Source organism: Cannabis sativa, chromosome 4 (assembly GCF_029168945.1).
Source record: "Cannabis sativa cultivar Pink pepper isolate KNU-18-1 chromosome 4, ASM2916894v1, whole genome shotgun sequence".
NCBI classification, from domain to species: Eukaryota; Viridiplantae; Streptophyta; class Magnoliopsida; order Rosales; family Cannabaceae; genus Cannabis; species Cannabis sativa.
Window position 1 is genome coordinate 30,519,967 of NC_083604.1, and position 72,089 is coordinate 30,592,055.

Below are 72,089 nucleotides of genomic sequence, written 5' to 3' on the forward strand. Positions count from 1 at the left end.
CTCAACCACTCCATTTTGTTGAGGAGTTTTGGGAGCTGAAAATTCATGAGTTATACTTGTAGACTTGCAAAAATCATCATACACAGAATTTTCAAACTCCTTACCATGATCACTTCGAATTCGAACAATTTTCCCAATATTACAACCTTTCTCAACTCTTAATCTCAAACAAAGAGTTTTAAAGGCATCAAAAGTGTCAGATTTTTCTCTTAAGAAATCTACCCAAGTAAAATGAGAGAAATCATCAACACACACAAAGATATATCGTTTACCATTCAAACTTTCAACTTGGATTGGACCCATAAGATCCATGTGAAGCAATTCCAATACTTTTGAGGTATTGATATCAGACACAGGCTTGTGAGTGATTTTTAATTACTTCCCAAGTTGACACGGTTCACACTTACCTTCACTTTCCTTACCAAGCTTGGGAAGTCCTCGAACAATACCTGCATTTGACAATTTTTTCACGTTTTTAAAATTTATATGCCCAAGCTTGGCATGCCACAGATCTGTGGTGTTGTTGATAGCTGAATGACAAGTGAACACAGGGGTTAGAGTGTAACAGTTATCATTGGATCGAAATCCTTGCAAGATACATTCATTATCATCATTCAGAACATAGCAATGATCACTATCAAAAGAAACAGTAAACTCTTGGTCACAAATTTGACTAATGCTAAGTAAATTAGCCCTCAGTCCTTCAACTAACATCACATTTTTCAGTCTAGGTAACCCTTCAAAATTTAGAGTTCCCATACCAACAACTTTTCCAGATAGGCAATTCATGTGAAGCAATTCCAATACTTTTGAGGTATTGATATCAGACACAGGCTTGTGAGTGATTTTTAATTACTTCCCAAGTTGACACGGTTCACACTTACCTTCACTTTCCTTACCAAGCTTGGGAAGTCCTCGAACAATACCTGCATTTGACAATTTTTTCAGGTTTTTAAAATTTATATGCCCAAGCTTGGCATGCCACAGATCTGTGGTGTTGTTGATAGCTGAATGACAAGTGAACACAGGGGTTAGAGTGTAACAGTTATCATTGGATCGAAATCCTTGCAAGATACATTCATTATCATCATTCAGAACATAGCAATGATCACTATCAAAAGAAACAGTAAACCCTTGGTCACAAATTTGACTGATGCTAAGTAAATTAGCCCTCAGTCCTTCAACTAACATCACATTTTTCAGTCTAGGTAACCCTTCAAAATTTAGAGTTCCCATACCAACAACTTTTCCAGATAGGCAATTCATGTGAACAATTCCAATACTTTTGAGGTATTGATATCAGACACAGGCTTGTGAGTGATTTTTAATTACTTCCCAAGTTGACACGGTTCACACTTACCTTCACTTTCCTTACCAAGCTTGGGAAGTCCTCGAACAATACCTGCATTTGACAATTTTTTCAGGTTTTTAAAATTTATATGCCCAAGCTTGGCATGCCACAGATCTGTGGTGTTGTTGATAGCTGAATGACAAGTGAACACAGGGGTTAGAGTGTAACAGTTATCATTGGATCGAAATCCTTGCAAGATACATTCATTATCATCATTCGTAACATAGCAATGATCACTATCAAAAGAAACGGTAAACCCTTGGTCACAAATTTGACCGATGCTAAGTAAATTAGCCCTCGATCCTTCAACTAACATCACATTTTTCGATCTAGGTAACCCTTCAAAATTTAGAGTTCCCATACCAACAACTTTTCCAGATAGGCAATTCATGTGAAGCAATTCCAATACTTTTGAGGTATTGATATCAGACACAGGCTTGTGAGTGATTTTTAATTACTTCCCAAGTTGACACGGTTCACACTTACCTTCACTTTCCTTACCAAGCTTGGGAAGTCCTCGAACAATACCTGCATTTGACAATTTTTTCAGGTTTTTAAAATTTATATGCCCAAGCTTGGCATGCCACAGATCTGTGGTGTTGTTGATAGCTGAATGACAAGTGAACACAGGGGTTAGAGTGTAACAGTTATCATTGGATCGAAATCCTTGCAAGATACATTCATTATCATCATTCAGAACATAGCAATGATCACTATCAAAAGAAACGAGAACCCTTGGTCACAAATTTGACTGATGCTAAGTAAATTAGCCCTCAGTCCTTCAACTAACATCACATTTTTCAGTCTAGGTAACCCTTCAAAATTTAGAGTTCCCATACCAACAACTTTTCCAGATAGGCCATTACCAAAAGTGACTTCTCCACATTGCATAGGCCTAATGTTAGTCAAAAAGTCCTTGTCACCTGTCATATGTCTAGAGCAACCACTGTCAAAATACCACATTTGAGATGCAGCAGTTTTATCAGAAAAACCAGCTAGACAATTCTTTTTCACCCATATTTGTTTCAAACCTTTATGTTTCTTTTGAGATTTTTCCAAATTATCAAAATAATTTGTTTTAAACAGATTTTTCAACGTGAAACATTTAGGTCTGATATGTCCTTTTCTACCACAAAAATGACAAGTGGGAACAAATCTTTTTACCTGAGATCTTACTCTTTTCGAAAATCCTGGAGATTTTGCAGCATCAGAAACTGCTCTTGCTGCAACAGGCTGTGAAACTGTTACAGCAGACTTTGTAGCCTCAGAGTGGTTCGTTGGAACACTGGATTTTACAAACTTCGTGACTCCAGAACTCTCCATTCCATTTGAACCAAGACCTGTGAAACCTCTTTGACCTGCATTCTGAGCTTTTTCAAAAATAGAAGATCCAGGGTTAAGCATTTGAACATTTTTCTTAAAATTTTCAAGTTCCTTTTTTAAGAGAGTAATTTTTTCATCTTTATCACAAACACTTGTCTCATACTCTTTTATTTTCAATTCACACATTTCAATTTGATGAGACAATTTTTTATTCAATTTATTCAACTCTCTATTTTCAGAAGCAGCCTGAATCCATTTTTCATACATGACTTTGTATGATTCAGCAAGAGACTCTTCACAGATTTCAGACTCATCTGAATCTGATTCCTCTTGTTCGGTGGTATTATTCAGACATACCAATTTAGCTTTCACCTGTGAATCACACAACACATTAGTCATAACAGAGGTTAGGGCAACATTTTCAGCATTATCTTCATCACTTTCGGTTTCATCATCACTCCAAGTGACATTGAAACTTTTCTTATTCTTTTTCAAAGTGTTTGCACACTCAGCTTGAATATGCCCAAAACCTTCACATTCCCTGCACTGAATTCCCTTTTTGTTAGAGACAGATGGTTCAATAAAAGTATTACCTTTTGAACCTTTCGAAATATTCTTTTTATTTCCCATCTATTTCATATATTTCTGAAAATTCTTAGTTAATAAAGCAATCTCACCATCACATTCACTATCAGAATTTTCAATATCAGCAACTTTCAAAGCAATACTTTTACCTTTATCAGCAATGGATTTGGGTTTGTCCTTTTGTTTAATCTGTTGATTTAATTCAAAAGTACGTAAGGAACCCATCAATTCTTCTACCTTCATTGTGCTAAAATCTTTAGCTTCTTCCATTGCCAAAATTTTAGTATCAAACCTTTCTGGAAGTACTCTAACAATTTTTCTCACAAGAACAGAATCATCAAGCTTTTCACCAAGAACAAAATATTCATTAGCAATGTCAGATAATTTTTCATAAAATTCAGTTAAAGTTTCATTATCAGACATTCTAAGCTCATCAAATTTAGTTTGAAGCATGATAAATCTAGATCTTTTCACATCAGAAGTTCCTTCAAACTCAGTTTGAAGGATCTCCCAAGCTTCCTTAGCAGAAACACAAGATGATATAAGTTTAATGTAACCCCCACCTACACCATTAAAGATAGCATGCAAGGCTTTGCTATTGTAGGCAGAAAGTTTATCATCTTCAATAGACCATTCCAGTTCAGATTTTATAGTAGTATTACCTGAAGAATCTGTCTCAACTGGAAGAGACCAACCTGATAGAACCATTCTCCAAGCTTTCTCATCTTGAGATTTGATGAAGGCCCTCATTCTAACTTTCCAATAAGGATAGTTAGAGTCATTTAGCAACGGTGGTCTAGAAATAGAACTTCCTTCTGCAAAAAATGACATTTTAACTGATGAGGACATCAAGGACCAAGTATCAAGTCCAATTCCAGTGGGTCCAGTGACTAGGGCACGAGCTAAGAGATTCAAGGAAGAGCTTAACAGCCTAGTACACAAAGTCTTAAATCAAGAAGAGACCGTGGTCAACACGGAAGGAGAACAAAGATTGGTCATACTCATCAAAGTGGACTGAATTTTGAAGCTTCATTATATGCGTCACGTTTTATTTAATTTTATGTGTCACGTTTTTATCATATGGTCGTAGCTGTCACATTTATATGTGTCAAGTTCTTTTGTGTGGGAGTTACAAGAGTGGAAGTTACAAGTTCTTTTGTGTGGGAGTTACAAGAGTGGAAGTTACAAGAGCAGGTACCACATGGGTTACCACCTATTAGAGGAATAGAACATCAAATTGATTTTGTTCCAGGTGCTTCCATCCCAAACCGACCAGCCTACAGAAGCAATCCTGATGAAACAAAGGAATTGCAAAGGCAAATTGAAGAATTGATGGAGAAAGGACATGTGAGAGAAAGCATGAGTCCTTGCGCTGTTCCAGTGATTCTAGTTCCAAAGAAGGATGGAACATGGAAGATGTGTGTTGACTGTCGAGCCATCAACAATATAACGGTAAAGTATCGACATCCCATTCCTCGTTTAGATGACATGCTAGATGAATTGCATGGTTCTTGTGTGTTTTCAAAAATTGATCTCAAAAGTGGGTATCATCAGATACGTATGAAAGAAGGGGATGAATGGAAAACTGCTTTTAAAACTAAACATGGTTTGTATGAGTGGTTAGTCATGCCTTTTGGATTAACTAATGCACCTAGTACTTTCATGCGCTTAATGAATCATGTATTGCGTGCTTTCATTGGCAAATTTGTGGTTGTGTATTTTGATGATATTCTTATTTACAGTAAGAATTTGCATGACCATGTGTTGCATTTGCAATCTGTTTTGGAAGTCCTTAGGAAACAAAGTTTATACGCTAACCTTAGCAAGTGTACATTCTGCACCGATAAGCTTGTATTCCTAGGTTTTGTTGTAAGTGCTACAGGTATTCAGGTGGGTGAGGAAAAGATCAAAGCCATCCAAGAGTGGCCGACCCCTACATCGATAGGTAATGTTAGAAGTTTTCATGGACTTGCTAGCTTCTATAGGAGGTTTGTGCAAAATTTTAGCACAATTGCCGCTCCACTTACAGAAGTAATAAAAAAAATGTGTCATTCAAATGGGGTGAAGCTCAAGAGGAGGCATTTCAGCTGCTGAAATACAAGCTTACGCATGCTCCTTTACTTGCTTTGCCTAACTTTTCTAACACTTTTGAAATTGAATGTGATGCTTCTGGGCTTGGTATTGGCGCTGTTCTTATGCAGGATGGGAGATCGCTTGCATACTTTAGTGAAAAGCTAAGTGGGGCTGCCCTCAATTACCCCACTTATGACAAAGAATTGTATGCACTAGTGCGTGCCTTAGAAACATGGCAGCACTATTTGTGGCCAAAGGAGTTTGTGATTCGCACGGATCATGAATCCTTGAAACATTTGAAAAGCCAACACAAACTCAACAAGAGACATGCACGATGGGTTGAGTTCATTGAGACCTTTCCTTATGTCATTCGGTATAAACAAGGTAAAGAGAATGTGGTTGCTGATGCCCTTTCTCGCAGGTATGCTCTAATCTCTACTCTTGATGCTAAATTGCTTGGGTTTGAACATATAAAAGAGTTGTATTCTGCTGACCATGATTTTGGGGAAATTTATGCTCTTTGTGAAAAGACTGCTGAAGGAAAGTTTTATAGGCATGAGGATTTTCTATTTAGGGAACATAGATTGTGTGTGCCTAATTGTTCTGTGAGAGATTTGCTTGTTAGAGAGTCCCACGGGGGAGGGTTGATGGGACATTTTGGAGTTGCTAAAACTCTAGCTATGTTGCAAGAGCATTTCTTTTGGCCCCATATGAAATGGGACGTTGAGCGAATTTGTGGTAGGTGTGTCACTTGTAGGCAAGCTAAATCAAGAGTGCAGCCAAATGGCCTTTACACACCCCTACCTATCCCTAGTTCACCATGGGTTGACATTTCTATAGATTTTGTGTTAGGTCTACCAAGAAGTAAGCGTGGGAGGGATTCAATCTTTGTGGTAGTAGACCGATTTTCTAAAATGGCTCATTTTATCCCTTGTCATAAAACTGATGATGCATCTAATGTTGCAGATTTGTTCTTTAGTAAAATTGTGAGATTACATGGTATGCCTAGAACAATTGTATCAGATAGGGATGCTAAGTTCCTAAGTTACTTTTGGAAAACATTGTGGGGAAAACTTGGGACAAAATTGTTATTTTCTACTACTTGTCACCCTCAAACAGATGGTCAAACAGAAGTAGTTAATAGGACCCTATCCACCTTGTTAAGGGCAATCATAAGTAAAAACATTAAGACTTGGAAAGATTGTTTGCCACATGTTGAGTTTGCCTATAATCGTGCAATGCATTCTGCTACTAAATTTTCACCATTTGAAATTGTGTATGGTTTTAATCCTCTAACTCCTTTGGATTTATCACCTTTACCTGTTTCTGAGCATTTGAATTTAGATGGCGAGAAGAAGGCAGAATTTGTGAAAAATTCCATGAGAGGGCCCGACTCAACATAGAAAGGAGGACTGAACAATACCTTAAGCAGGCTAACAAGGGTCGTCACAAGCAGGTTTTTGAACCAGGTGATTGGGTATGGTTACACATGAGGAAAGAGAGATTTCCAACACAAAGGCGTTCTAAATTGCTGCCTCGCGGAGATGGTCCATTTCAAGTACTTGAACGGATCAATGACAATGCCTACAAACTCGATTTGCCAGGTGAATATAATGTTAGTGCTACATTTAATGTTTCTGATTTAAGTCCATTTGATACAGGTGAAGATTTGAGGACAAATCCTTCTAAAGAAGGGGGGAATGATGAGGACATCAAGGACCAAGTATCAAGTCCAATTCCAGTGGGTCCAGTGACTAGGGCACGAGCTAAGAGATTCAAGGAAGAGCTTAACAGCCTAGTACACAAAGTCTTAAATAAGGAAGAGACCGTGGTCAACACGGAAGGAGAACAAAGATTGGTCATACTCATCAAAGTGGACTGAATTTTGAAGCTTCATTATATGTGTCACGTTTTATTTAATTTTATGTGTCACGTTTTTATCATATGGTCATAGTTGTCACATTTATATGTGTCAAGTTCTTTTGTGTGGGAGTTACAAGAGTGGAAGTTACAAGTTCTTTTGTGTGGGAGTTACAAGAGTGGAGTCAAAAGGTCTTCATTATGGAGCTTTCATTATGAAGACCAAGAGTCTTATTTAGTATGCTTTTATTGGAAAGACCAAAGGTCTTAGGTGTGTTAATGTTGAAGTCCAAAGGTCTTGTAGGTGTCATTTTCGTCCTATAAAAGGGACTACCTTTCCATTGTAAAAATCAGATTATCATATATGCAAATTGTGAGTTTTTATCTTCTAGAGTTCTTGAAGAAACTTGTGAACTTATCAAGGAGGTATCCTTGTGGCGTTCAACTTGACTTATCAAACGGATTTCCATCCCCGTTTGTGGCGTCTTCCTTATACGAAGGTTCGTGCTTCGCTAAGCATTGGGTCAAGGTTCCATTCACACATCGTTTGTTCTTGGTGGCTGTTCCATATTTGGTGTCGGGTTTCATCACAAGTTGGTGTGGTTCGTATCATTAACACAAAAACGTTATAGGACCACACTAAGAGTTTAGTGTCCCGCTCTGATACCAATTGAAAAACCGTGTTTTTGCAAATGTCAGTTGTATATAACAAAATATAAAAACTGTAAGCGTTTGCAGCAGCAGAAAGAAATTCTCGTTTACAAAGAAATCGAACAGTGCGAATATAAAATATTTGCAGAAAAATAAATAACTTGACACAAGAGATTTATACGTGGTATCAGTGTTCTCCCGAACACTCCTAGTCCACGGGGCCACGCCCAGAGAATGAAATCAATTAATAAAGTATCAAAATTACAAAGACAATTGACTTAAACAAGTTTAGACTCCCTCTAAAGAATTGTCGCAATCCTTTGTAATCCACTTTATGAATCTGACTTCTTGAAACACCTTCAAGCCCGAACTCCCTTCGTCTTTGAAGTGTGAGTGCTTACTTCCTCCCGAAGTAAGGCTTCAACAAGTCTTCTCCCGAAGACCAAGTGCTTACTTCCTCCCGAAGTAAGGCTTTATCAAGTCTTCTCCCGAAGACCAATCTCTTGTTCAGTCAAGTAGTTCTTCACAACCTTTAGGATAGAGTAAGAACAGAAATAGAACAACTAGAACCTAGATGAACAACTAGGCTCTCACAAAACAAAGAAACACTCTTCTCTCTAAAAGATAAAAAAATGAATAATGGAAGAGCTAATTCGAATGGTTACTCTCTAGGCTCTATTTATAGAACATAGAAACCAAAGAGGCAACCACAAGTTCGAATTGGCAGCTGTACAAAAACTTTCCTAAGAAAACACGATCTGCTACATCAGATTCGGATGCTGACGCAGCAGATCTGACCAGAAACGGGAAACTTGCTAAAATCGGGTCCGATCCTCTATCAATGCTTGATTCCTGCCAAAAACAGATTAGATATTCTGATTGTATCAAGATACAATCGAAATTAATAAGGAAAAGGCAATAATCAAAGTTTCCCTAAAAAAGACAACTTTCCAAAAGAGAATTCCTTCTCTTTTGCGAAATTTTCAACAAAGGAAAGTTCAGCTGAAAGTGCAACTTTCCTAACAAGGAAAAGGGCAACTACAATCCGAATTTATAAGGCAAGAAATCAAATATGAATGCACAACAATCTTACCATAAAAGGAGAAATTATTTTGTCAACTAACTTGCCAAAAAAGGACTTTACACTCTGGAAAGTTTGGGAATGTTTGGGGATGATTTGAGTGAGTTTTGGGGGTTTAAAGATTGAGAAATTTCGTGTTCTCTGCCCAGACAACCGGAATTCCGGTTGGTTCATCCGGAATTCCGGTTGGAGTTCATCGGGAAATGCTGAATTTTGTTTTGGCCATAACTTTTGACTCGGGACTCTGTTTGGGACGTTCTTTATACCGTTGGAAAGCTCTTTTCGAGCTCTATGTGATTATCTGTATTTGAAATGCGATGAATTTATTTTATGAATTTGAAATCAGGGGTTAACCCTATTTGTGAAAATCCTGGATTGTGTGTGACTAGGATTACCGGCACCTGGTCAGGAGCACCCAGGGATTTAGAATCTCTACTATTGCGGGACAACAGGTAAGACAGTGATTAGCACGTAGAGTATGCGCAGTGGCGCTTATGTTGAGAATGATATGCTTGAATATTTAAGTAACCGGGATTAGGGTTATTACCCTAATAGGAACGGTCTAATAGCCTAGGGTTATTACCTTAGTGATATATGTGTATAAATGCCATGCCATGTTAATTGAAATGAGATTTAAGGATTATGTGATCAAGGCATAATCAGGTTGGACTCGGTACTCATAACCGAGATGAACCACTTCTAAGGCCTTAATGTATTTAGACGTGTGAGAGTAACACGTGGGTCTACGTCATGTAGATTTAATTAGATGTGTGAGCGCAACACATAGGTCTACGCCACGTAGACATAAATGGGCATGATGAAATAATGATCAGGTCTATGCTATACAGACATATGTGAATAAGCATAATATATTTGTTATGATTTATATTGTCTTGCTGGGCTTGGCTCACGGGTGCTCTACTGTGCAGGAAAGGGTAAGGCATTAGCTGATCAGCCATGAGTTTCAGGAGCAGGGCGAAGAATGTACATGTTCATGCCACTTCAGACCAAGTGGGTTATGGGTCTAACAGTGTTGACTTTTGTATTCTGTTTTGCCGCTTAGGTCGACTAGTAAGAAAGAACTTGTAATAAGTTTGTAAATATTTTTTGGATCCCAACTATTTTAAAAAGTTTAAATATATTACAAGTTTATTTTCAGTCTGTTTAATATAAAAGTTTAAATTCTGCGCTATTTTAATTAGTAATCCCGATTCGGGGATTAGGGTTTTATAAGCATTTTGGGTAGCGTGCCTAATTATTTAGGGCGTTACACACGTACTCCTGGCTGAATTACTTGATGAAATCAAAGAGAAACGAGCAACAACAAACTTAAAGTTGATAGCCCATCAACAAAAAGTAGCTCAGTATTTCAACAAACAAGTGAAGGCTCGGAAATTCTTCGTGGGAGATATGGTCCTAAGAAGGTTATTTCTGAAAACCAAAGACAATACGGAAGGTGCACTCAGACCTAACTGGGAAGGACCATATCAAGTGGTCGAAGTTCTCGAATTTGGAGCATACAAATTAGGTAAGTATGATGAAAAACTCCAACTTGTTCTAGTACCACGGTATTGGAATGGGGAACATTTAAGAAAATACTACCAATAAAGTACAAGGTTGGACGACCACACTAAGTACTAGAACATTTACTTTTAAGTTAATGGCCTGTTGGGCAGACTACGCTCAAAGGTTTGGACAAAAGAGAAAAAGTACTCAGGTCGGATGACCACCATTTAAAGTACAATTTCTTATTTTTGCAATTTGTTTTATTTCATGTTAAGCTAAAAGATCAGATTAGATCAAATAACTCTGATGTAAGTAACTACGGTAACAAACACATTTTCGATCAATAAATGAATAAGGATGTTTATTTCAAAATTCAAATTGAGTCAAAATTATTAACATGTTGCTTATTTACCATCCAGTACATACAAAAGGTTTGGTCGAACCCAAAACCCCGAACAGATAAAAAGTATACTTGTAAGAAACAAGTGACCAAGAGTCATAAGTCTAGTCGGTCACTTGGGGGGCACCTATACCTGTACAAAGTATTTGGTAAAGATAAAACATCCAAAATTGCACGATGATTATAAACAGAGAATGAAATCCATTAAAGATAACAAAAGCACGTAATACCGAGATTAAAAGCTGCCCGGTCAGCCTGTTGTCTGTAAAATGAAAAATAATTCCAAGTTTAAAGACCACTTGACCGATCATGATGTCTTAAAAAAGGCCTTATCGCCGAATAAGATATATAAAAAGAAGGATAAAAGAAGAAGTATTAAATAGTTAGAGTCCCAGGCTTTCGATTCCGATCTTCTAGGCCGGTAGGAGCTGGAGGATTTATTGTTTGAATGGGAGGTACATCAGCATTTTGGCCGGAGGTAGAAGCAGTCGCCTCAGTTTCACCATAAACCACTTGGGAAGCGCAAAACTCGAGATACATGTCTTTAGCTTCACCCACACTACTGCAAAAATGTGATTCAGTGACTCATTTTGAGAGACTCTAAAGAATTTTAGTGACACATCATGGCGCGTCACTAATGTGGCTGTTAGGAAATGTAATTTTCAGTGACACTTACAACGTGTCACTAAAACATTTTAGACTCTCTCACCGCGCGTCACTGTAGACTTTTAAAAACTCACTTTGTCAGACTCTATAGACAATAGCCACACTCACAAAGCGTCACTATATCTATATTTTTTCTCTTTTTAATAAATTTCTTGATAACAGCCACACTCAAAGAACGTCACCATATCATATTTTTTTTAAAGAAAATAATAAATAAAGAAATAAATAATATGCATAATATATTTTATTTTTATTTTCTTAAAAAAAATTAAAACTACAAAATAATAAGTATTAGATTCAACAATAACAACATATTTTTGCATATTTATGTGGTTACACTGAATTATTCCTAAAAATATAAATTATTTTATAATTTAATCTAGATTTACACAGGAGATAAATAAAAATCTTAACTAAATCCAAATGGTATAAACTACAAAAAAAAAAAAATCAAAATTACAATATAACAAAACATATCCATAATTTGGAGCTTCCAAGACTTTGGATTTGGATGTTGGGACCTGAAAACATAAACGTAATAAAAAATATCAGAAAAACATTATTACTAATAGGAAATATAAAAAAAAAAACACATACATGAATTATCATGAACATAAAATAACCATACCATTGCCATTGAACCAAAAAGAGAAATCTATACAATCTTCACCAAAAAATAAAATAAGCATATAAAAGAACAAATTGGGTTTCCATTTTGAGTGGTGAAAAGGAAAAAGGAAAAGGACCTGAAGAGCTTGGAGCCATTGCTTGTTGTCAATATGGTCGGACAAGGTTTCAGTAATGGTCCAGGCCCAGGCTTTGGCTTTGTTCTGGCGGTCCAGCTTCTTCTTAACATTCATAATGGGCGGATTCCTTCGAGCCCCAGGAATAGATGTCTCAGAGAATCTAGGGTACTCTCCTTTCTTCCAGATTCTCTTTTTGGTACCAGAAGAAGATGAAGAAGTGGTTCCAGAAGGAGCAGCGAATGCAGAACGAACCTGTAACGCCCTGTCCAACAGGGACGCCACGTGTGTGTAATTTAATAAAATTCTTATATAGATATTATATAATTATACCAAAAGTGTGGTTAATTAAATTTTGATAATTGAAAATTTGACATATAGACTATATGATAAAAGATAAGTGGTATTAACCATGGGGTCCCCCTGTTTTCAAAATATTCACAAACTGGTTTAATAGTGTTTTTACAACATAAACTTTGTACTCCCAAATACTTTCAAAATAGAGCATCCTAACTACTGGGCCGATACACTGCGGCTGATATGTACATTGCCGCTACGACCTCGAACTCATGGCTGCTCAACCTTTGCTTTCCCTTTACCTGCACCATAAAGCACCTGGGAGTCACAGAGACTCAGCAAGAAAAGTGAACAAACAATAAGTGAAAAAATGATAATCAATTTAATCTCATGTCATCATGTTTACACATTACATAATATCATAAAGTACCCCTTTACACATTACACATTACACATTACACAATCTTGGTACTTTATAAAGTACCCCTTTACACATTACACATTACACATTACACAATCTCGGTACTTTATAAAGTACCCCTTTACACTCGTTAACCACGAGCTGTATATGTAACTATCGTTGCCCGATGAAGCAAACGATAAGTAAGAAACCTAACCGCAATTTCAAGAGTAATTACTCATAATGGTATTAACCGTTTTCAACCCTAGGTCATAACCTAGGCTCAACAAATATTTAATCAAAGTCTTGATAATAATCAAGGCCATAACCTTTCAGCCATTAATATTTAGCCACATACGGTGCTTACCACTTTTCTTACCTTAGTTCTGAATTCAAGCGTACGGGCCGACTTGAGTGGAAAAGAAGCTAGGCGATTCCGGTCCTATGTCACGACAACCAAAACTCAATAAATACCTTAATCAAATTTCTGATAATCAACTCAAATTTTCACAATCGAACACACCCTACTTTCCCCCAGATCAAACTAGCTTAACCATCTCTAAAACACCCTGAATTTTATTGCAAAAGAAACCCCGAATCAGATCGGACTTGGGGAGAAAAACCCAAAATCCCCCTTTCCTGGGAAAAACGGTTGGCCGTTTTTCAGACACCTAGAAAAACTGCCTGCCTTTTTTTCCTGGCAGCCATGGTGATTTCTGGTTTTTCACCCTAAAAACCAATCAAACCTCCACCAAACCTGCTCAAACCTTTCAAAACAGTATAATAACATAAATATAACATAACCCAAGCTTCAAAACACAAAAATTCAATCTCTAACTCAAAATCACATGTTCAAGTGAAGAAATTCAACTTTTAGCTTCAACCAACACACTTCAATCCAAGCAGCCAAAGAAACCTCTCAAAACCATTCTCAACATACACAAAAACATAACCTAAACATAACTCAAACTCAACCTGATCCCTACTGCCACAGAAACACAAAAGTCTAACCTTAAACCAACCAAAATCCATTAAAAATCACAACACATAAGGTGTAAACTTACCTCAATCACTTCTAGGTTGAGCTTAGGTTGAATAATATGCTCCAAAGACAAAAGAAAATGGTGAGGAGAGCCTCTCTTGCTGGCTGGTTGGTTTGCACGAAGGGGAGAAGAAGAATGATGTGTTGTTTCTTGCCTTGGAAGCTATTACCTAAAATAAGGTTTTTTATTTCATTTTTCTCTTTTTTTTTTCTTTCTTTAAAAAAAAATGGTAGGCAGCCCTAAAAGTAAAACAAAAGCAAAAGACTAATTTACCCCTAATGAAAAAAATATAAACTTTAAAATAACCTAGGGCATTTTTGTAATTTTGCTAATTCCATTAAACCGACATTCTAAATTTTTAATCTAGTCTAGAATATTCTCAAAATAATTCTTCCGTAAATGTCGTGACATTTCTAACCAAAATCGACGGGCCCAATAAAAAATACTTTATTGAAAAATTGATATCCTCGGTACTCACATATCCCAAAATAATCTCCGTAATTAATAAATTACGCTATTTATTTCATTGAGTAAATTCTCAATAATTACCCTAAGTAAGATCATAATCTTACTTCATTATCAACATAATTACATATTTAATAAAATATGCCTATTTAAATATTATTTATTTTTCGGGATATTACAACTATTCCCTCCTTATAGGAATTTCCTCCTCGAAATTTACCTGAAAAGCTCGGGATACAACTCTCGCATCTGCGACTCTAACTCTCAAGTCGCTTCTTCAACCTTGCTGTTCCGCCACAGCACTTTAACTAGCGGAATAGTCTTGTTCCGCAGCACCTTTTCTTTCCTGTCCAAAATCTGCACCGGTTGTTCTTCATATGACAGGTCAGTTTGAAGTTCAATTTCTTCATAACTTAAGAAATGAGTTGTATCTGATACATATTTTCGAAGCATTGAAACATGAAACACGTTATGAACCCCAGATAAAGTAGGAGGTAGAGCCAACCGATAATCTACCTGGCCTACTTTCTCAAGAATCTCAAATGGACCAATAAACCTGGGACTCAACTTTCCTTTCTTCCCAAACCTTTGAATTCCTTTCATTGGGGATACCCGAAGGAAAACAAAATCCTCAATCTGGAATTCAACATCTCTACGCTTTGGATCTGCATAGTTTTTCTGTCTACTTTGTGAAGCAAGTATACGAGCTCGAATCCTTTCAATAGCCTCACTCGTTCTTTGGACAGCATCAGGTCCAAGATACCTACGTTCGCCAGCTTCATCCCAGTGAATAGGTGAACGACATTTCCTTCCATAAAGCATCTCATACGGAGCCATGCCAATGGTACTCTGATAACTATTGTTATAAGAAAACTCAATCAGAGGTAGATACTTGTTCCAAGAACCTTCAAAATCCATTACACATGCTCTCAACATATCCTCAAGTATCTGGATCGTCCTTTCCGATTGACCATCGGTTTGAGGATGAAAAGCCGTACTAAATTTTAATTTAGTACCCATTGCTTGCTGTAAGCCTCCCCAAAATGTGGATGTAAATTTTGGATCTCGATCCGAAACTATCGACTTTGGGGCACCGTGAAGCCGAACTATCTCCTTGATATATAAATTAGCATATTGATCCACTGTATACGTTGTCCTCACCGGAAGAAAGTGAGCAGACTTTGTATATCGATCCACTATCACCCAAATAGAATCATAATACCCTACTGTTCTAGGCAATCCCACTACAAAATCCATGGTGATGTCTTCCCATTTCCATTCACGAATCTTTAGAGGTTGAAGCAAACCTGCCGGCCTCTGGTGTTCTGCTTTAATTTGTTGACAGGTTAAGCATCTTGACACATATTCAACAATATCCCTCTTCATACTCGGCCACCAGTATAAAGCTTTCACATCATGATACATCTTGGTTGTTCCCGTGTGTAAGGAGTACGGTGTAGTATGAGATTCATGAAGAATCTCTTGTCTAATATCCTTGTCATTTGATACACAAATTCTGTTCTTGTATCGCAACAATCCATCAGACAAACATGAAAAGTCTTTTGCCAATCCAGCCTCTAACTTCTCCTTATGCCCCTGTAACTCAAGATCACTTTGTTGAGCTACTCGAATTCTTTCCAATAAATCAGATTGCAGGGTAATGTTGGCAAGTTTTCCAATTACAAATTCAATTCCCGCTCTAGTCATATCCTCAGCCAGCTCCGCTGAAATTTTCTTTAATTCACAAACTTGCCCTGGTCCTTTCGACTTAGAGCATCCGCTACCACATTTGATTTACCAGGGTGGTAGAGAATCTCGCAGTCATAATCTTTGACCAGTTCTAACCATCTTCGTTGCCTCATATTTAAATCCTTCTGAGTGAAAAAGTACTTGAGGCTTTTGTGATCAGTATAAATCTCACACTTCTCACCATACCGATAGTGACGCCAAACTTTCAATGCAAAAACAACTGCTGCCAATTCAATATGATGGGTAGGATACCGCTGTTCATACTCTTTCAATTGCCTGGATGCATAAGCAATCACTTTCCCTGACTGCATAAGAACACAACCTAACTCATGTTTAGATGCATCACAGTATATCACAAACTTTTCATCACTTACCGGTAAGGTTAATACAGTCGCGGTAATCAACCTTTGTTTCAATTCCTGGAAACTACTTTCATACTTATCAGTCCAAATGAACTTGCAATTTTTTCGAGTCAACTCTGTTAAGGGCGTAGAAATCTTTGCAAAACCTTCAACAAACCTTCTATAATACCCTGCCAATCCCAGGAAACTTCTAATTTCAATTGCTGACTTAGGTCGAGGCCAATCTCTTACCGCTTCAATCTTCACTGGATCCACTAAAATACCATCTTTACTTACTACGTGTCCCAAGAAACTCACCTGAGGCAACCAAAATTCACATTTCTTGAACTTTGCATACAACTTATGCTCCCTGAGACGTTGCAATACCATTCGAAGATGTCTTTCGTGAGTTTCTTCTGAGTCTGAATAGATTAGAATATCATCGATAAAGAAAATTACAAAATCATCCATAAAGTCTTTGAACACTTGGTTCATCAAATCAATAAACGCTGCTGGGGCATTTGTTAATCCGAAGGACATTACCAGATATTCATAGTGGCCATACCGGGTCCGGAAAGCTATCTTGGGAATATCCTCTTCTCGAATCCTCAACTGGTGATAACCAGATCGAAGATCAATCTAAGAGAAGACGGCCTTTCCCTGCAGTTGATCAAATAAATCATCTATCCTTGGCAAAGGGTACTTATTCTTCACTGTCAACTTGTTTAACTCCCGATAATCAATAGACATTCGTAAAGTTCCATCCTTCTTTTTAACGAACAAAACTGGTGCACCCCAAGGTGAAGTACTAGGTCTTGTAAATTTTTAATCCATCATCCCCTGTAATTGCACTTTTAATTCTTTCAGCTCTCCAGGCGCCATCCTGTAGGGAGCTTTTGATACAGGTTCTGCTCCTGGTATTAGATCAATCTCAAAATCAATTTCACGTTTTGGCGGTAACCCCGGTAATTCTTCTGGAAAAACATCCAAAAATTCTCGAACCACTGGGACATGCTCCGGTCCCACTTGTGGTTCCCAGGTAGCATCCACTACATTTGCTAATGCACCCCTCACACAACAAATATCTTGCCTTAAGTGCTGAAATTAAGGGAATTCGAGATCCCTTCATCTTCCCCACAAATACAAAGGGGTCCTCGCCCTCAGGCTGAAAAGTTACCATCTTTCTCTTGCAATCAATAGTGGCATTGTATTTAGCAAGCCAATCTATTCCCAAAATAACATCAAAATCCTCCAGATTCAATTCTATCAGATCAACTGATAACTCCCTTCCTTCCACAAATGCTGGAAGAGATCTCACCCACCTGCTGGAGATAACTAACTCCCCAGTAGGCAGTAAAGTCCCAAAACTTCTAGAAAGCACATCAGTAGGTCTATTCAATTTCTCAATTATTCTACTTGAAATATAAGAATGCGTCGCACCAGAATCAATTAGAACAGTCATTAAAGTACCAGCAATAGAAAGCTGACCTGTCACAGTGGAAGGACCAGCATCAGCCTCAGCCTGAGTCAGGGCAAACACTCGAGCAGGAGCGGTTATAACATCCTTCTTTTGCTCTAGTCGTAGCAGCTGTGGACAATTCCTCTTCATGTGACCCACCACACCACAGTAGAAACAGGTCCTGGCCTGACACTCGCCCTGGTGGCGCCTTTCACACTTCGGACATTCAGGAAAAGTCTGCCAATTTTCGTTCCCACCAGGACTGAAACCTTGGTTACCCTGGAACCTTTTGTTTGGGCCTGTAGTTGATAATTCACTAGGTCTTTTCTTGCGGTCACCGGGATCAGTACCCCTACCAGAACCAACACCTGATGTTTGCTTCCATGAATCTCTTCTGGCAATATTTTTCTTTCGTATCTGAGCTTCTGCACCCTCAGAAACTAGGGCCAGTTCAACTATCTGAGCATAATTTCGAGCAACCCCCGGTTGTTTAGAAGCAACAATCACATCCCGAGAAATATGTTAATCCAACCCTCGAATGAATTTTGCTTTCCTAGCAGCTTCAGTAGCCACCTCATCTGAAGCAAACTTTTCCAGTCAATCAAACTTAGTGGCATACTCTGTCACAGTCATACTACCCTGAGTCAATCGTATAAACTCTTCTGCCTTTGCTGCCCGAATAGACTCATTATAATATTTCTCATAAAACAAGGCCCGGAAGGCTTCCGAGGTCATGTTATTCAAATCATGACCCTGAGATACAATCTCCCACCAAATACGAGCATCATCTCGCAGCATATAAGTAGCACACCTAACCCGGTCATTATCTTCAACCGGCATAAAATCAAAAATGGATGTCATCATACTCATCCATTGCTCCGCCTTGAGTTGATCAGCACCACCCTCAAACACTGGCGGGTTTTGCTTCCGGAACCGCTCATACAAAGGTTCCAAACGATTCCCTGCATCCGGTGGCACTACCAGAGGTGCCGGTGGATCAGGGTTAAGGTTTAGAGCAGGTTGAGCTCGCTGCTCTCTCAATTCTTCGATTTGCTCACCCTGCTGCCGAATAGTCTCTTGCATTGCAGCATATAACTCTTCCCAGTTTGGTGGTGGTGGAGGGTTCTCGCCCTCACCAGGAGCCCCGAGCCCAGCTAGCTCGCGGGTACCCCTACCAGTCCGCCTCGGGTGCATAATCTATACACTTGCGGTCACATTCAAGGTAATAACAATACTAATAAGTATTTCCATATATTATAGTCCTGCCCACACCATTCCGATATCAACACAATTCAGATAATTAAGCAATTAGAAAATTAACAAACTACCTTTTAACTAAAAGCTTACTGAACCATGAGTCTATCAAGTCCTTGCAGCCAATGTACATGTCAAGCCAGTCTTCAGGATCTAAAAACCTTGGCGCTCTGATACCATGTTGTAACGCCCTGTCCAACAGGGACGCCACGTGTGTGCAATTTAATAGATATCTTAATCAAATTTCTGATAATCAACTCAAATAAATACCTTAATCAAATTTCTGATAATCAACTCAAATTTTCACAATCGAACACACCCTACTTTCCCCCAGATCAAACTAGCTTAACCATCTCTAAAACACCCTGAATTCCACTGCGAAAGAAACCCCGAATCAAATCGAACTTGGGGAGAAAAACCCAAAATCTCCCTTCCTGGGAAAAACGGTCGGCCGTTTTTCAGACACCTAGAAAAACGGCCTGCCTTTTTTTCCTGGCAGCCATGGTGATTTCTAGTTTTTCACCCCAAACACCAATCAAACCTCCACCAAACCTACTCAAACCTTCCAAAACAGTATAATAACATAAATATAACATAACCCAAGCTTCAAAACACAAAAATTCAATCTCTAACTCAAAATCACATGTTCAAGTGAAGAAATTCAACTTTTAGCTTCAACCAACACACTTTAATCCAAGCAGCCAAAGAAACCTCTCAAAACCATTCTCAACATACACAAAAACATAACCTAAACATAACTCAAACTCAACCTAATCCCTACAGCCACAGAAACACAAAACTCTAACCTTAAACCAACCAAAATCCATTAAAAATCACAACCCATAAGGTGTAAACTTACCTCAATCACTTCTAGGTTGAGCTTAGGTTGAATAATATGCTCCAAAGACAAAAGAAAATGGTGAGGAGAGCCTCTCTTGCTGGCTGGTTGGTTTGCACGAAGGGGAGAAGAAGAATGAAGTGTTGTTTCTTGCCTTGGAAGCTATTACCTTAAATAAGGTTTTTTATTTCATTTTTTTCTTTTTTTTTCTTTCTTTAAAAAAAAAAATGGTAGGCAGCCCTAAAAGTAAAACAAAAGCAAAAGACTAATTTACCCCTAATGAAAAAATTATAAACTTTAAAATAACCTAGGGCATTTTTGTAATTTTGCTAATTCCATTAAACCGACATTCTAAATTTTTAACCTAGTCTAGAATATTCTCAAAATAATTCTTCCGTAAATGTCGTAACATTTCTAACCAAAATCGACGGGCCCAATAAAAAATACTTTATTGAAAAATTGATATCCTCGGTACTCACATATCCCAAAATAATCTCCGTAATTAATAAATTACGCTATTTATTTCATTGAGTAAATTCTCAATAATTACCCTAAGTAAGATCATAATCTTACTTCATTACCAACATAATTACATATTTAATAAAATATGCCTATTTAAATATTATTTATTTTCCGGGATATTACAGAACCAGTCCCAAGGTGGTGGGTTTGTTGAGGGTGTTCTTCTTCCACTGGTTGGGATTTGAAGTGGTTGGAGACAGAAGAAGGGAAGAAGAGAAGGATAGATATTTTGAAGCCATGGGTTTATCCACTCTTCAACTCAAGCTCAACTGCATAACAAGCTCAGCGGCGGAGTATCCAGAGGAGGTTCATCCACCGCTACAACCTCCGGCATGGGTTCCTCCGATTCACCCATTCTATTCGAACCAATCCATTAGCTTTCATCCCCAGCCAGAGGCTATTTTCCATCGGAGAGGCGAGAGAGAGATGGAAAAGACTAAAAAATGCTAGGGACGATTAGGCTAATAGTCTGCTGGTGGAGCTACTTCATCCTTGGCTGGCGGTAACAAACACTGAAGCTTGCTTTGAGTCTTCAGACGGCAGCAAAGAAGAAACGAGAAAGAGATAAATTAGTTTGAGAGAAAGAGAAACTTTTAGGGTTTTTTAATAAATGTTACCCTTTTAATTTATTTTTTTATTATTATATTTATTTTATACTTTATTATTTAATTTTTTTATATTGGCTGATAATAGAGCTAATATTTTATTTTAATTGATTGAGATTTTTAATTGATTAAGAGAGAGAATGTGGCGAGATTTACTAGGGACCATTATTATATTTATTTATTTATTTATTTATTAATTGAGCTGTATTTTTTATTATAAAAAAATAGAATTATGATATAGTGACACACCAGATGAGTGGGGATATATTTATCCATTCACGCTTGTCGTGTCACTGTATACTAATATTTTTTAAATTAATAAAAATTAAAAAAATTTTGGTTTTAATCTTTAGTGACACTCTATATTTTTAGTGACCCACATTATAAGAGACTAACACCAAATATTTAGAGTCTAATTGTGCATGTCACTAAAAATCACTCCCAACTCTTTAGTGACCCTCACTTTTTTGCGTGTCACTAAATAGTGTCACTAAATGACCAAATTGTAGTAGTGCCAAGTAATCAAAGTTTGCCTGAGGGTTAGCCTTCCAAAAGTCATAAAAGAGCTCGAGACCGACTGTCTCAAAGGCATGGACTTTCTGTCGCAGCCTCGCCACCTCAGCCGTAAGCTCCTCCTCCTTAGACTTCTTCTCCTCTTCTAGCTGACGAAGGACAACTTGAAGGGATGTCCTTTCATCTTGAAGGCTATTCACTTCTGTAGATAAGGTCTCGATGGTCTCTTCAAGTCGGACAGAAGCCTCGAGATCCATAGTCAACTTGGTTATTTTCTTCTGAGCAGTAAAAAGCTTCTTGTTAACTTCACCCAGCTCAATCCGAACAGCTCCAAGTTCCACCCTGGCGTCATCAGCGTCCTTCCTGGCCAAGTCCACCTCCGCCCTCATGGTGTTGGATAGAGCCACGTTCTTGGAAGCAGCAAACTTAGCTCGAGAGTATGTGTAAGCCAACTTAAGACGAGCTTGCGCAGAGAAAAAACTTTAGAATCTGAGCCAAATAAAGAGGATTAAAGGAAAATGTCAAGAACGACTTGCCCTTGTAAATTCCTTTAAGACTCCTCCCATCAGCAAAACAAGAGTCGTTGTCAACACCGGCCAGTTGCTCACTAACCTCAAGAACCCACCGGGTCATGTAGTAGGCAAGCATCTCCTTGCCTTTCTTGGCCTTTGGAAGCACTGGCAAAGGAGGAGTAGGAGCCCGCATCTGCTCAGATCCACCTTTTGGTTGCTCGGGTCTGTCTGAACTTCCTCCTCGAGAATCCTTGGACTTAACAACTTTTGGACTGGAGGGGTTCGCAATAGTTAGTTCCTCGGAAATGTTGATAACCTCCCCGACAGACGCCTTTTCATTGGAAGGGGTCCCTTCACCGCCCCTTTATTTCTCTCCCAGAGGAGATGATCATGACCTTCCTTCAACTCTCCTCTTCAGAGCATCAAGCATCTTTAGAGACATGTCTGCATGGAGCAAAAACAACATGGTTAGAGAAAACAGACATCAGAAACATAAAGCATAATAGTCAAGAAGCTTAAAAAAAAGATGGAGTAGTCTACAAAACGATTGCCCGAGCAAGACTCGAAAGTCTATCATCACCTGACAAGCCTCTTATCTCAGTCATAATAGCTTTCCTTTTTCAAAGCAGGGAGAAGGTGGCTGAGCAGGTAAACTGGGCTCCCTAATGCGAATTACATGTTCAATAGGCCTGGGCTAGGCCGGAAGTTTCTTCCTCCTTTTGAGCAGAGTCACCTGTTCTTCCTCAGCTACTTCTTCAAGATTCAAGGGCTCTTGAGCATATTGCTTGGCCCTTCCACCTCCCTTCAACTTAGCCTCACGCTTCACTTGAATTAGCTCATTCTCCTTATTAGCTCCCTCAGCCTAGCCGGCACCAGATTTCCTCTTCCGCCCCTTCACTGGCTTAGGAATGAAATCCTTCGAATAGAGCCTGTAATTCACAAAGTTGTCCTCAGAGGTCAACTGGATGATGTTTCGGTCATCCCTCGGTAGCTGAGCAAGCTCTTGAGCTCTATCCCTAAGAGTAAGAGTGAGGGGAGGGCGGTGATATATAGGGATCTGCTAAACCGAGTATGGGTGGTGCCCATGCAATCCACCATGAAGTACTCATCAACAAAACGCCCAATTTTGCTGATGGCCGAATCCCTGGTGCCCGTCAACCACTTGAAGTCTGATTGAGAGAAATAGAAGTACCCCGACCTGCCTTGCTTAGGGGTGGACCTCAAATCAAAAAACCAGCTAAACTCATGGGGAGATGGCATATCCCACTTCTGGGAGGCATAAAGAACAAAGAGGGCAGACAGATACTTAATGCCCTTCAGAGTGAACTGGGTTGGACAGAGGCGGAAGAAGTCTGCCACATTCTTAAAGTACGGGTGCAAAGGCAACAATGCCCCTTGCTGGGCATGAGCACCCGACCAGGCTCACATTCCCTTTTCAGGGTTTGGGGCTCGATTATTGTTGGCGGGAATGTAACAGTCCAATTCGCCCAGGTAGTCGTCCTGATCGAGAACCTGCAGGCGCGCCTCAATAACCTTGGACGAATGGCTCACCCACCTGGCACCCAAGGTACCTTGCCTTCTATGAGGAAATGCAGCAGTAATTTCCTCACTGACGTAGTCCACGCCCTCAACCAGGACGTCACCATCGGCATCGGCTGGCTCCCCAGCCTCATTGTACCCCCCATAGTTTGGGGGTGCAACCTCTTCCTCTTCCTCAACCTTAGAGGGACAGCTAGGACGGACATCGCCCGCTCTTCAATCTCCTGGTCCTCAGCGTCCCCTTCGTGATCCTCCTCCTCCTAGACGGCTGGATCTTGTTCGGCACTAGGCAAAGTGGCGTGCCAAGCAACTTGAGAGTCAGATGCGTCAGCCATATGCATTGTCTTTTTGGTATGAGCCATCATTCTATGGCTGGATGAAAGATTTAAGGGAGAATGCCTTTCACTGGAAGAAGGTGGGCTAGAACAGAGACGAGGATGGTCCTGGTGCAAGAGTTGAAGCAAGTCCTAGTTGATTCGATGTTCGCTCTCCCAAAACTCACCTAGATTCATCTACAAAAGACAACACACAAGATGAGTGTTTGGTTCGAATATCAAACGTTAAAATAAGCAAATATGTCGACCAGGAATACTCAACATATCAAAGAATAAGAATGTTCAACGAAAAGTCAAAACTCAAGAAGTTTGAAATTTTCTCGAGTTAAAAAAAATCATGAAGCTTAGAATAAGCAAGATGAAAGATAGGCATTATGCAGGTCAGAAAGTAAACATTATGGAAAGTGAAATCGTATGAACCCATGATGAAGGAGAATTGTAGAGTTTCTAAACTTAGGGTTTCCTACATATCTTCTACAACAAAGTCGAAGGTCCATTCAAAAAGAAAACATGCAAAGAAAACATAAAGGAAATTGAGAACTTACTCAAGAATCAGATGTCAAAACTACAAAATCCCCCCTTTAGAGGCGGTTTTTTAGCCCTTTCAGCGTCAGTTTTGGTAAAATTTGCTACCGACGCTGATCAGGGCAACGCTAAAGGGTTATAAACAACCGACGCCATATGTACCCGATGGCGTCAGTTATTAGCTAGGAACTGACGCCATATGTACCCTATGGCGTCAGTTTCTAGCTAATAACTGACGCCATAGTTGGCGTAGTAACCAACGCCATATATGAGCGTTTTTCAGTTTTTTTAATTTTATATAATTTATTTAAATTATATATTTATTAATTTATATATTATTTTCTTTAATTTAAATTTAAATTACATATTTATTTTTTAAAAGGTAAATTAAATATTATTTAAATCAATTTTAAAATTGGCTAAAATACATAATTTCATTTCATAAAAGTAATTAAATATTACACAAACATTGTAAAATTAGTCAAAATATTAATAAGTAAATAAATCTAACTACAAGTTAATCTAAAAAAAATTACATAGGGAAGAAAAATTCTTGGGCCTTTCAACCTCAATCGTCATCGTGAATCAACGCCATCAATCGTTCTATCCACTGTCGCTGTAATGGTAACAATTCAGTTTTTAGATCGTATTGCCCCTTACCCCCAAACTGTTAAAAAATTAAAAATTTATATTAGTTTATATATATGTATATTATATATTTGTTATTATAATAAATACTACAATCAATTATTAAAACTTACAACATTTAGATCTTGTATGTAACGGTTGGGGTTTGCACGTGCGACGATGTCAGTCACGTATGTCAAAACATAAAAACCACATTCTTGGCTTTTAGGTTGTCTTGGACAAGTGGCTAGTGAAATTCCTTGCCACGGACCAAGATACTCATGTGTGTCCCCTATATATCTGAATTCACTGTTTAAAAAATTATATTAGCATTTCAATTCATTAGTTAATTTAAATTTGTTACATAAGAAGTCATTAAATTGTTACCTTCCCATCATTTGAGTAATTTCTTTGGGAATTGGGTGGCCACGTACAGGGTCTAAATGGATAATTTTCTTTGGCGTAACGACCTCTAGCGTCCAATGCGCACTAGAAAATTAAACTGGAATATAAGTAAGATAGTGTTATCCCAAAATTGGCACTCTGACGTGGCATCACAAGAATGGTGACACGTGGCATCTACTTAGAGCATCTGGTCGGATCAACATGCCGAGCACGATGCCTCGCTGGCATGTCCATCATGGAATACTCAACGAGCCGTGCAGAATGAGCAACACTTAGCGAATTCAACCAAGCACTTCGTGAGTCATCAGCTCAATCCCTATAACTCAAGGATCAACTTGCGTGGATGTGGCATACACACGATTCCACTATCAGTGTATTCAGCCTCAATCCCACGATCCTAGCATTCAGCATTGATCACACGATCTTTCTGTTTATGCGCTTTCTAACGAGAGAGGAAACTCTTCCTCCTCAAGTTTCCTGCCCTATAAATAGTGAGGAATGTTCACTAGGCAGGGGATCGGATCGAAAAACTCTAAACAGAGATTATACGCCGAAACGCTATAAGCTAAGGCTATCTAAGAATTATTTATTCAGAGATATTATTGTAAGAGCTTTAAGAAAAGGAGTCTTCTTCCTTATTCTAAAGTCAATACAACTAACGAGGATTAGGCTATTACCGAACTGCTCGGGGCTGAACCTCTATAAAATTTCTGTGTCTTATTATTATTATTGCTTTACTACGTATTCATATTACAACATATCATTTATCGCTTATCAAAAAGACTCATTGTCGTTGGCTAAAAGCGAAGTCAACAGATAGTATAAAAATAATTTGAAGTCATAATATAGAAATGAATAATTAGCACTAAAGAATTATATAGAGTTTACCCGATATTCCAAGGAATAAAGAATATTTGGTGATTGTTATTCATCAATGATAACCAAGCAGCCAATCGTCTTGTCGCATTGTCAAAAGACTGACTCTTCTGTTCATTTGTTATCCCATTCACTACGAGAAGCTCTGGGTCGTAAAACTTGAAAATTTTTCTCATACCATTGATGCTCTCCCAGATGTGCCTGCCAAAAAAATTATTAAGTATTAGTGTCTTATAATTTGACTAGAATTTGATATATAAGGTTAATTAGACTAAAGAAGAGTATACATCATTCCAAACAGCATTCCCTGGTTTCCGATGAAGTCACACGTAGCAACCTGCTACAAATCCTCCCCAGATAACGTGATCTAGGTACGCGGTGCTATGAATCCTCGGTGTACAGGAATTCTGATTATATCACGTTTATCTTTGAGGTTCAAGAATTCAACAACCATCCATTTTAGCGATTTAGGGATCAAGTCCATCTTCTTTTCGAGAATAATTCATCTTCTCGTGCACCACCGCCTTGTGGAGAAAGCTTCAGAGCTTTCCCCTTCGACGCATCACGTCTTGAAGGCGGTTGAGCGAGTGGACCCTAAAGAAAACAGAACATAATATATCAAATTTTATCCAAATTCTACTAAAATTTCGGCACCATAACGACTGTAATTGAATGCCCCCAAAAATTTTAAACATGCCTGTACAGATACGCTCGGGCCACAATGTATGCATGAATGTTTAGTAACCAGGATTAGGGTTATTACCCTAATAGGAACGGTCTAATAGCCTAGGGTTATTACCCTAGTGATATATGTGTATAAATTCCATGCCATGTTAATTGAAATGAGATTTAGGGATTATGCGCTCAAGGCATAATCAGGTTGGACTCGGTACTCATAACCGAGATGAACTACTTCTAAGGCCTTAATGTATTTAGACGTGTGAGAGTAACACGTGGGTCTACGTCATGTAGATTTAATTAGATGTGTGAGCGCAACACATAGGTCTACGCCACGTAGACATAAATGGGTATGATGAGATAATGATCAGGTCTGTGCTATACAGACATATGTGAATGAGCATATTATATTTGTTATGATTTATACTGTCTTTCTGGGCTTGGCTCACGGGTGCTCTACTGTCCAGGAAAGGGTAAGTCAGTGGCTGATCAACCATGAGTTTGAGGAGCAAGATGAAGAATGTACATGTTCAAGCCATATCAGACCAAGCGGGTTAAGGGTCTAACAGTGATGAACTTTTGAATTCTATTTTGCCGTTTAGGTCGGCTAGAAAGAAATGACTTGTAATAGCATTTGTAAATATTTTTGGGATCCCAACTATTTTAAAAGTTTAAATATATTACAAGTTTATTTTCATTTTGTTTAATATAAAAGTTTAAATTCTGCGCTATTTTAATTAGTAATCTCGATTAGGGGATTAGGGTTTCATAAGCTTTTTGGGTAGCGTGCCTAATTATTTAGGGCGTTACAATAACACTCTTGAGATTGAACCTAATCATATCAGGATTGAGATCATTTGATCTAGGATCAACTAGGCGATATTGACTTGAATAGATATTACGGTAACTTTGACTAAATCTAGTTCAAATTTCAATATCGGTCCCTTCCGATGCATACTCCATGCACCCAACCTGAGCTTTACTTTAACCAATGCTCTGGAAAGAACATAGCATTTCTCCAAATGCAAGTAAACTCTATTGTAGATTGTCATATCAGTAAAACCCCGTGTCTGATAAATCTAGGAATCTTTATTCACATAGTCATGTTTACTTTCCAATGTGTTGACAACACAATAAACAGGATCAAGTATGTGAAAAGGGTTTCAGATGAATTTATAAATCAAATAGACAAGAAATTGATAAGATGAACCAAAACATACACAAATGAATGAAAAATACTTCTGTTTCTTTATTGATGTTGAATAAAATGGATTACATTGAATTGGAGTTTTATTTAGGGCATAAAACCTAACAAACTCCCACTTTCACTTATATAAAACTAATCAGTACATATCAATTAATCCTAAATTCTGACGGTGCTTTTCAAATGCAGTTATTGCCAAGACTTTGGTGAATGGATCAGCTAAGTTTTCTTCTGTGTCCACTTTCTCAACCAGTACATCCCTTCTTGCCACATATTCTCTGATGATGTGATACTTCCTTTCTATGTGTTTGCTTCATGCGATTAATGAATCATGTTTTGCGTGCTTTCATTGGAAAATATGTTGTTTTGTATTTTGACGATATTCTAATTTATATTAAGAGTTTGTATGATCATGCTTCACATTTTCAATTAGTGTGGGATGTGCTTAAATAACAGATGCTATATGTTAGCCTTAGTAAGTGCACTTTCTGCACCGATAACCTTATTTTCCTAGGATTTCTTGTGAGTGCTACAGGTATTCAGGTTGATGAAGAGAAGATCAAAGTCATTCAAGAGTGGCCAACCCTTTCAACGATAGCTCACCGCTTACAAAAGTTATCAAAAAGAATGTTGCATTTAAATGGGGTGAAGCACAAGAGGAGGCATTTCCACTGCTTAAACACAAGCTTACCCACGTTGTGGTACTTGCTTTGCCTAATTTTTCTAACACGTTTGAAATATAATGTGATGCTTCTGGTATCGGTATTGGCATTGTTGTTATGCAGGAAGGGAGACCCCTTGCATACTTTAGCGAAAAGCTAGGTGGGGCTGCCCTTAATTAGCCCACCTATGATAAAGAGTTGTATGCACTGGTGCGAGCTTTAGAAACATGGCAACACTATTTATGGCCTAAAGATTTTGTGATTCATAAAGATTACGAATCCCGTAAGGTTTTAAACTTCCTATAGACCGGCCGAACATGTACAATCATCGTCAGAGACAAGCTCGACTCATGGGGTAGTAAGTGTTGAGAGTAAATGCTTTACTACTTGTATGATCATTTATTTACCACTTTCCATTTTAGGGAGTATTCAAGCATCTAGAATATTATGTGATTTATGATGCCATGCTTAGAACGTCATATGATAAATGTTTATTTAATTTGAATGAATAGTTAAGTTAGGGTTTAAACCAATAAGTGCATAAGTGTGGTATTGGTGCTTAACTCGCTGGGTTGTTGAGTACAAGGTTATTTGCAAAAATGGAGCCTCCGCAATCATCTAGACCACAGGGTGAGTGTGTAGAGCCTGGTGCAGACCAGACCAATCCATCGGCACCACCTGCGCCTCCGTAGAATCTGAGGGATAATGCGGGGGTTGGCAATGCTAATCCCCCTACTGACTGGTAGCAGATGTTTCAAGAAATGCGAGGTATCATACTTCGTTAAGAGGAAGAGTTGTGTCGATTAAGGCAACCGACACCGGCTGCCCCTATAGAGCTAGTGTTACCACCAGCACTTGTGCTTGTGGTGGGTAATTAGGGGATTATATTGCTGCATAGAGACTCGGTGTTTACAGACATAATTAAAGTTGAGCAGTGGATGAGTACAATATCACCCGTATCCTTGATAATATGGGGGTGAGGAGAACAGAGAGAGTAAATTGTGCAGCTTTCATGTTACAAGATCATGCTCGAATCTGGTGGGATATAGTGGGGCAGACTCGTGATGTTAGTGTGATGACTTGGGAAGAGTTCAAGAGTCTGTTTGAGGAAAAACATTATAACATTGCTGTGAGGACTTCACAAATGGGGGACTTTGTGAAACTGACTCAGGGGAAAATGTCTGTGGCCGAATACACTCTAGAGTTTGATCGACTGTCCAAATTTGTTGGTTATCTGTTGCCTACCGATTTGACCAAAAAATAGAAATATGTGAGAGGATTGAGTGCCACAATTATTTAGGACTTGAAGATTACCACTACTCATGACACTTTGTACAAGAAAGTGGTAGAACTAGCCTTGATTGCCAAGGAGGCTGAGCAGCATGTAACAAAGGAGTAGATAGCAAAGGATGCCACCACGGCATTGAATCCTCCTGCTAGTGGTAATATCAGTAAGGGGACCGACGGTGGTAACCCTGATCACAAATGGAAGGCTGATACTTCAAGAACATCAAGGGATAATAGAAAGTTTCGGGGAAATAGAGGTGGCCGTCAAGGCGTGGATCTTCATTTCGATCTTATCTTGAGTGTTCAAAATGTAAGAAACACCATCAGGGTGAATGTCGGGTCAAGACTTGTTTCCAGTGTGGCATGGTGGGCCACTTTATCAGAGATTGTCCTCAGGCAAAGAAAGAGGAGCTGAAAAAGAATACTACTCAGAACCCAAGGTGACTTTTTACCATGACTCGGGCTGAGGCTGATGCTAGTCCGTCAGTGGTGACAAGTCAGTTATCTATAAATTGTTGTTCTTATATTGTATTGTTTGAATCGGGAGCTACTCATTCTTACGTGTCGAGTAACATAATTGAAAGTTTTCATATACCATGTGATGTATATGCTTCGGGGTTTGGTACCCTTTTACCTTTGGAAGACCTTATAGTATCCACAAGGTGGATTCGGTCTTTGTCTTTCTAGATTGACGGTTGTGAATTAATCGCCTATATAATAGAGCTGCAACTGTCTGATTTTGATATAATCCTGGAAATTTATTTTCTATCTAAGTATGGGGCAACGATTGACTGCAAGCAGAAGATGGTGGTGTTTGAGCCTGATAGTGCTAATCCGGTAGTGTTTGTGGGTAAAGTTTAAGGGACACGCATACCAAGAATAACACTTCTGAAAGCTAAAGATCTAGTGAGCAGAGGTTGTCTGGGTTTCATGGTTACTGCAGTGGATACCAGCCAACCTTTGACATCTGGACCTGAGAGTACAAGATTTGTATGCAAGTTCCTTGAAATCTTTCCAGAAGATTTATCGAGATTTCCACCTACCCGAGAGATTGAATTTGTAATTGAGTTAGTTTCGAGAGCGGAACCAGTATCGAAAGCACCCTATTGAATGGCTCCAGCAGAATTGAAGGAATTAAAGATCCAGTTGCAAGAGTTACTGAATTTGGGATTCATTAGACCGAGCTACTCTCCTTGGGCTGCTCCGGTATTATTTGTAAAGAATATAGAAGGGTCACTGCGAATGTGTATTGATTACCAGGAGTTGAACAAGCTTACCATCAAGAATAAATATGCTTTACCTCGAATTGATGATCTTTTGGATCAACTGAAGGGGAAGACGGTCTTCTCCAAGATCGATCTTTGCTCAGGCTATCATCAACTGAGAATTCGAGAGGAAGATATCCCAAAAACTGCGTTCCGCACTCGGTATGGACATTATGAATTTCTTGTGATGTCTTTTGGACTCACCAATGCCCCGGCGGCATTGATGGATCTTATGAATCGAGGGTTCAAAGATTACCTAGATAGGTGTCTAATTGTGTTTATTGATGACATCTTAGTTTATTCTGAATTAGAAGACGAATATGAGTTGCATCTCAGATTAGTAGTGAGATGGTTACGAGACCACAAGCTGTACGCTAAGTTCAAAAAGTGAGAATTTTGGTTATCTTGTGTCTCTTTCTTGTGGCACATAATAGATAAGAATGGGATCATGGTTGATCCGTCCAAGATTGAAGCTGTTCGGGATTGGCCAACACCAAAATCGGCTACTGAAGTTAGAAGCTTTTTGGGTTTAGTTGGGGATTATCATCGTTTCATTGAGGGTTTCCCAAAATTGTTGTGCCCTTAACGGAGCTGACTCGAAAGAACCTGAAATTTGTATGGACAGATCGGTGTGAGAAAACTTTTCTAGAGTTAAAGCAGCGCTTGATTAGTGCTTCAGTGTTAACTAATTGTGTTGACTTCGCTTTTAGCCAAACGAAAATGAGTCTATTTTATAAGCGATAAATGATATATAATGACAGATATATGATAAAACAATAATAAGACACAGTGATTTTATAGAGGTTCAGCCCCTAGCAGTTCGGTAATAGTCTAATCCTCGTTACTTGTATTGACTTAAGATCAAGGAGAAAGATTCCTTTTCTTATAGCTCTTACAATAGTATCTCTGAATATATAATTCTTAAATAATAGTATAGTCTTAGCTTAACTGCTTTTCGACCCCTTCCCTTTGCCCAGTGAATATTTTATAGGGCTAGGAAGCTTCAGGAGGAAGAGTTTCCTCTCTCGTTACAATGCATATAAATAGAAAGATCGTTGGATCAATGCTGAATGCAAGGATCATGGGATTGAGGATGAATACATTGATAGTGGGATCGTGTGTATGCCATATCCACGTAAATTAATCCCTGGGTTATAGGGATTGTGCTGATGACTCATGATGCGAAAGCTAAATCCGCTAAGTTTTGGTTGCTCTACGCGGATCGCTGAATATCTTGCTCTGGATATGCCAGCGAGGCATCTTGCTCGGCCTGTCTTCCCGAGCAGATGTTCCAAGTGGACTCCACGTGTCACCATTCTCGTGATGCCACGTGAGAGTGCAAAAATTGGGATAACATATTTGTTTGTGGGCCCAAGTCTTAGGTCTGGGTCCCCTATCTATGTTTGGGTCCTATGTCTCGGTCGGGGTCCAAGTTAGGGTTGGGGTCTCGGGCCCTGCCCTTTGTTTGGATCCTAGTCCTGGTCTCGATCCTAGTACGGGTATGGGTCCAGGTGGTGGTCCAAGTCTAGGTCCCAGGCCTGGTCCTGGGATTTGAGTCTCAGGATGCCTCCAAGTCTCGGTATGAGTTTTTGTCCAAGTTTGGGTTTAGGTTTGGGTTTGGCTCCAGTTCCGATCACAGGTCTAGTTCCTAGTCTCGGTCCTGGTCCAATTCTGATTCTGTACACGAGTTTGGGCTTGGGTTCCGGTCAGAGTTCGGGTCTGGGTTCGGGTCTGATTCTGGTTTAGGTTCGAGTTTGGATCCCGGTCCATGTTTGGGTTCGGGTACATATCCGAGTCTTTGTCTTAGATCCTGACACTGACTATGGGTCAGGTCCAAGGTCTAGATCTAGATCTTGGTCTCGTGTCCCGGCCTTGTTCCAGTTCGGGTCTCGGGTCTCAGGCCGGGTCTTAGGTCTGGGTCTAGGTTCGGGTCCGGGGTCAGGTCCCAGTAGTCAAGTCCTAGGTGATGGGTCCAGGATCACGTTTTGGGTCTTGGTCCTGGTTCCAGGGCCCAATTCTCGGGTCCAGCTCCGCCATCTATGTTCGGACCGTTGGTCCCGGTATTGGTCCAGGTTCGGGTTCGGGGCCCAGGTTCCGAGTTTGGGTCTCCGATTTAGGTCCGAATTTTTGGGCCCAAGTCCCTGTCACAGTTCCAGGTTCTGGTCCTGGTTTTAGTCTTGGTTTGGATCCCAGTCCAATTTCTAGTTTGGGATTGGGTTCGGGTCTTGTTCCTGGTCTTCGTCCTGGTCCTGGTCCAGTTTTGGTTCCTGTTGCGATTCTGGGTTGGGGTTCGGGTCTAGGTTAAGGTCGGGGTTCAAGTACTGGTCTGAGTTCGGGTCCGGGTTCGGATCCCAGTCTGGGTCCGACTCTTGGTTCGGGTTTTGGTTCGCGTTCGAGTCTCGGGTTTCGATCCCAATCTGGGTTACGGTTTGGTTCTGAGTTCGAGTCCCAAGATTCGATCCCAGTCTCGATTCGGGTTTGGGTTCATGTCTGGTTTTAGGTTTAGGTCCACGTTTAGGTCTTGTTCCGAGTTTGGGTTTGGGTCTAGGTTTGGTCCCAGTTCAGGTCTGGGTTTCGATCCTAATTTGGGTCCGGGGTGGGGTCCGAGTCTAGGTTTCGATCCCGATTTAGATCTGCGGCCGGGTCTAGATCTTAGTCCTGGTCCCGTTCTAAGATCCCGATATAGTTCCGGTTCAGGTTCTGGTTTTGAGTCTCGAGTGTGGGTGTGGGTCCAAGTATGGGTCAGGGTCCTAGTTTGAGTTTGGGTTTGGGTTCGGGTCCTGGTCCGAGTCCCAAATCTATATACCGACTACGGGTCGGGTATAAGCCTCGAGTCTGAAATCCCGAGTGTAGATCTTAATCCCAGTTTGGGTTCCGGGTCCCGAGCTGGGTCCTAAGTCTGGGTTTGGGTCTTGGTTCAGGTCCTGGATCCCAACCCTAGTTCTGAGGCTCAGGTTTTGGTCCTAGTACGGGGACCCAAGTCTCGGGTCCAGGGCCCTGGTCTGGGTTCGGGAGCCATCAACAACATAACGGTAAAATATCAACATCCCATTCCTCATTTAGATGATAAGTTGGATGAGTTGCATGGTTCTTTTATGTTTTTCAAGATTGACTTAAGAGTGGGTATCATCAAATACATATGAAAGAAGGAGATCAATGGAAAACTGCATTTAAAACAAAATAAGATTTGTATGAATGGTTAGTCATGCCTTTCGGAATAACTAATGCACCTAGTACTTTCATGTGATTAATGAATCATGTTTTGCGTGCTTTCATTGGATTGTATGAATGGTTAGTCATGCCTTTCGGATTAACTAATGCACCTAGTACTTTCATGCGATTAATGAATCATGTTTTGCGTGCTTTCATTGGAAAATATGTTGTTTTGTATTTTGACGATATTCCAATTTATAGTAAGAGTTTGTATGATCATGCTTCACATTTGCAATTAGTGTGTGATGTGCTTCAATAACAGATGCTATATGTTAGCCTTAGTAAGTGCACTTTCTGCACCGATAACCTTGTTTTCCTAGGATTTCTTGTGAGTTCTACAGGTATTAGGTTGATGAAGAGAAGATCAAAGTCATTAAAGAGTGGCCAACCCTTTCAACTAGAGCTCATGTTCGAAGTTTTCATGGCATTGCTAGTTTTTACAAGAGGTTTGTGAAGGATTTTAGCACCATCGCAGCACCGCTTACAAAAAATATCAAAAAGAATTGCATTTAAATGGGGTAAAGCACAAGAGGAGGCATTTCAACTGCTTAAACACAAGCTTACTCATGTTGTCGAACTTGCTTTGCCTAATTTTTCTAACACGTTTGAAATTGAATGTGATGCTTCTGGTATCGGTATTGGTGTTGTTCTTATGCAGGAAGGGAGACCCCTTGCATACTTTAGCGAAAAGCTAGGTGGGGCTGCCCTTAATTAGCCCACCTATGATAAAGAGTTGTATGCACTGGTGCGAGCTTTAGAAACATGGCAACACTATTTGTGGCCCAAAGATTTTGTGATTCATAAAGATCACGAATCCCTTAACTATTTGAAGGGGCAACATAAGCTCAACAGGAGACATGCACGTTGAGTTGAGTACATTGACACATTTCCATATGTCATTCGGTATAAACAAAGTAAGGAGAATGTGGTTGTTGATGCCCTTTCTTGCAGGTATGCCTTAATCTCTACTCTTGATGCTATGTTACTTGGCTTTGAAAACGTTAAGGAACTTTATCCTGTTGACCATGACTTTGTGGGGATCTATGGTTCTTGTGAAAAATCTGGTGAGGGTAAGTTTTATAGGAATGAGGGTTTCTTGTTTAGAGAGCATAGGTTGTGTATGCCTAATTGTTCTTTACGAGATTTGTTAGTTCGGGAATCTCGCTGAGGAGGGTCGATGGGACGTTTTGGAATTGTTAAGACTTTAGTTGTATTACAAGAACCCTTCATTTGGCCCCACATGAAAAGAGATGTGGAACGAATTTGTGGTAGATGTGTCACTTGTAGACAAGCTAAATCAAGGGTTCAGCCAAATGGTCTTTACACACCCCTACCTATTCCTAGTTCACCATGGATTGATATTTAAATGGATTTTTTGTTGGGATTCAATCTTTATGGTGGTAGACAAATTCGTTGGGTTTTGTGCCCTAAATAAAACTCATTTCAATATAATCGGATTTACTAATTTAGAAAGAACATAAATAGTTTTATGTTGCATGGTTCATATAATTTCTTTCATGATTATATTTAATGTATAAATTCTATTAACTCCAAGACATATATATTTGTTCATGATCATAGTGTCGTCAGCACAGTGGAATACAATCATGATTATATGTTCAAAAGTTTAATTCCCTGATTTTTCAGTTCACTGGATTTAAACTGGCTTGATAATAAGCGATAAGGTATACTTACACCTTGGATAAGTGTTATGTCCTTTCTAGGACATTAGCAAAGTTTACAAGTATCGGATGTATGGAGTATACATTGGAAGGGACCGATATTGAACTTTAGGTCTATAGATCTTAATCCTGATATGGTTAGGTTCAGCTCAGTTGTATTATTTATGTTCTTTGACTTATTCGTGGAAGCTAAATTTTGGTTATGGTGGATACTTACATCTTAGGAACATGGTGGTTCAATTGAATGGGAATGTTGAACATAGATATGGAATCTATAACTTCTACTGGTACTTAGAAGTGAAACGATAATTTCCTTCAAGCTTGGCCGAATAGAGATAAATGAGGGTCCGGGTATGGGTTTGAGTCTAGGTTCGTATCTAGATCCATGTCAAGGTCTGATGAGAACACTAAGGCTAAAGATACAAGTAAAGTTCCAGTTGGCCCGGTGACAAGGGCGCAAGCCAAGAGATTCAAAGAAGAACTCAACAACTTAGTCAACAGAATTTTAAAACAAGGAGACCGCAGTCAACACTGAAGGAGAGCCAAAATTTGTGTTTCTCCTCAAAGTGGACTCAATTTAGACCCAAGTTGAGCTTATCACGTTTTCCAAGGCAATTGGCAGCTTTCCTTTTCTAATTTTGTTTCCTTTATTTTGTCTTTGTTTTATTTGGAAAGTTGTCTTTCTTTTAGTTTCCTTTTTTCTTGGTTGAAAGTTGGCTATATAAAGCCTTGTAAACACTTTGAAAAATCAGAATATTTTGGAATAAAATTTTGAGATGATTTTCTTCTTGAGTTCTTGAGAGAACTATTCGAACTTATCAAGGAGTATTCCTTGTGGCGTTCAACCTTGCTCTGATACCAAATGATACGAACCACACCAACAGTTGTGATGAAACCCGACACCAAATATGGCAGACTCTAAGAAATCTCGAAATTTGGATGTGGAACCGCGACCCAATGCTTAGTTAAGCATGAACCTTGGTATGAAGGAAGACGCCACAAGCTCACACCTCTGCCTTTTTCCACTCATATTTTTCTTTAAGTTCTTTAAAAACTAACCAAACAGTACAAGAGAGGATTCAAGCAGCAATTCAATCATGTCAAAAGCTCCAGAAGAAAATACTAGTAATGAAACTACACCACCTACGGTTCCAAATTTACAACTTCAAGCTTTGATGGGGGAGATGAGGAGGATGATGCGAGAGGAGTGTGACCAAATACATGCAAGGTTAGATAGAGTAGAAGAGGGAACCCAACGGAGGCAACGGAGGAATAGGGTTCACAAAAGGGATGATAATGAAGTAGATGGGCAAGGGATAATTTCTGATGAAGAGTTTGATGCGATACCAGTAGGTAACCATAGGAGGTATGGTCGGGATAGGGAAGCTACGAACCAGGTAGATAATTATGTAGGAAATATAAAGATGAAAATTCCCTCTTTTCAAGGGAAGGGTGATCCTGAAGCGTACCTGGAGTGGGAGAAGAAGATGGAATTGGTGTTTGATTGTCACAACTATTCTGAAACGAAAAAGGTAAAACTTGCTGCGATTGAATTTACTGACTATGCTATTGTTTGGTGGGATCAGTTGTGCATGAACAGGAGGAGGAATGGAGAACGAGATATTAACTCTTGGGAGGCTATGAAGAGGGTAATGAGACGGCGTTTTGTACCATCTCACTATTATCGAGATTTGTACCTCAAGTTCCAAGGTCTTCACCAAGGCTACAAGAGTGTTGATGAGTATTACAAGGAGATGGAGATAGCTATGATTAGAGCCAATGTGGAAGAGGATCGGGAGGCAACAATGGCAAGGTTTTTGAATGGATTGAATTGAGAGATTGCTAATACCGTTGAACTACACCATTATGTGGAATTGGAAGATTTGGTGCACATGGCAATCAAAGTTGAAAGACAACTCAAGAAGGGTAGTTCGAGCTCAAAGCCAAGGCCAAGTCCACACAATCCAAATACAACACCTTGGAGGTCAAACTTCCCAAAGAAAGAGGATCAACCTAGTTCATCCTCTGCACCCAAAGCAGCGACCGCAACTACAACCCCTCAAGGAAAAGCAGCGCCTCTTTCATCTCGTTCTAGTGAGATAAAGTGTTTCAAATGTCAAGGGCGAGGACACATAGCTAGCCAATGTCCAAATAAGAGAGTTATGGTGATGCAGGAAAACGGTGAAGTAGATTCTGAAGATGAAGAAGAGCTTGCTGATATGCCACCATTGGAAGATGCATCTATAGAAGATGAAGAGTATAGGCCCGAATACGGTGACATGCTTGCACTAGTCACCAGACGAGCATTAAACTCGCAAGAAAAAGAAGAGGAAGAAGAGGTACAGCGTGAGAACATTTTTCATACTCGTTGTCATGTGAAAGACAAGGTATGTAGTGTGATCATTGATGGGGGTAGCTGTACTAATGTTGCTAGTTCATCCATGGTTGAGAAGCTAGGAATTCCAATGCTTAAACATCCACATCCATGGTTGAGAAGCTAGGAATTCCAATGCTTAAACATCCACATCCTTACAAGTTGCAATGGTTGAATGATAATGGTCAAGTGAGATTTACCAAACAAGTTTTGGTATCTTTCTGAATTGGCAAATATGAGGATGAGGTATTGTGCGATGTGGTCCGAATGCAAGCTAGACACCTTCTTCTAGGAAGGCCTTGGCAATTTGATCGGCGAGTCCAACATGATGGGTTCACCAACATGTACTCATTCATGTTCCGTCAACGAACAGTCACTCTAGCTCCTTTGACACCAATACAAGTCTATAAAGACCAAGTGAGATTAAAAAATTGAGTGATCAAAAGAATTTTAGTGATGAAAAGAAATTGAGTGATAAAAAGAACTTGAGTGAGAAAAAGAATGAGAAAAAAGAGAGCCAAAAAGAGAAAACAATTGAAGCAAGTGAGAGAGAAAAGAAAGAGAAGAGTTCTATCAATGAGAAAAAAATAGAGAGAAAACAAAATAATTTGTATGCAAAAAAAAGTGAGATTACACGAGCTTGGCGTACAAAACAACCAATGCTGTTTTTCGTTTACAAGGAGGCTCTTTTAAACACTAACCATTTGATTCGTCGCTGCCTAGTGTTGGTGTTTCTATTTTGCAGGAATTTGAGGATGTGTTTCCCGAGGAGGTACCACATGGTGTGCCACCTATTCGAGGAAGAGAACATCAAATTGATTTTATTACAGGTGCGTCAATCCCAAACCGCCCAACATATAGAACTAATTCTGATGAAACCAAAGAAATACAAAGGCAAGTTGAAGGATTGATGACAAAAGAGCATGTGAGAGAAAGCATGAGCCCTTGTGCGGTTACAGTAATTCTCGTTCCTAAGAAGGATGGAACATGGAGGATGTGTGTTGACTGTCGAGCCATCAACAACATAACGGTAAAATATCGACATCTTATTCCTCGTTTAGATGATATGTTAGATTAGTTGCATGGTTCTTGTGTGTTTTCTCAGATTGATCTTAAGAGTGGGTATCATCAAATACGTATGAAAGAAGGAGATGAGTGGAAAACTGCATTTAAAACTAAACATGGATTGTTTGAATGGTTAGTCATGCCTTTTGGACTAACTAATGCACCTAGCACTTTCATGTGATTAATGAATCATGTTTTGAGTGCTTTCATTGGAAAATATGTTGTTGTGTATTTTGATGATATTCTAATTTATAGTAAGAGTTTGCATGATCATGCTTCATATTTGCAATCATTTTTGGATGTGCTTCGAAAACTTAAACTATATGCTAACCTTAGTAAATGCAATTTTTGCACCGATAAGATTGTTTTCCTAGGATTTGTTGTGAGTGCTACAGGTATTGAGGTTGATGAAGAAAAGATCAAAGCCATCCAAGAGTGGCCAAACCCCCTCAACCATAGGTCATGTTTGAATTTTTCATGGCCTTGCTAGTTTTAACAGGAGGTTTGTGAAGGATTTCAGCACCATCTCAGCATCGCTTACAAAAGTTATCAAAAAGAATGTTGCTTTTGAATGGGGTGAAGCACAAGAGGTGGCATTTCAACTACTTAAACACAAGCTTACTCACGCCCCAGTACTCACTTAACCTAATTTTTCTAACACATTTGAAATTGAATGTGATGCTTCTGGTATAGGTATTGGCGCTTTTCTTATGCAGGAAGGGAGACCCCTTCCATACTTTACTGAAAAGCTAGGTGGGGCTGTACTTAATTACCCCACCTATGATAAAGAGTTGTATGCCCTGGTGCAAGCTTTAGAAACATGGCAACACTATTTGTGGCCTAAAGAATTTGTGATTCACACAGATCATGAATCCCTTAAACATTTGAAGGGGCAACACAAGCTCAACAGGAGACATGCATAATGGGTTGAGTACATTGAAACATTTCCATATGTCATTCGGTATAAACAAGGTAAGGAGAATGTGGTTGCCGATGCCCCTTCTCGCAGGTATGCCTGAATCTCTACTCTTGATGCTAAATTACTTGGTTTTGAACATATTAAGGAACTTTATCCTGATGACCATGATTTTGGGGAGATTTATGGTGCATGTGAAAAATCTGGTGAAGGTAAGTTTTATAGGCATGAGGGTTTCTTGTTTAGGGAGCATAGGTTGTGTGTGCCTAATTGTTCTTTACGAGATTTGTTAGTTCGGGAATCCCATGGAGGAGGGCTTATGGGACATTTTGGAGTTGCTAAAACCTTAGTTATATTACAAGAACACTTCTTTTGGCCCCACATGAAAACAGATGTTGAGCAAATTTGTGGTAGATGTGTAACTTGTAAGCAAGCTAAATCGAGGGTTCAGCCAAATGGTCTTTACACACCCCTACCTATTCCTAGTTCTCCATGGGTTGATATCTCAATGGATTTTGTGTTGGGTTTACCTAGGAGTAAACGTGGGAGAGACTCGATTTTTGTGGTGGTAGACAGATTTTCTAAGATGGCTCATTTCATCCCATGTCATAAAACTGATGATGCTTCTAATGTTGCAGATTTGTTTTTCAGGGAGATTGTGAGATTACTTGGTATGCCTAGAGCCATTGTATCCGATAGGGATGCTAAGTTCCTAAGTTACGTTTGGAAAACATTGTGGGGAAAACTTGGGACAAAACTTTTGTTTTCTACTACTTATCATCCTCAAACCGATGGTCAAACAGAAGTAGTTAATAGAACTTTATCCACTTTATTGAGGGCTATCATAAGTAAAAATATTAATACTTGGGAGGATTGTTTACCACATGTTGAATTTGCGTATAATCGTTCTCTGCATTCTGCTACTAAATTTTCACCATTTGAAATTATTTATGGTTTTAATCCTTTAACTCCTTTAGATCTATCACCTTTACCTGTTTCTGAGCATTTGAATTTAGATGGCAAAAACAAAGCAGAATTTGTGAAGCAAATCCACGAGAGGGCACGACTCAACATAGAAAGAAGGACCGAGCAATACATAAAGCAAGCTAACAAGGGTCGTCACAAGCAGGTTTTTGAGCCCGGTGATTGGGTCTGGTTACACATGAGGAAAGAACGATTCCCATCCCAAAGACGTTCCAAATTTCTACCTCGAGGAGATGGTCCATTTCAAGTGCTTGAAAGGATCAATGACAATGCCTACCGACTCGATTTACCTGGCGAATATAATGTTAGTGCTACTTTTAATGTTTCTGATTTGAGCCCTTTTGATTGAAGTGAAGATTTGAGGACAAATCCTTTTCAAGAGGGGGGGAATGATGACCACACTAAGGCTAAAGATACAAGTAAAGTTCGAGTTGGCCCGGTGACAAGGGCGCAAGCCAAGAGATTCAAAGAAAAACTCAACAACTTAGTCAACAGAATTTTAAAACAAGAGGAGACCGCAGCCAACACTGAAGGAGAGCAAAAATTTGTGTTTCTCATCAAAGTGGACTCAATTTAGACCCAAGTTGAGCTTATCACGTTTTCCAAGGAAATTGGCATCTTTCCTTTTCTAATTTTATTTCCTTTATTTTGTCTTTGTTTTATTTGGAAAGTTGTCTTTCTTTTAGTTTCCTTTTTTCTTGGTTGTAAGTTGGCTATATAAAGCCTTGTAAACACTTTGAAAAATCAGAATATTTTGGAATAAAATTTTGAGAGGTTTTTCTTCTTGAGTTCTTGAGAGAACTATTCGAACTTATAAAGGAGTATTCCTTGTGGCGTTCAACCTAGATCCAAATATAGTTGGGGGACCCAGAGCTGGGAATCGGGCCCACGAACTAGGACCGGAACTCGGGCCTCAGATCTTGGATCGGGATCCGCGACTCGACCCTAGACCCAAACCTAGACTTAGGACCCACCTCGGGACCTGGGATTCGTAACTCGATGCTTGGACTCGACCCGTAGTCGGTGTCTAGATCTAAGACTTAGACCAGAACCAAAACCCAAACTCGAACTCAAACTAAGACCCGGACACATACAAAGACCCAGGCCCACACACAGGAACCAAAACCGAAACTTGAACTGGAACTAGACTGGGATCTTGGAACGGTACTGGGACCTAAACCTGAACCCGAACTCAAAACCAGACCCAGCCTCGGACCCTAACTGAGACCAAAACTCAGACCTGAACCTCGCCCCAAACCCAAATCAGGACCCGAACCTAGACTCGAACAAAAACTCAACCCGAAGCCGTACCCAGGAATAGGACCAGGACCTGGACTTGGACCTAGAGCCAAAACTGTAACCGGACCTGGACCCGGACTCGAACATAGACCCACCCCGGGATTAGGTCCAAAACCTTAACCTGAACCTAAACCGGGACTCGGGACCAAAAGCCAGACCTGAACTCAGACTCGAACATTGAACAAGACTCGGGACCCAGAACTGGGATTGAGACCTAAAACTGGACCCCAGTCTCGGTCCCACACCTAGACTCATACCCAGAGCGGGACCTTGGGCATGAATTGAAACTCGACTGGGACCCGTGATTAGGATCCAGATCTTGTCCCAGGATCCGAGAACCGGGGCTTGGACAAGACCCATAGTCGATGTCCTGATCAAGGACTCTGACAAAGACTCAAAGCTGGACCAACACCTGGACCCAAACCTTGGACCCGAAACAAAAACTTGAATCAGAATGTGACCATGACCCTGGAACAGGACCGGGACTGTGACCAATACCTAGACCTAGGCGGGGACCCGCATTACACCAGAACCCAACCGCAGAACTCGGCCTCGAACCCAGTCCCAAACCCAGTCCCGGAACCAGACTAGGACTGAGACTTGAGCCCAAAATTGGGACTCGATCCCAGATCAAACAAAGCCCCTGACCTAAATTGGGATTCGGACCTAGACATGGACACGAACCCAGACCCAGACCCGAATACCGAACCAGACCCAGACCGGGATCAAAACACTTGACCTGGACCTGGACCAAGACGTAGACCCAGACACGAACCTGGGACCCAGACCCAGGAATCGAACTTGGACCCAAACTAGGATCCGAAAAACCCGTACCCAAACTCGGAGGAAGACTCATTACCCGACCCCAACCTAGACCCATGCCCAGACCCAGAACCAAACCTAGACCCGGAATCATAATTGGAACTATGACTAGGACCCAAAGTTGAGACCAGAATTGAACCCAAACCATAACCCAAACTCAGACCAAACCAGAACCTGGACCGAGACCTTGACTAGGACTGGGACCTGAACCTTGACCGAGACCTGGACCGGGACCTAGACCTGACCAGGTCCTAAACCCTTGCCGGGACCTGAGACCCGCAACCCAAACCAGGATCAAGACCCCAACAAGGACCCAAACCTGAACCCGGACCAAGACTGGGATCGAGACCTGGACCCGAACTCAGACTGAGACCTAGAATAAAACCAAGACTCGGGACCCGAACCCGAACTTTGACCTAGACCAGGACCTAGGAACCGGACTTTGATGGGGGACCTAGACTAGGGACCTATATCCCGGAACCCAGACCCTGATCTAAATTTGGGACTCATACTTGAACCAGGAGCTGACCTGGACCCATAAATCTGAAGTTCGACCCAAACCCAGACCCAAAACCTACCCCCGACCCAAACTAGGACAGGAACCTAGACACGAACCCATATCAGGACAAAACTCAAACCAGGAACAGAACCCAAAATCGATCCCGAACCTGGGACCCAACCCAAACATAGACCTGCACCCGGACCCGAACTCGAACCCAGACTGGGATCGGATCCCAGGACGTAGACCTAGAACTAAACCTAGACTCAGATCGAGATCGAAACTTGGGACTCAGACTCGAACTTAGAACTAGACCCAGGGCCCTAAAAATAACTCAGAGCCCGATTTTGACCTAGACCGAGATCTAGACCCGAACCCAAACTCAGACCAGGACTCGAACCTTGACCCAAACTCAAATCTCAACCCAAACTCGAACCCAAACTCAAACTCGGAATTACAACTAGAACTGAACTGAACTAGGACTAGGACCAGGACCAGGACCAGGACCAAGACCCACACTCGAACACAAACCCAAATAAAAAACAAGACCGAGATCCAAACTCGAACTGCAACTAGGATCCAAACTCGAACCGCGATTAGGACCCAAACCCGAACTTACACCGGGACACAAACCTAGACTAGAATCGCGACCTGGAACCAGAATCGGGATAGGGACCTGGGCAGTAGAATTAGGACTGGGACTCAAGACTTGACCCAAGACCCGGACTTGAACCTAGGACCCAGCTCCTGACCCGGCACCAAAAATGGAACCAGACCAGCACGCGAGATCGGGGTCCGGATCAGGACCCGAGGCGTGGATCGAATCCGTAGTCGGTGTCTGGATCTGGGACCCAGCCCCAAACCCTAACCCAGACCAAGATGCAAACCCAGACCCGGACCTCAACTCTTTCTCAAACCCAAACCTTGATCCAAAGCCATACCCTGTGACCTGAAATTGGAGCAAAAATTAGAAGTAGACTCAAACCTAGGAAGGGGACCGGAACCAGGACTTCGACCTGGACCTAGACCTGAAACTGTAACCGGACCAGGACCCAGTTTCCCACCCAGACCTACATCTGAATTGGGACCCGGACCTGAATCCTAATCATGACCTAGACTCGGTTCTAAACCTTGACCAAAACATGGATCCAGACTCAGGACACAGAATTGGGGCCGAGACCTAGAAGTGCACCCTAGTGACGGTCCCGAACCCAAACTTAGACATGGGACCCAAGACCTGAACTAGAACCAGATCGAGACACGTGATAGGGATCTAGATTTGGGACTCAAACCAGGACCCGAACCCAGACTAGGACAAAAACTCGGACCCTAACCCAGACCCGAGACTTAAAACTGGAACCTGAACAAGAACTTCCAGACGAGGATGTTGGATTTTATGCCCTAAATAAAACTCATTTCAATATAATTAGATTTACTTATTAATATAGATCAGAAATAACATTTAATGTTGCATGGTTCACATGATTTATTTCATGATTATATATACATAATGTATAAATTCATCTGAAACCCTTTTCACATACTTGATCCTGTTTATTGTGCCGTCAACACATTGGAAAGTAAACATGACTATGTGAATAAAGTTTCCTAGATTTATCAGACGTAGGGTTTTACTGATATGACAATCTACAACAGAGTTTACTTGCATTTGGAGAAATGCTATGTTCTTTCCAGAGCATTGGTTAAAGTAAAGCTCAGGTTGGATGCATGGAGTATGCATCGGAAGGGACCGATATTGAACTTTGACTTAGATTTATTAAACTTACCATAATATCTATTCAAGTCAATATCGCCTAGTTGATCCTAGATCAAATGTTCTTAATCCTGTTATGATTAGGCTCAATCTTGAAAGGCTATTCGTGTTCTTTGATTTGTTAGTTAAGCCTACTTTTAGGTCAGGGTGATACGTACATTTTGGGAACACGGTAGTGCAATTGAGTGGGAGCGCTAGCATAAATAAGGAATCTATAGCTTCTATCTGGCGAATAGTAAGCAAAGGATGATCTCCTTCGAGCTTGACCAAACGAACATAAATGGTGGGGTACTCATTTCACATAAGCTGAAATATCATTTATACGGGGTCAAGTGTTTTAAGGAATAAATACATTGTAGGGTGTAACGGTAATTTAATCCCTTTACAGTGTAGATCATTCATATAGAGGATCATTGATCAAATTAGGATTATAACAATGGATAACTAATGATGCGTCTATATGGTGGAACATATAGAGCATTCTATATACTGAGAGTGCAATTCTAGTTCTATGCGTGGATTCAACGAAGAATTAATAAGTTAGTGAATTTTAGTGTTAAATTCTTGATCTACTTATTGGAAGCTCGGTTATATAGACCCATGGTCCCCGCACTAGTTGAGATAATATTTCTTGTAAGACTCATATAATTGGTTTCGATTAATCAATTATAATTCTCAATTTAGACTATGTCTATTTGTGAAATTTTCACTAAGTAAGGGCGAAATTGTAAAGAAAGAGTTTTAGGGGCATATTTGTTAATTATGATACTTTGTATGGTTCAATTAATAAATATGATAAATGACAATATTATTTAATAATTATTTATAGTTATTAAATAGTTAGAATTGGCATTTAAATGGTTGAATTAGAAAATTGGCGTTTTTGAGAAAATCCATGTAAGGCCCATTACTGTACATGGCCGACCACTTGGTTTGAATTTTTAAACTGATATTTTCATTATTTTAATGTTAAATAATTCAAACCTAACCCTAGTGGAATGCTATAAATAGATAGTGAAGGCTTCAGGAAAATTACACTTAAATTTTCTATTTTTCCTTCAGAGAAAAACCTGAACCTTCTCTCTCCCTATCTTTGGCCGAACCCACTCTCTCTCTCTTCCTCATTGAAATTTCGAAATTCTTAGTGTATGAGTAGTGCCCACACACAGCAAGTGATACCTCAACCATAGTGAGGAAGATCATGAAGAAAGACTTTCAGCAAGAAGGAGTTTCAACATCAAAGATTCAGAGAAAGAGATCCAGGTTCAGATATTGATAATGCTTTGCTACAGAAAGGATCAAGGGCTAGATATCTAAACGGAAGGAGTCATATTATTCCGCTGCACCCAATGTATGGTTTCTTAAACTTTATATGTGTTTAATTTATCGTTTTAGAAAGTTCTTATTTAGGATGTTAATAAACATACTTGTGAGTAGATCTAAGATCCTGGTAAAATAATTCCAACAACTGGCCTCACAGGCATGGTAATTGATTTACTTGCAAGAAATTTGGACTTTAAAATGATTGTTTGATGTTTTTTGGATGGTATCATATTGTATTGAGTGTTATTTGATGATTGATTGATGTTTGTAAATTTTTCGTGAAAAATAATTGAATATCTGTTTCTGGAATTATTTTTATTGGATAGTATGGAAAAAATTAAGCAAGTTACTCTTTTACAGAACTCAATTTCGATTTAACTTTGAATTAGTTATGATTTTTTGAAGTTTCGGAAAAATCGGGTTGTGTCGCTGCACCACGTGCGCGCGCGGAGAGGCTGCAAGCAGCCCCCTGCGCCTACGTTTCACGCCCACGCAGCCCCAAGTGCGCCCATGGACAGTATGCTTGTCATACTGTCCGTACAGCTCACAATTTTTTCGTTTTTCTTCGTTTTTTCATGCTTTTTCATGGAATTAACTTCCGATTTTTTGTGTAGTTCTGTATTTATACTATTACTATTCCTAATTCAATTCTAATTATCATTATGAATTAATTTAATATTTTTTAAATTTAATTCAAGATATTAGTGTAATTTGAATTTAAAAATAGTTAGTATCTATCTTTTTTTGCTTAATAATCTATCTTATTTTTTAAATTTGATTATATCTTATCTTATTTTTAAATTTAAGGTCAGATTTTAAATATTTTAAATTAAATCTTTTTTTAAATAATTTGACCTTATTTAAATTTAAAATAAGATAACTATAATCATGTAATTTTTAAAAGGTGTAAAATATTTTGCTAACTTTTAAATTTTGTTATTTTATTTATTTAAATTACATTTAAAATCTGAAAAAGATATTCATTTATCTTTTTTAAATATTTTATTTAATTTTTATTTATAAAATAACATTTAATTTTTAAAAGCAGTTAGCAAATTTTGAAATGATATTTAGGTTGGTTGAAAACTAATTTTTCAAAATTGTAGGTTTAATTTTAAATTTAATTTTTGAAATTTCTTTTATTTTATTTTAAATTTTCGAAAATAAATATTTTATTTATTTAATTAATTATTTCGAAATTATTTATTTATTTAAAATTAAATAAATCCTACATCCAACTATCCAGCTAACCTTGTTGCAAGAGTATGTGTTTTAGCTTGTTTGTAAGTGTTCAAAACCTATTATTACTTGATTGCAAATAGCCACGGTTACTTTTTGTCAGATCTAATGATCTGATGGCTCCCTTGGTCAAGTAAATAATTTGTAACAGGTATTGCCTTGACTCTCGCCTAAACGGGACAACGCTGAATTCCAATCTTGATCGAATAAAAGGTTGCTAGAATGGTTATCATTTTAGATGAGCTGACAACTCTATTCAATGGATGATGCTTTGACTCTCGCCTAAATGGGACACTGTATCAGTTTGTTGAAAAACCTTGGAAATTATTTAGGATTGTAAGTTTTAGTATTTTCACTTGTCATTCCTACTTGCTATATGTTTATAATTTCTGAATTGTGTATGAATTTATATTGAACCATGTTATTTTCTGTTATTAAGTTGTAGTTTAATTTCGAATCTTCATTGTTGGTCTAACTTGGCTTGTTTATCTAATGAGATAAATCCCTAGTGGATTTTCACCATTAGACATACATAATAGTGTTAGATCTCGAAAGATAATTCTTGTATATGCGGCATCTAGCTGTTCATCAATTGATAACACCTTAGACTAGTATTTTTACGATATGAAACAAGAAGATTGTATAAATAAGATTACTTTGACATTCACTAATCGAAGCATCGTTGGATTCTTATTTATAAACGAAATTATCCTAATTCCTCTTAGCTTATTCATTTCGAATTAGCTTCAAAACATATCATTGGATGAATGGTCTATAAATCATTTCATGGCATTCTATATTTTCTCTTAAGAAATTAAATGACGCATATGATTATAATCCCGAAATTCTATTCCCAATTGACATAAATCCTCAATCTTAGAAATCTCCTACTTGTATGGGCAAATCCGACTTAGAGTTTGCATTAGTAGTGGTGGTCCAAGTTAGAATTACTCATTATATTTGGTATAAATTTAAGTCTTTGACTTTAATTTTAGATTCCAAATAGAAATTTTCTTATATTTCTAATTCCAGAATACAATACAGTTACACTTTCTCAAGTATTTAATATCCATCTTCTATTAATGGATTAAAACTGTATGGAATATGAGTTAGGTATTCTGTGACCAGGATCCACTTGCAGTATTCTAAGAACTCTTTGATGTAACTAAACCTATTTCATCAAAAGACACTACCATTTTTTTAATATATGACATTTGTATCTTGTTCATAGTAGATTTGACAAGATCAATCTCTGCAAAGAGTTAATATGCCTATATCCACTGAGAGTAGTTCATCTCATTCGCAGATGGATGTACATTCAGGGGTGGATATGAGTTTTTCGTTGTATTCTTAAAACGATAACTCTAGATTATACCTTTTAGCAAGAAATTTGAAATGTTTGAAAAATTTCATTAATTTCTAGCAATGGTTAAAACCATTAAGGTAAGTGGTTATAGATCTTGCGAACTGATAGGGGTGGAGAAATAGTTAGTAGATATGCAGTTCAAAGATCATTAAATTGATTTTTGAATTATATCCAAACTTACCTCCCCAAAAATTTCAAGTTGCATATTGATGATTAGTTACTAGTCATTGCCTAAACCCTTCTGTGGTAATACAATTTCAGAATGATGTAATGGTTGTATACTTAATGTAAATCATTACTAGATTCATGGATGACCTAATCAAAATCTTAAGAAAAGCTAGAACCGTTAACAATGGTTTGTTAGCTATTCTAAGTGATTAGGGGTGGACCATCCCATAGTCAATAGATAAGAAAGTGTTTGTTTAAACAAATACTACTTTTCTAAGAAAATGACTAAGTCTGAAATTAAAGTAGCAAATAAAGGAGATATTTAATTCTTGATTACAAAAGTGTTCTATCATCTTATTTGACATATGATGATCCCACTGCCTCTGTTGTCTTCTCACAACCAAAGAGGTTAATACCATTTAGTTTTCTTAGACATAATTCACGGTACCTTGTCGTAGTGGGAGAGTTTCTAGGAACTCACCTTCGTATGACTTGGGAGACACTAGTGATTAAAATCCATTGTGAGTTTAAACAAGTAATAGATTGTCAAGATAAGAAACTAAGAAGAAAGCCAAAAGAACTATGTTTTAATCCAGTCACATGGAATAACCTAAAGTTTTCTATTACAAGGACATAAAAGGAAATTTTCGTTTATAAGTCCATTCAATGGACTTAACAAAACTTCCTGTTCCTAGTATTACAGGTTTGAGTTTATCTAAACCTATGACTTGTGGTATACCTGGTAATTACTTACTCTAATGCAAGCAGTTTACTTTAGTAAGATGCTGAAGCATTTTCTTTCTTATGGCAATCTATAGAAGCTTCACAACTTCTTAGACATAGATTTTATTTATCTAAGGAAAAGTCTCAACTATTCCATAAAAGATAAAAGACATGAAAGAATTTCTTAAATCAACAGTGAGAGGTCTTAGATATGCTTTTGTATGCCTTAGACCAGACACCTGCTGTTGAGTGGGAGTAATGAGTAGGTATCAGATTAATCCAGGAGAAGAACATTGGAAGACAATCAAGTAAATCTTAAGATTAAGAAGAGGAACTATATGTTAGTCTATAAGGGTGTGTTTAAAACTCTTAGACTACACCATATCAGATTTCAAAATTTACCTTTGTGCTAGTAAATCTTTCTGATAAGATGGTGGTTACTCTGGGGGTGGAATAGTGATTTTGGAGAAGTGCAAAAACCTATCTGAAGTCTCTAGGTCTACGAGGAAGGGACTGAATGTTAAAGTTACAGGAAAGGTACTTATTCAGTCTAAGGAAAGTTCTATACATTTTTGGCACCATTCCAAATTGCTTAAACTACTAGTGTTAATTTCCTGATTAACCAAAAGTAGTTGCCAAAGGTATAAGAATCCAGTATCCCAAGAGAGTCGACATATAGAGAGGAATTTTACATTATCAATGATTTTGTGGTTAAAGGAAGAGTAATGGTGGAGAAAAGGTTGTGTTTAATTCAACCTTTCAGATCCTATTACGAGGAGTTTACTACTACTACACTTGATTTGTATATCGAGGTGTTGAGATTATTTGAAACGCACTTTTTGTTTTATATTAGTGCAAGTGGGAGTTTGTTGGGTTTTATGCCCTAAATAAAACTCATTTCAATATAATTAGATTTACTTATTAATATAGATCAGAAATAACATTTAATGTTGCATGGTTCACATGATTTATTTCATGATTATATATACAAAATGTATAAATTCATCTGAAACCCTTTTCACATACTTGATCCTGTTTATTGTGCCGTCAACACATTGGAAAGTAAACATGACTATGTGAATAAAGTTTCCAAGATTTATCAGACATAGTGTTTTACTGATATGATAATCTACAACAGAGTTTACTTGCATTTGGAGAATTGCCATGTTCTTTCCAGAGCATTGGTTAAAGTAAAGCTCAGGTTGGATGCATGGAGTATGCATCGGAAGGGACCGATATTGAACTTTGACTTAGATTTATTAAACTTACCGTAATATCTATTCAAATAAATATCGCCTAGTTGATCCTAGATCAAATGTTCTTAATCCTGTTATGATTAGGCTCAATCTTGAAAGGCTATTCGTGTTCTTTGATTTGTTAGTTAATCCTATTTTTAGGTCAGGGTGATACGTACATTTTGGGAACACGGTAGTGCAATTGAGTGGGAGCGTTAGCATAAACAAGGAATCTATAGCTTCTATCTGGCGAATAGTAAGCAAAGGATGATCTCCTTCGAGCTTGACCAAATGAACATAAATGGTGGAGTACTCATTTCATATAAGCTGAAATATCATTTATACGTGGTCAAGTGTTTTAAGGAATAAATACATTGTAGGGTGTAACGGTAATTTAATCCCTTTATAGTGTAGATCATTCATATAGAGGATCATTGATCAAATTAGGATTATAACAATGGATAACTAATGATGCGTCTATATAGTGGAACATATAGAGCATTCTATGTACTGAGAGTGCAATTCTGAGTTCTATGCGTGGATTCAACGAAGAATTAATAAGTTAGTGAACTTTAGTGCTAAATTCTTGATCTACTTATTGGAAGCTCGGTTATATAGACCCATGGTCCCCGCACTAGTTGAGATAAAATTGCTTGTAAGACTCATATAATTGGTTTTGATTAATCAATTATAATTCTCAATTTAGACTATGTCTATTTGTGAAATTTTCACTAAGTAAGGGCGAAATTGTAAAGAAAGAGTTTTAGGGGCATATTTGTTAATTATGATACTTTGTATGGTTCAATTAATAAATATGATAAATGACAATATTATTTAATAATTATTTATAGTTATTAAATAGTTAGAATTGGCATTTAAATGGTTGAATTAGAAAATTGGCGTTTTTTAGAAAATCAGATGCAGAATTGAGAAAACTGCAAAATCCATGTAAGACCCATTACTGTACATGGCCGGCCACTTGGTTTGAATTTTTAAACTGATATTTTCATTATTTTAATGCCAAATAATTCAAACCTAACCCTAGTGGAATGCTATAAATAGATTGTGAAGGCTTCAGGAAAATTACACTTTAATTTTCTATTTTTCCTTCAGAGAAAAACCTGAACCTTCTCTCTCCCTATCTTTGGCCGAACCCACTCTCTCTCTCTTCCTCATTGAAATTTCGAAATTCTTAGTGTATGAATAGTGTCCACACAGAGCAAGTGATACCTCAACCATAGTGAGGAAGATCGTGAAGAAAGACTTTCAGCAAGAAGGAGTTTCAGCATCAAAGATTCAGAGAAAGAGATCCAGGTTCAGATATTGACAATGCTCTGCTACAGAAAGGAATCAAGGGCTAGATATCTGAACGGAAGAAGTCATATTATTCCGCTGCACCCAATGTAAAGTTTCTTAAACTTTATATGTGTTTAATTTATCGTTGTAGAAAGTTCTTATTTATGATGTTAATAAACATACTTGTGAGTAGATCTAAGATCCTGGTAAAATAATTCCAACAGACGATACTCGAACAAGACTAGGACTGTGATCAGGACCCAAACCTAGACCTTGAACCAAACTCGGACCTAGCCCCAGACCCAAATCGAGACCGGAACTCTGGCCCATGCACGGTCATATACACGGACCTAGACCTAGGACCTGATCTAAGACTCAGACGCGGACCTAGATAGGGATCCAAATACGAACCTGGACTCAAACCCAGACTCGGACCCACATCGGGATCAAAACTCGCGACCTAGATCTGGACCGAGACCCTGACCCAACCCAAACTTGGACCCACACCTGGGATTCGAACTCAAACCTGGACCCGAACGCAGACCCAGACCAGGATCCGAACTTGGACCCAAACCCGGACCCAGACTCGGACCAGGCATTCGACCAAAACCCAGACTTGGACCATAACCCGAACCCAGACACTGAATCGAAATCAAAATTGGGAGTAGGACCCGAACCCGAACATGGACCCAAATCAGGACCTAGGACCCGGACCTAGATTGGGGACTTAGACATGGGCCTCAGAACCCAGACCCAGATCGGAACTCGAAACTCGAGACTCGGACCCGAACGTGGACCTAGAGTCAAACCCAAATCTGGACCCAAACCAGATCGGCTCCCGAACCCGAACTCGGACCAAGACTTGAACCCCGACTAGGTCCTGGACTCAGATCGAGACCTAGGACTCGGACTTGGATGGGGAACTTGGACCCGGGACACGGGCATGAGAGCTAGGATTGAGACCCACGACCCGACCCCACACCCGGACCCTGACCTAGGACCCAGACCGAGACTTGGGACATGAAGTGGAACTAGATAGGGACCCGAGACCGTGACCCAAATCTGGACTCGGGGCATGGACCTAACCCGTAGTCAGTGTTTGGATCTGGGGCTCATACCCAAACTCAAACCCAGACCCGGACTCGGACCAAGACCCAGACCCGTACCCAAAACCTGGGTTCGAGTCCAAGTCTAGGTTTGAGTCCAAGAACCGGAATCTGACTAGGACCCAGACCCAGATCTGGACCGGGACGCGGACCCGAATCAAAACTCAGATAACTACTTGGGACACAAACCAAAACTCAGACACGGACTTAGACCCAGTCCCAAACTCAAGACCCGGACCGAGATTGCTGACTAAGACCTGGACCCAGGAGCCCGACAAAGATTGTTGGCCCAAACTCAAAATTAGAACAAGAATCGGGACCCAACTGGGACTGGAATCCAAGACTTGACCTCGGTCTCCGTCCTAGACCCAGACCCGGACACGAACACAGACCAGGATCTAGGATCCGAATTGAAATGAGAGCGGGACCCAAGATTGGGATATAGATCATGACTCACGACCGGGGCCTGGACCAAACCCGTAGTCGGTGTCTAAATCTTGGAATCGTACCAAGACCCAAACCTGGAGCAATTTCTAGACTAGGACCCAACCCCAGACTCGGACTCGTGACCTGAAATTGGAACAAGAACCGGAATGAAGACCTTGGAACAGGAATTGGAGGTTGGCCCAAAAACGGATCTAGATGCAGAACCGAACACAGACCCGAACCCCAACTGGGATCGATAGCTGGACCAATACTTGCGTTAGGACCTGCGACCAAGAACCCAGAACCCAGGACCCATAACTTGAGACCTTGACCAGAACCCAGACCCATACAAGAACCCAGACCCAGATCCAGACCAAGACCCGGACCCTAAAACGGACTGAAATCGGGACCCAGACCCAGACCCAAACCCAAACCCGGACTCGTTCATGAACTCGGGCAGGAACCGAAGACTTGGACCAGGACCGAGATCAGGACTGGGACCCAGACCAGGACAACGACCGAGACCTGAACATGGACTGGGGCTAGGACCCAGACTGGGACTGGGACTAGGACTGGGACCCAGGACCGAGACTGGAATATGTGACCCAATACTCGGAACTGAGACCTGTGAACCGAATTGTGACTCAGACCCAGACAACGCCAAGACCCGAGAGAAGGACAAGTACCAAACAAGGACTGGGACCTGCACTCGGACTGGAATGATAACCAAGACTGGGACCTAGGACCCTGACCTTAATCGGGGACCTTGACCCATGACTTAGGACCCAAGACCCAAACCTAGACCCAAACCTGGACCTGAGACCCGAACTAGGACCCAGACTAAGGACCTATACCTTGACTTGGACGAGGATCTAGATTTGGACCTCGGACCCAGGACCCCAGACACGAGGCTTGGACCCAACCCATAGTCGGTGTCTAAATCTAGGAATCGGACCTCGACTTGGACCCAGACCTGGACTAGAACTCGAACCTGAACCAAAACTCGAACTAGACTCGACATGTGCTTGGTATTTAGATTTGGGACCAAGACTCGGTTTTGAACCCAATCACGAACCTAGAGCCAGACCAGGACTTTGACCCAGACCAACACGGTGGTAGTAAATCACGTATTTGGAGAATACGAGGCTCGGGGAGAAAAGATGATAGCATATTTGAGCAGAATACACGATTTGCTCGCACAGTTCAGAAGCTACGCTCTCAGACAAATTCCAAGGGAAGAAAACACGACTGCTGACGCATTAGCTCGGCTTGCGAGTAGTAATGTAACTTATAGAGAGAATTTGGTTCCTATCCAGTTCCTCGAAGAAGCTAGCATCTCTGGCACGGAAGAGATTGAAATGATTGATATTTCCCCAAACTTGATGACGCCAATAGAACCCTACCTCAACACTGGGGAACTCCCGGATAATCGAAATGAATCTTGAAAGATGAGAAGGAAGGCTACACGGTACATCATAGTAGAGGGAATTATGTACAGACGAGGATTCTCCATGCCATTGTTTAGATGTGTTACCCAAGAAGAAGCTGCACGAATTTGGTCTGAAGTGCACGATGGATTTTGTGGAAACCACACCGCCGGGCAGAGTTTATCTAAGAAAATTCTAAGGTAAGGTTATTTGTAGTCGAAAATGATCGAAGATTCAAAGATACCTCGAGCCATGCCCAACGAGTTAACTTAGATGCAAAGTCCTTGGCCTTTTTCCATTTGGGAAATTGAACTGATCGTAGACCCGTACCCCAAACTTGGGTCCGAGTCCGAGTCTGGATTTGAGTCTAGGAACTGGAATCTGACTAGGACCTAGACCCAGGCCCGGACTAGGACACGACCCGACACGGACTTGGACCCAAACCCGGACAAAGGACCCAGACCGGGATAGGAGACTCAGACCTAGAATTAGGAACAAGACCTAGATTGGGGACCCAAACTCAAAATTAGAGCCAGAATCGGGACCAAGGACTAGGACTGGGACCCGAGACCTGACCCCGATCTCGATCCCAGACCCAAACCCCGACACGGACACGGAACGGGATGCAGGATTTGAATCGAAACGAGACTGGGACAAAAGATTGGGATCGACTTGGACCCAACCCGTAGTCGGTGTGTAGATCTTGCAATCGTACCAAGACCCGAACCTGGAACAATTTCTAGACTAGGACAAAAACAAAAACTCGGACCCGAGACAAAAATTGGAACAAGAACCGAAATCAGGACCTTGGAATAGGAATTGGACCTGGAACCAAAACTGGATCTAGACGCGAAACCGAACACGGACCCAAACCCAGACCGTGATCGAAACTCGAACCCTGACCCGAACCCGGACCCAGACTTGTGCCAGTACCTGCGTCCCAGGACCCCTGACCCGGAACCTTGACCTGAACCAAAACTCGTACCAGAACCCGGACCTAAACGTAGACCCAGACACGGACCAAGACCCAAACCTAGACACGGACTGAAAACTAAGACCCAGACCCAAACCCACACCCACACCCACACCCAGACAGATACTCGAATTCGAACTCGGACCTAGATTAGGACTGGGACCCAGACCCAGACTAGGACCGAGGCTTGAAGCTGGACTAGGACTAGAACTCGGACTGGGACTAGGACCGAGACCCGGGACCCGATACTGAGACATAGGACCTGAGAACCTAACCGTGACCCAGACCCAGACTAGGCCAAGACGCGAGACAAGGACCAGTACCGAACACGCACTGAGACCTGCACTCGGACTTGGACCCTAACCCGGACACAGTCGTGTACCCAGACCGGGACCGAGACTCGGACCCAAACCTAGACCTAGGACTCGATCCCAGACCCAGACTCGGACCTAGATAGGGATTTGGATATGAACCTGGACTCGAACACAGACCCAGACCCAGACCGGGATCGAAACTCGGGACCTAGATCAAGACCGATACTGTGACCCAAACCCAGACCTGGACCCGCACCTGGGACCCAAACTCAGACCTAGACCCGAACCCAGACCCAAATTGGGATCTGGACCTAAATCTAGACTCAAACAAAGACTCGGACCAGGACTCAAACCCCGACCTAGACTCAGACCCAAACCCGAACCCAGACACTAAATCGAAATCAAAGCTAGGACTAGGACCCAAACCCGAACATGGACCCAGACCGAGACCTAGGACTCAGACGTTGACCTTGGCATTGGAACCCCAACCTAGATCAGAACTCAGGACTCGGACCCATACCTGGAGCTAGACTCAAACCGAGATCTGGACCCAAGCCAAGATCGGAACTCTGACCCAGACTCGGACCAGGACGTGAACCCCGATCTGGTCCTGGACTCAGACCGGGACGTAGGACTCGAACCTGGATTGGGGACTTGGACCTAGGACACGGGCATTAGAACTGGGACTGAGACCCAGAATCCGACCCCAAAGCCAGACCTGGACCTGGGACCCAAAGTGGAACTAGACTGGGACTCGAGACCGTGATCCACATCTATACTTGGGGCTTGGACCTGACCTGTAGTAAGTGTTTGGATCTAGGACCCATACCTGGACTCAAACCCAAACCCAGACTCGGACCCAGACCCAGACCCGTACCCCAAACTTGGGTCTGAGTCCGAGTCTCTGTTTGAGTTTGAGAACTGGAATCTGACTACGACCCAGACCCAAACCTGGATTGGGACGCGGACTTACATCAAAACTCAGATCGAGACTCGGGACACGAACGCGAACGGAGACAGAGACTTGGACCTTGACCTAGACCAGGATTGGAGACTCAAACCTAGACCCAGGACCCAAACCTAGATTGGGGACCAAAACTCAAAATTAGATCAACAATTAGGACCCAGGGCTGGGAGTGGACCCAAGACCTAACCCCGGTCTTGATCCCATACCCAGACCCAGACACAGACACGGACCGGGACCTAAGATCTGAATTGAAATGACAGTGGGACCCAAGATTGGGATCTGAATCTTGACCAACGACCAGGGGCTTGGAACCAAGCCGTAGTCGGTGTTTGGATCTTGGAATCATACCAAGACCCGAACTTGGAACCATTTCCAAATCAAGACCTAAACCCTGACTCGGACCCGGGACCCGAAATCGAAACAAGAACTAGAATGAGGACCTTGGAATAGGAATTGGACGTGGACCCAAAACTAGATCTAGACACAGAACCAAACACAGACCCAGACCCAGACCGGGATCGATACAGGGACCCAGGCTCAAACCCGGACCCAGACTTGCGCCAAGACTTGTGACTTAGGACCCGTGACTCGAGACCTGGACCAGAAATTAGACCCGTACAAGAACTCAGACCCAGACCCAGACCCAGACCTAAACCAAGACCCGGACCAAGACACAGACTTAAACCCGAACTCCGACCCAAACCCAGACCTAGACCCGGAACCAAACCTGGACTAGTACTATAACTCGTACTCTAACCCAGGACTGGGACCCGGACTGAGATCAGGACTGGGATCAGAACCCGGACTAGGACCGAGACCTGAACCTGGACTAGGACAAGAACTCAGACTGGGATCGGGACTGGGACCTGGGACCGGGACTGGGACCTAGGACCCGATGCTCAGACCTGGGACCTGAGAACCGAACCGTGACCTAGACCCAGACCAGGCTAACACCCGAGACAAGGACCATTACTGAACACAGATCGGGACCTACACGCAGACTGGGACCCTAACCAAGACCGGGAACTACCACTTTGACTTGAATCGGGGACCAAGACCCATGACTTTGACGTAAGACCCAAACCAGGACCCGAGACATGAGCTCTATAAGACCAGGATCTAGATTTTGACCTGGGAAAGGACCCAAGACCCGAGGCTTGGACCCAACCCATACTCAGTGTCTAAATTAGGGAATTCGACTTCGACCTGGACCTAGACCCGGACCAAAACCAGAACCCATACCAGAACTCGAACTAGACTCGACATGTGGTTGGAGTTTGGATTGGGGACCAAGACTCAGACCTGAACCAAAACACGGACCTTGACTCAAACCAGGACTCGGACTAAGACCCACACCCAAACCTTAAATCGTACCTTGTGACTCGAAATTAGAACCGGAACTGGAAGTGGACTATTAAACCCTAAACCCTAAACCTTAAACCCTAAACCCTAAACTCTTTACAGTTATCCCTAAGACCTAAGCCCTAAATCCTAAACCCTAAATCCCTCAATACTAGACCCAAAACCCTAAACCCTAAACCCTAACCTGGACACAGGCCTATACCAATACCCATACCGAGATTGGAACCCAAGACCCTGACCCAGACCTAGATCCAAACCCAAACCTAGACCTAAACTCAGGACCTCAACCCAGACCCAAAACCAGACTAGAACCTAGTCTAGGATCTAGACCTTGAGTGGGACCCGGATCGTGTCCCCGACCGGGACCCAAATAGAGACTTGGACTCAGATCGAGACCCGGACCCAAACTCAAACTTGAACCCATACTGGGACCTAGACTCGGACCCAAACTTTGGAGCCAAACTCGAACCTAAACTTGGACCTTGACCGGGACCTAGGATCCAGACCTAGATGGGGGACCTGGGCCCCAAACCCGAACCTAGACCCAAATCTGGACCAAGGATCAAGACCTAGATGAGGCACTTGGACCTGAAACTAGGCCCTAAAACCGGGACAGAGATCCAAAACTTGACCTTAGACTCGAGACACGGGACTTGACCTTGGACCCAAAACTAAGGACCTGACTACAGGGACACAACCCCAAACCCAGACCCAAACCCAAATTAAGGACCCAGCCGAAGACCCAGGATTGGGAATGGAACAAGACCAAGATCCAAGACTGAGATCCAAATTTGGACCTAAGGCTTTGACCTAACCCGTAGTCAGTGTTTGAATCTAGGACTTGGACCTGGATCTGTGCCTATACCTGGACCGAGAACCAGACCCGGATCCAGACCCAGACTCAGACCCAGACAGGGATCAAACCCAATCTCGGACCCAGAATTGGAATCAGACTAGGTCTGGACTAGAACCCTGATATGAGACAGTAACAAGACCCAAACCTAAACCAAACCCATACTCAGACAAGAACCCATGCTGGGACTTGCACACGGACGGGGACTTGGGACTTGGGACCTAAACCAAGACTGGGACCTAGACCTAGACTGAAACCCGGACCTAGACCAAGAACTGGGCTGGAACCTAAACTTAGACTCGAACCCTAACCAGGACCTGGACTCGAACCAAACCCGAACCCAAACCGAAACACGAACTTGGACTCGGACTGGGACCTAGGACCCGAACATCGAGGGGGGACCAAGACCTGGAAATTAGGGCCCTAAACTAGGACCAGAACATGGGCGTCAGAACTTGGATCGCGATCCGGGACTCTGCCCCAGAGCCAAACCTGGACCTAGGACCCACATCGGGACTTAAGATCCAAGACTTAATGCTTGGACCGGACCCGTAGTTTGTATTTGGATCTAGGCCTTAGACAAGAACCCGAACCCACAATCGAACTCATACCAGGATCCGGACACATACTAAGACCCAAACCACACTCGGGAAAAAAAACCAAAACTTGAACTGTAACCGGACAAGGATCTTGGAACGAGACCGAGACCTAGACCTAGACTCGAACCCGAAACTGGACCCACCCTTGGACCCTAACTGAGACCGAAACTCAGACCTGAACCTAGCTCCAGACCCAAATAACGTCTTAACCTAGACTTGGACCCAAACTCGAGTCGAACCCGTACCCTGTGACTTGAAACTGGACCGAAACTAGAAGCAGATCGGGACCTAGGAACAAGACCTGGACACAGACCCAAAACTGTAACCGGATTAGGACCCGAAGCTGGGCTAGGACCTGGACCTAGACCCAAACCTGGGACCCAAAATTTAAACATGAACGAGAACATGACTAGGACCTTGGAACATGACTGGGAACGTGACCAGGACCCACACCTGGACTGGGACCCAGAACTAGACAAAAACCGAGCCCCGGAACTCGTGCTCGGACCCAGTCCCGGACCCGGTCCCGGACCCAGAATAGGACTTAGACTAGAACCTAAACATGAACTTGGGACTCAATCCCGGACCCAAATCAAGCCCCTAACCTAAATTGGGATTCGGACCTGGACATGGACACGAACTCAAACCCGGACCCTGATGCATACCCAGACAAAAACCTAGGACCAGACCCAATACCCGAACCTAGATCCGGACTCAAACTTGGACCCACATAGGGATCCGAAAAACCCGTACCTGGACTAGGACTCAGACTCGGATCCTGACCCCAACTTGGACCTAGACCCGGACCCGAAGCAAAAGCCAGACCTAAAATCAAAACTAGAACTGTGACTAGGACCCAGACCTGAGACCAGAAACAAACCCAAAAACATAACCCAAAGTTAGACCAAAACCTGGACTAAGACCTTGACTAGGACTGGGACTTGAGACCTGGGACAGGAACCTAAACTGGGACCCATACTAAGAATTGGACTTGATCTTCTCCTAAACCCTCCCTGGGACCTGAGACCCTTGACCCAGACCAGGATCCAGACCCTGATAAGGACCCAAACCTGAACCCAGACAAAGGCTAAGACCGAGACCTGGACCCGAACCCAGACGAGGACCTGGACAAAAACCAAGAGTCGGGACCCGAACACGAACATAGACCTAGACCAGGAGTTAGGAACTGGACTTAGATGGGGGACCTAGACCAGGGACCTAGGCCCCGGAACCCAGACCCAGATCTAAATCGGGACTCAAACCCGAACTAGGACCTGACCTAGACCCGGGAATCTGAAGTCGGACCTAGACCTAGACTCGAAACCTTCCCCGAATACAAACCAGGACAGGAACCTGGACACGAACCCATACTAGGACAAAACCCGAACCCAGACTCGAATTAAAAATTGAACTTGAACTCGGGACCCGAACTCAGACCCAGACCCAAAATCAGACCCAAACCTAGACCTGCACGCGGACCCGAATACGAACCCAAACTGTGATCGAAACCCAAGACATAGACCAGGAACTAAACCCTAACTTAGTTCGACATCAAAACCTAGGACCTGCACCTAAACCTGGACCTAGACCAAGGACCCTTACCCACACCCAGGACCCTAACCCACACCCGGAGCCCGATCCGGACCAAGACCGAGATCCGAACCCGAACCCAAACTCGGACCAGGACTCGAACCCCGACTAGAACTCGAACCCCAACCCGAACTCGAACCTAAACTCAAACTTGGAATCACAATTGGAATTGGAACCGGACTAGGACTAGGACTAGGACCAGGACACAGACCAGGACCCAAACCCAAAAAAATACACATAACGAGACCAAAACCCAAACTACAATTAGGACCAAGACCCAAACCTAGATTGGGAACCAAACCCAGAACAGAACAGAGACGTGGACCCAGAATCGGGATAGAGACCTAGGCAACAGAACTAGGACCGGGACCCAAGAGCCGACTCCAGACCCAGACTTGAACATAGGACCCAGCTCGTGACCCGGCATCCAAAATAGAACCAGACCGAGACCCAAGATCGGGATCTAGATTTGGACCCGAGGCTTGGACCAAACCCGTAGTCGGTGTTTGGATCTGGGACCCAACCCCTTACCCGAACCTAGAGCAGGAACCAAACTCAGACTGGGACCCAAACCTTGTACTAGACACAAACATGGAACTGACACAACAAGTAGATCGAGACCCGGGAACGGGACCGGAACAAGGACTTGGACCTGGACTTGGACCTTGAATCGTAACCAAACATAGACCTAGACCTAAAACCGTAACCGGACCAGGACCCGGACTCCAACCCAGACCTAGGCCCGAACCCGAATCCCAACCCATACCTCGACTCGGTGCCGAACCTAGACCAGAACTAAGACCCAAACATGGAACCTCACTCGGGACACAAAATTAGGGTCGAGACCTAGAACTGTACCGCAGTTTTGGTCCGAAGGAAAACTCAAAACTGGGTCCCATGACCTGAACCGGAACCAGATCGGGACAAGTGACAGGGATCCAGATCTGGGACTCAGATTAGGACCCGAACCCGGACCAGGACCAAAACTCGGTCCCGAAACTGGAACCTGAACAAGAACCGCCAGACCAGGACCCTTGAAAAAGACTAGGACCGTGACGAGGACCCAAACCCATTGCTAGAAATGAACTCAGACCTAGCCCCAAGCCCAAACCGAGACCAGAACTCGAGCCCAGACACGGTCGTGTACCTACACCGAGAACAAAACCCGAACCTGGACCTAGATTTGGGACATGATCCCGAACCCAAACTTGGACCTAGATAGGTATCCAAATACAAACCTGGAATCAAACCCAGGCCGAGATCAAAATTCAGGACCTAGATCCAGGCAGAGACCCTGTCCCTGAACCAGACCTAGACCAGCACCTGGGACCCAAGCCCAGACCTGGACCCAAACACAGACCCACACCGAGATTTGTACCTAGACTCAGACCCGGACCCAAACTTAGACCAGGACTCAGACCTCGACCCAAACTCAGACCCAAACCTGAACCCAAACACTGAATGGAAATTGAAACTGGGACTAGGACCCAAACACGAACATGGACTCAGACCGAGACCTATGACCCAGACCTGGATGGGGGACCTAGACCTGGGCCTCGGAACCTAGACCCAGATCAAAACTTCGAACTTGGACCTGAACTTGGAACTAGACTCGAACCCTGATCTGGACCCAGACCGAGATCGGAACCTTAATCTAGACTCGGACCAAGACTTGAACCCCGATCGGGTCCTGGACTCAGATCGAGACCTAGGACTCAGACCTAGACCCGGGACACGGGCATCAGAACTGGGACTGAGACCCAGGATATGAACTTGGACCCGGACCTTGAGCTAGGACCCATACCGGGACCTGGGACCCCAAGTGGAACTAGATTAGGACTCGAGACTGTGATATAGATCTAGACCCAGGGCATAGACCTGATCCGTAGTCAGTGTTTGGATCTAGGACCCATATCCGGACTCAAACCCAAACCCGGAGTCGGACCAAGACCCTGGCCCAGACCCAGACCCAGACCCGTACCCTAGACCAGGGTCCGAGTCCGAGTCTGGGTTTGAATCCGGGAACTAGAATATGACTAGGACCCTGACCCAGACCCGGATCGGAACGCCGATCTAAATCAAAACTCTGATTGGGACTCGGGACACAAACTCGAACCGAGACACGGACTTGGACCTAGACCCGAACCCAAGACCCGGATCGGCATGGGAGACTAAGACCTGCACCCAGGACCCAGACCTAGATTTGGGACCCAAACCAGAATCAAGACTCAGGACTAGGAGTGAGACCAAAGACCCAACCCCGGTCTCGGTCCCAGACCCGGACACGAACATAGACTAGGACCCAAGATCCGAATGGAAATGAGACCGGGACCCAAGATTGGGATCCGGATCTTGACCCATGACCTGGGGCTTGGACCCGACCGTAGTTGGTGTCTCGATCTTGCAATCGTACCAAGACCCGAACCTGGAAAAATATCTAGACCAGGACCCAAACCCAAACTCGGACACCGAGACCCGAAATAGGCACAAGAACCATAATAAGGACCCTGGAACAGGAATGGGACCTTGATCCAAAACCGCATCAAGACACGGAACTGAACACATACCCGGACCCAGACTGGGATCAATACCAGGACCCAAGCCCGAACGCGGACCCAGACTTGCGCCAGGACCTGGGACCTAGGACCCGTAACCCGAGACTTGGACTAGAACCCATTCCCAAACCAGAACTCGAACATAGACTCAAACCCAGACCCAGACCAAGGCCCGGACACAGGCACGGACTGAAAACTTGGCCCAGACCCAAACCCAGACCTAGACCTGGACCCAGACCCGGACTCGTACCAAAACTCATACTCAAACTAAGGACTCAGACCAGGACATAGATCAGGACTCGGACTTAGACCCAGACTAGGACCGAGACCTAAACTTGGACTAGGACTAGAACTCAGACTGGGACCGGGACCGGGACCTCTGAACCGAACCGTTAAATAAACCCAGACTAGCCCAAGACTCAAGACAAGGACCAGTTCCGAACATGGACCGGGACATGCACTCGGACTGGGACCTTAACCCAGATCGAGACCTAGGACCCTAACGGGGACTCGGACCCATGACTAAGGCCCAAGACCCAAACCTAGACCCAAACTTGGACATAAGTGTTGAAAATTATTTTACCAGGATCTTAGATCTACTCACAAGTATGTTGTTTAAACACCCTAAATATGAACTTTCTAAAACGATAAATTAAACACATATAAAGTTAAGAAAACCTTACATTGATGCAGCGGAATTAATGTCTCCTTCCACTCAGATCTCTAACCCTTGATTCCTTTCTGTAGCAGAGTATAATCAAGATCTGAGCCCGAATGTCCTTCTTCTTCAAGTTTGATCCTTCACAGTCTTCCAATCTATGATTGAGTTACTGCTTGCTGTGTGTGGGCACTTACTCTTTCACTAGGGTCACGAAAAAGATGAAGGGAAAAGAGAGAGGGATTTCGGCCAGGTATAGAAAGTGGGGAAGGCTCAGTTTTTCTGAAGAGAGAAATTTCTGTCAAAAAGGCTTGTTGAAAACTTGTTAAAGCATGTTATGTGACTGAGCCATCACTTTCTATTTATAGGCAACTACTAGGTTTAGGTTAGGAATTATTTGGCATTAAAATAATGAAAATATTAATTTCAAAAACTAACTTAAGTGGCCGGCCATGGTGTAGTATTGGGCCTCACTTGATTTTGCAGTTTTATCAAATTTTATCTCTATTTTCTCAAAAATGCCAATTTTCCAATTCTAACCTTTTAAATGCCAAAACTAATTATTTAATAACTAAAATAGATTATTAAATAATATTGTCATTTAATTTAATTATTAATTAGACATATAAAGTCCATTAATAAATAAATAAACCTAGAAACTCTTTTCTTTACAATTTCACCCCTGCTTAGTGAAAATTCATAAAATTAGACATAGTCTAACTTTAGAATTATAATTGATCACGAATCAATTAATGAGTCTTACAAGCAGAATGTTCTCAACTAGAATGGGGACCATGGATCTATATGCTGAGCTTCCAATAAGTGAACCAAATTTACCAAGTAAATTCCTACTTATTAATTCTTCGTTGAATCCACTCTTAGAACTTAGAATTGCACTCTCAGACTTATATAGAGCATATTGTATGTTCCACGATATCAATATACTATCTCATTTAACCATTGTTATAATCTTATTGTGATTTAAAGATCCTCTATATAGATGATCTACATCGAGATGGGATTTCTTTACCGTTCTCACCCCTCAATGTATTTTGCCCCTTAAAACACTTAGCTACCTGTAAATGGTGTTTAGTGATCTAATAATTAGTCAATTAAACAAGAGCTCATCCAAAATATACATATCACCCTGACCCAAAAGTAGGCTTAACTAATAAATCTAAGAACATGAATAGCACTCCTGAGTTGAGCCTAAGCATATCAGGATTTAGATTCTTTTAATCTTAAGATCAACTACTGATATTGACTTGGAAAGATATGTATAACGGTAAGTTTGTAATATCTTAACTTAGTTGCAATATCGGTCCAGTCAAATGTATACTCCATACATTCGAAACTAGTATACTTTACTAATGTCCTGGAAAAAACATAACACTTACTTCAAGTGTAAGTACACATCATCGCTGATTATCACATTAGTGTAAATCCAATAACACTGATGAAACAGGGACCAAAACTTTTGATTCATATGATCACAATCACATTCCACTGTGTTGACGATACTGTAATTGTGAATAAACATATGATCTGGATTTAACTGATTTTGTGTGTATGAATGTAATAAACATTTTAAACCATTAGCATGTAAAATTCATGCAAACATCAATCACTTCAAATTTCTTATATTGATAACTAATCAGATTGTAAGGAGTTTTATTTAGGGCATAAAACCCAACAAACTCCCACTTGCACTAATATAAAACAAACTGTGCAAATAGGTCAATCTGATGTCTTGATCTTCAGATCAAGTGTAGTATATTTGAATCCACCCAAACATCTGGAAACTAGTTCATAAAAACTCTTATGAAACATCCTTTACTATATGCTTTACTCATCAAGGGATACTGAAATCTTTACTGTTTTAAAAGTACATCTGGATAAACAGAAGACATATCTCTCATATTTTAAAATATGTAATTGAGATAATACAGTGTAGACGTTTCTTCAGTGATATAACTTTCTGGTATTTTCGAATAGACCAAGTCATAATTCTTCTCTGGTAGAGCTTGAATTATTTTACAATAATTCCTCCACCCCCAAAGTAAGCACCATCTTAAGAATTTCGAAATTAGATGGTGAGATACAAGGATAACTGATATACAGTTCCTTAATATCTGACATATAGATCACTTTCATAAATCTTTCTTGAATATCTTCTAATGTTCCCTATTTGATTACATCTCAGATAGCTCCCACTCAATAGCAGATGTCTGGTTAAATTATACTTTTAACCTCTGATTGTTTAGAGAGTTACCTAGTTGTGACTTTTGTATTAGTCTGAGACTTTAAGTCAAGACTAAGTCATCAACATAGCAGACTAGTATTTGAAGTGAAAAATACATGCCAGAGATAAAGCAATCAAAATTAAGATACCATCAAATTTTATGAGGATTAAGAATTCTTGGTTCAAGTCATTCGAATGGACTGAACTAGAGTTCTTTATCTTATTCTCATAATTCTGATAAGCTATTCCTATCCATGTGAATGGTTAGATTTGCTTTTCAGTAGTGTTCTTAAGTACCTATCACAAGTATCAACCTAATGAAGATGGGTATAGAACTTTAAAATTCTCCCACTCAATTAAGGTAGTGTGAAACTTTAACAAAGAACTTTCAAAGGTATCAAACTTTTACTTACAACAGTAAAAACGAAATGGAACATACAATCAAGATCAAGAATTTATATTGACAATAGCTGACTCATTATATTACTTCCATGTTTAAAGAAGATATGTGTTTCATAGGGAATTATGGAATAGACTCCACCCCTAAGAATATACATATAGGGTACTTGTGGATAACCTCCACCCCTAAGTATACAGAGATTATGATCCACCCCTAAAGGTTGTAAAGATCATGATTCTCTTAGTGTGATAGAGTTTATGTGGAGTTGAATACTATCCAGAGTTCATTAGATATAAAAGATCGTTGAACTGCATAGTTTTCTTAACTTTTCTCCACCCCTATCAGATCATAAGATCCTTTTATTAAACAAATTCTGAATAATTGTATGAGAATTAACAATTATTGATAAACATAGAAATAATTTCTAGTGTTTATATAATATAACTCTATGAAGAGTTGTAAATATTGTAGAATTTGCATCAATAATAAAAACACTTACACATACAAACATACAAATATAATGTGGTAATAATTGATGAAGATAAATTAAATGAAGCTCAATCTCATAAATTGCAATAGTAAATTTCGAAAATTAGAAACTTTATTAATAAAAAAAATGTATTGCAACAATATGAGAGAAACAGGGATAAATATCCCTGATTAAAATTTGAAATCCAAATTGTCTTTAAACTAAAACAATTAATTCAAAAAAAAAATGAAGAGCTTCATCTTCATCTGGACGATTTCACCCTTGGTCCAGCTTTCTGATCCAACTCAATTGAGTTCAAGTAGCTTGGCCTATAAGAAGAAGATAACAAATAAACAAAGTTAGTCCAGAATCATAAATCCAATTGGATAACAATTCACTAAACTCTTAAAGTTTATTAATGGAAATACCTTGTTTCTTTGCAAGAAGTTTAGGACACTGGGGTTTCCAATGACCTTTCTCATTGCAGTAGAAACACTTTCCTTTAAGTGTAGCATCACCAGAAGGAACAACCTTTTTATTCTTCATGGCTTTTGTTCGCTTCTTGGTGTTCTTCCACTTCTTCTTCGATTTGGGCTTTGAAGCAAAGGCAACATTTGCTTCAGGTTTCATCGTCCCATTACCATTCCCAGGATTGTGAGGTTTACTCCCTTTCTTCTTGGGTCCTCCAATCAAATTTTCATAAGTTTGAAGGTCATTGACTAATTCATTAAAGTCAATTTCCTTTTTATTCATGACATAATTTGATGTGTATGGTAGAAATGCTGGAGTCAGGCTATTCAAGATAAGACTAACTTGAGTAGCACTGTCCATTTCAGCACCATGATCCTGGGCTTCTTGGAAATAACTGGACATGAGGAGAACATGATCACGCACGTTTTGATGAGGTTCCATCCGTGCGTTAATGTACTTCTTAGTCGCGTCAAAGCGTGACTGAAGTGATGCCTTACCGAATAGCTCATTCAACTTCGTCATAACTTCAACAGCCTTCTCGGTTTTAGAAAACCGAGTTTTTAGGGTGTCAACCATGCTAGAAAGCATAAAGTATAGAGCTTTGTCATTTGCTTTCTGCCAACGCTCATACTTTTCTTTCACAGCTTTGGATGCATTATCCCCAGGCACTTCAGGTGATGGCTCAGTTAAAACAAACAAGGCACTTTCTCCTATGAGAGCAATATTAATGTTCTCATTCCATTTATTAAAGTTAGATCCATTCAGCTTATTTTCAGTCAACAGTGATAAACATGGGATTCATTTTGACAAAACAGGATACTACAAAATAATAGAAATCAACAAATAGAAATCAAATAATGGTTTAACACACAAAATCAATTAAGAAATTATAAGCACATAGCAAGTAGGAATGATATGAGAAAATACTTAAAAATTCAATCCTAAATAATTTCCAAGGTTTTCAACAAACTGATATCAGTGTCCCGTTTAGGCGAGAGTCAAAGCTACCATCCATTGAATAGAGTTGTCAGCTCATCTAAAATGTTAAACATTCTAGCAAAAATATCACCTATCTAGATTTTCTTTTGACTAGTTAATTCAATTTCTAATAATATATATATTTTAAATTCATTTATTTTAAATTAATCAATTAAATGAAAAAATCATTGATTTGAGTTGGCCCAAGAATTAATTAAAATAAATAATTAATTTACAACTCAATCTATTTTTCAAAAAAAATTCGAAAATATTGCATAATTAAAATGCAAATTTCGAAATTGATTAAGAAAATAAAGAAAAATATATATATTGAAAATTATTTAAATTTAAGTTGAAAAATTAAATTTCAACCTAAAAATAATTTTCTATTTAATTAAGTGTCATGAAAAATCAATAAATATTTAAGTATCATGATGAAAATCAACTTAGATATTTAGATTTTCAAGTTAATTAAATGTATTAAATTCAAGAAATAATAATTAAGTGTAGGAAAGGCTTAATTATTAATTTCTATTTAATACTAGGAAAAATATACTTAATAAAATTGTACCAAAATTAATTATTTAAATAATTAATTTCACAAAGTATAATATTTTCCTATTTTAATATTAGAAATAATAAGTAGTCTAGAAATTACTATCTAGAAAATATCTTATTTGACTAAGTATCTTTTCAAAAATTTGAAAAATATCTAATTTAAGTTAGATAGAAAAAATCTAAAACTTAAATAATTTCAAATTTAGATTTAATTAAATATCAGAAATTAAGTTGTAACCACTTAATTTGAAGATATCTTTTTATAGTTAATATTTGAAAAGATATTAACCAAAAAAAATCTAAAATATTCCATTTTAAGTTAATATTTGAAAAGATATTAACTTAAAAAATATCTTAAGAATCTTTAATAACTAATGTCTAGGATTCCTCAACTTGATTTAAATTTTAAATCAAATATTCAAATTTAAGTTAGATAAGAAAAATCAGTTGATACAACTAATTTATAACTTAAATAGGAATATTTAATTAAATAAGCTCCAGAAAGAATCTAGTTAGTTAAAAT

At 40.5% G+C, this 72,089-nt stretch overlaps 1 pseudogene; it reads left to right on the top strand.

Annotated features, from left to right (window-relative positions):
* Positions 1-30,058: 30,058 nt before the first annotated feature.
* Positions 30,059-42,223, top strand: LOC115702064 (uncharacterized; annotated as a pseudogene).
* The last annotated feature ends 29,866 nt before the right edge of the window (positions 42,224-72,089 follow it).